This window comes from Plectropomus leopardus, chromosome 19, assembly GCF_008729295.1.
Source record: "Plectropomus leopardus isolate mb chromosome 19, YSFRI_Pleo_2.0, whole genome shotgun sequence".
Taxonomy (NCBI): domain Eukaryota; kingdom Metazoa; phylum Chordata; class Actinopteri; order Perciformes; family Serranidae; genus Plectropomus; species Plectropomus leopardus.
This window is the reverse complement of record NC_056481.1, coordinates 17059351-17131439: the sequence shown is the minus strand read 5'-3', so window position 1 is coordinate 17131439 and position 72089 is coordinate 17059351. Positions and strand designations below refer to the sequence as shown.

The window sequence follows — 72089 nt, the reverse complement described above, 5'->3', positions numbered from 1 at the left end:
TGAACACAGGCTGCTTGTTGAGATTATTTCTGCTTGTTTGCACAAGTGCTTATGTGCATGATTGGTGGGGTCCTGAGAATGGACAAATACATACTTTTAAATGCCAGCAACAACACTGATGTTGATTTTTTTTTACACTGATTAATCAGAATTCAGTTTTTGTTTTCTTGCCATTTTCATGCAATGGATTACTTCGTTTTTAGTCCAGTCAGGGAAAAATATTGGACACTAAAACTTTCTACTTCCATCCATCCATCCATCCACCCACTTCCTCCCTGCTTATCCCGTACAGAGTTACCGTGGCAACAGGGTGATCAGAGCCACCCAAGTGTCCTTCTCCCCAGCAACATTGCTCAGCTCCTCCTGGGAGATCCCAAATGTTCCCAAGCCACCTGGAGCACGTCTCCCAGTGTGTTCAAGGTGCCCCCCCCCCCCCCCGCATTTTGCACCACTGCTCTCAGTAGAAAACAACCCTCCTACATCCTCTCCGTGTGCAAATTTTTACACAGAGAAGAGGTTCAGAATGGCAATCAATTAGGAAATTAAGTAAGTCAGACTTTTCAATGTCCTGCAATACCCTGATCATAGAGGCTTGCAAATGTGAACATCTTAAAAATGGATGGACTGACATGAATATGTTAAGTGAGCTTCTCCAGCTCCAGGGTGAATATGAATTTTTAACAGAAATATTGTATTCAAAATCCATACAAAAAACAGCCATGTGAAAATTTTGAAAACTCTCCTGTGCAAGGTTACCTACATTGAGCAGCATATCCCAGACTTGCTTCCCCTTACAAAGCTTAGGGAATAGACTGCACTGCTCTTCACCAGACAAGCATTTGGCAAATCGGCCAGTTAGTTCTTATCCTTAAAGTCTCTTCTCTTAGGTTGCTTTCACACCTGAAAGTACGGACCAAGGATTTTTTGAGTTTTGTTACATTGTATACCTTTGGTACGGTTGGTTTGGTTTCACACTACAGTTAATGCGAATGCAGGAAGCAGAGCAGACAAATCCAGTAGGAGCAGGCTGCGGGATCAACGAGGACAGGTGGGGAATTGATGCACCATCAGAACAATAAACACCAGTGGCACTCGCACGGAGGAGATGTTTCACTCGTGGAAAGCTCTGAAGACGGAGCCGAAGCAGTAAGACACTGTACAGCCACAGGCAGACGAAAGACAGGAAGTGCACTGGCAAAACTCGTGGTTGGAGACAGAAGGCTTATAGGTTTACTGGGGCAGAGACGAGGACAGGTGGTCAGAGGCGAGCCCAGTCGAAGCCAGGAAAACAGTCTGAGAGCGAGTGCTGGAAGGTCAGGCATGGTAGCGATGACAATCTGGAAAAGAGCGAGTGAGTGAGTGGAGTGAGGCTGCTGAAATACTGGCTTGATTGGAGATGAAGAGCAGTTGAGAGCACCAGGTGGAGGTGATGAGGCTGATGAGAGGGAGTGGCCGCGTGGAGAGAGTGGTGGGGGCGGAGTAAGTGGAAAAAATCCCACAGCAGCAGGAGAGCGGCAGAGCAGACTGTTCCAGTGGAGTATAAATCTAAAAAACAGATGTACAATCTTTTTCGCCTCAATTAACGCTGACCGTCCATGTAATGTTGCTCCATTCAAATCCTTCATTTTCCTCTCAGTTCTTTTTTGGTATCCAGATTTATGTGCAGGTCCTAGCATAGCAAGAAAATTCACTCCAACATTAGCTAATAGTTAGCTGACATCAGTAAATTTTTCAAGTTTTATGGCCAGCAACCGTTATTTTATTTTTATTTTTTGCAATGATTGCATATAAAAAGTAACAATAAATAAAATTTTAATAGTTTTTTTAATAAGTTATGGCGATCATTTTGGTTCAAAATAAATTTTGGGGACCATAAGGCTATATTTATTTTGATTTTCGCTGGCCTTTGTGAGCCTCCCCCTGTGGCTGGGCCCCAGAAAGTTTTCCCACTTGTCCCTCCTACGGACGTCCCTGACTACAACAGAAGTGTTTTTGTGAATACACACCAACTGCTCCCCCTGAATCATTTACATTCTCACCACAGATCATCACTTAGCTTCATCCACTCCTCTTCACATGTTGTCTTGCTGCTGTCCTCTGTGTACAGAGGAAACTGGGTCAAACAGAGACAGCAAAGAAGGACAGAGACCCCGTAAACACACAGCTGGCCTCAGCCTGCTGCTCCAACATGCAGATGCAGACACACACATGCTCCTGCGCTGAGGGAGGAGGCTGCTCAGTGCCTTCAGGGAAATCAATCGTCCAGAAGAATAACACTGAGCTGCAGATAAAGATCTGATGATCCTGAGGGAGGAGCGCTGCATCTCAGACTGTGTGTGTGTGTGTGTGTGTGTGTGTGTGTGTGTGTGTGTGTGTGTGTGTGTGTGTGTGTGTGTGTGTTGGGAGGGGGGCTTAGTGTTTAATAGGGTACACGGCTCCATTTTGCACAGAAGCTGAGTCTGTTGATGCTTATTCACCTTCTGGATCATCATCCTGTTTTGTCACTTAAGCAAAATCAATTAAACTCTTTCATTTCGTTTTTCACAATGCAACACAAGCCGCGTTTGCATAAGGACCCCGTAAATGTGCAGTCAATATTGACATTTGAAATGATACACATCATCATCACCACGTCAGCCTGTTTAATCTGTGCAGACGTATGTGTTTCCATCACATATGCCCTGATTATATTTATAGTAGCTCGTCAGAATCAGTGCCAGGATCAAATCTGCCAAGGACAGATGGCACTTCCCCTGTAAGCCACAGCTTTTTAATAAAGAGCATGCCATGAAGAATACAGACTGAGGGAAAAATGAATAAGTGAAAAATAGCATGAGATACAGAGAATATATTTCCTTTATGCAGTCAAACATGAGAACATTGCAAAGCAGGAGAGAAAAAATGCTTCCTTAGAGGTTAAATTCACCTCACTGAATCCTTTTTTATCCACCGTTAACTGAATTTCCGATTCCCTGTTTAAATCTGCTGGCAAGTGTGCAGGGTGGAGTATTTTTGGTCTCCTTTTAAGAACTGCCAGTTTAGACATGATTCATTTTTAGCAATCCAGACTGGGGCATCTCGCTGACGCTGACGATGATGTAAGAGCTTCAGTGGGCTATGACTGTGAGGGACCCATCATTTTTTGGCATGTCTGCAGAGACAGGAATGCAAGCACAACACTTCATTTAATGCTGAATGTATATGATAGACTTTTACCAAAATATTTTTAGAGGCCCATATGTTATTGCCATTCACTCGAAGCAAAATGTCAAAAATGTAATCAAAAGAGTACTTTATGTATTAGGTCTGTGCATCATGACAAGTCAAAATATCTCAACATTTAAAGGCTGCAGCTTCCCTGCTCTCTCCACCACTTCCATTTCTGAAAGCTCTTTGTCCTTCTAAGATAAGAGAGAGACGATTAATGAGAGATAAGTCTCACAGCCATAATAGCATACCAGCCTTCGGTGTCGGGGTTGAGCTTCTCGAAATGCTGCAAATTTGGCATCCTTCTAATGTCATCGACTTCCAGGCTTTCTGTAATGTTTGGCACCCTCTCATCAAAGCACAGTATAGATCTGTGAGGAAAATTTGGGATGATGATGATGATATTAGGTTATATAGAGGGAAAATTTTCGTACAAGCTGTCACTTGAAAACAGCATGAAAGACCATTTTAAGCCTTTGCTAGATTTGAATATTTGATTTGATTCTGTCGAAAAACATCACACAAGTCCGAATATTCACAAAACAAACAAAATAGAAGAAAACTGAAAAATCTGATATATGAAATAACTAATGACAAAAAAAACTATATAATGTACAAGAAAAGTGAACCTCTGATGCTCAATTTCAGTGTCATACTTGTATTTTGGGTTTCTATGACCACAGTTGTACATGCTTTAATGTTCAAACAATGCTTTATGTTCCTCATACTGTGCTGGACGGAACCTGTTGCTGAAACGCAGCAGGACAACGTCAGATTAAGATGCTGCCGGTGATGACGTGATGTAAGGTGCACAAGGGTGCTGATAGGGCTGTCAGGAGGGATGATGGATGGGTCCCACAAACAGCTGACTTTGACACGGGAGTTTGGTGTTTGCTTCCCATGTGAATGTGATGTTTTCTTTTGCTACACCTTACCATGTGCTTCCTTCCCCAAAGCCTAACTGTTCATGACTCTTTCGCCTAAACCCAACCATCCCGTGGCAGCATGTGTGTTTGTTGACATCCTGGCATTGGTTGCCATGTTGCTATTGTTTCCTTAACATAAGCATGTGGATTTGTTGACATCATGGTAGCGGCATCTGGGAGTCGCAGACGGATACCTCACTCGTAGTCCACTGACAAAAGCAGCATCATGTGATGAGTTGGGATGAGAATGTGTCGGATGACCATAATGAAATCCAGCATGGTCTGACATCGTTGTGTCTCAAAAGTAGAAAAACCTTGGAGAGTCAAAGGCATTAGGTTAGCCTACATTTACATTGGCTATGTTTACCTCCTTATTTGAAACTTTGGCCATGTTTAATATGAACATCTGACATTTTAACATTATATTTATGTATGAAGTTATGTACGACAATAAATAGAAAAAAGCATAATTCCATTTAATTTAACATTCATTGCATATGGTCTCAGTCTGTCCTAAACCATGATGACAACTAAGAGTGCTTAGCCTCTGCTACAACTGATAGTTGTTACATGAAGATTGAATTATTGGGATTATCATACAAGTAGTGTGTTTGTTTACCCATCTCGCCTCTTCACGCTCTTTACTGAAAAATGATTTTAGACCTTTATTTAAATACTGTACTAGATTTCAAGTTTCTCATGTCATGCTGTAAGTTGTTCCAAACGTTCTACTTTGGATATGCATAAAAGTAGAGCTTAGAGATGTCCTTTGCTGAACCACACAGTGTCGTATGAGACATATCAGATATACTATATATAGACCTATATCATATCTCTAGAGCGCGCACACAGTATCGTGCAACGTGTTCTAGCAGAGAACATCTCTGCACGCTCATCTCTGCACCCCATTTTCTCTTCTCCCACTTGTTTCCCCTCTGCTTTAAATTTCCTTCTCGCCCAGTTTCTCACCACCATCCGTCCTTACCGGGAACTTCCTCTCCCTTTATTTTCCCCATTACCTAACCCCCATCCATCCCCATTTCTTCCCTCCACACTTCACACACCCGCCTTTATGGATGGGGGTGCATATCAGAAAAAACTCTTCCCCCAGGATCCTTAAGTAGGTCTGACGTAGTTGCATGTGAAGAATGACGCAGATGTATTCATGAGAGTATGTGGTGTATTCTGCAGGAGAGAAACAGACAGGAGGGGGGGAGTGTCAAAAGGGAAACAGGGGACCGAGCGAGAAGGCAGGAGCGAGAAATGGAAGAAGACAGGAAAATGGGAGTGGAGAGGGAGGTTACTGAGGGAAACAGATGAAGAGGGGGAATGTGAGAGGGGACAGATTGATGAATGAATGTTTGTGCGAAGCAAATGCCAATTTACTACACCAAGCAAGTGTTTCAAATTGAAGTGATGTTTAGAAAGAGGCTGGAGGGGAGGAGGATCCACTTGGGTTCAAAGCTCCCCCTTGTTTTCATCTCATGAGTGGAGTTTGAAAAACACCAAAAATAAACTCAACAAATTATTTAGCCATTACCCAACAGTGATTATTTGCACATTGCCAAAACACTGTGCATTGCGCTGTATCAACATAACAGCTACAAGCTAATGTATCAGCAGTTTCACTTGACTACAGATGGCTTACAGGAGTTAAATAGCAATCTCTCGCATACTGCAAGCGTTTTAGGTCTGCAGAGATGATTGATCTCACAAGCCCTTTGTAGAAATGTATTAAGATGCATAGGATCTGTCTTAAATATTTGCCTTTTTCTGCTCTTATTTAGAATTAGCATGGGCAGATTATGAGACAATGCCCCCTGGGCACAGATATGCAAAAGGCCACACCACAGCATCTTGTTGGTGGTTTTGTAGTCATGTTTTGGTTTCTCGTTGTAGTCATTTTGTGTGTCCTTGTGGTTGTTTTGTTTCGTTTTGTAGTCATTTGGGCCACTTTGAGGTAATGTTGTGTCTTACTGATGTGATTTGGCATCTCTTGGACGTAATTTCATGTCACTTCTGGTCTTTTTGTGTCACTTATTAGTCATTTTGCATCTCCTTGAGGTTGTTTAGTTTCATTTTGTAGTAATTTGGGTCACTATGAGGTAATATTGTGAATTACTGATGTAATTTGGCATCTCTTAGAGGGATTTTTATGTCACTTTTGGTCTTTTTATGCCACTTTGTAGTCAATTTGCGTCTCCTTGAGGTGGGTTTTTTTTTTTTTCGTTTTGTAGTCCTATGGGTTACTATGAGGTAATTTGGTGTCTCTTGGAGGTAATTTCATGTCATTTTTGGTCATTTTGTGTTGCTTTGTAGCCATTTTGTTTTGCCGTATGGTTGTTTTGTATTTCTCTGTAGTCATTTAGTGTCTATTTATGGTTGTTATGCCCAGTTTTAGTAGTTGTTTTTGGTATCCTCGCAGTTCCTTTGCCTCTCTTTGTGGTGGGTTTGTGTCAGTTGTGGTCATTTGAGGTTCCTACTGGTTGGTTATTTTGAGTAACATTTTGCAGCTAAGGTCCCCTGACACTTTACGCCCCTGAGCCTATGCTCGGTAAACCCAAAGTTTTTTAGTGAACAAATCACTGACATATCATCACGTTTAAAGTGGATATAACTTTCATGCAAACAATTGTTTATTCACATATCCAGCAGATATGCAGCAATGTTGTCATTTATTTGGATGCGCAAAATTCTGATGGAGATCTGGAAGTGATAAATCCATTTACTGCGTGCAGTAAGTGCAAGCAGCAAGTATTGTCAGAAAATTGAAAGTCATGATAGATGCGGTCCATACAAAATAAAAAAGATAAATAAATACAAATTTCACACAATAGACCGATTTGCCCACGATCATACTCTGACCTACCTCTTATACATTGTCACACTATTTCCACAATGTCATGTGATACATTGTTATTGTAAATATAACAACTACAGCAGCAGCTTTAAATGTCAGCACTGAAACATCTCATCAGTTACATGTGACGCCTCCTTGTGGGAGCACAGTGTGCTCAAGAAAGTCTCAGTTTAAATTGATTACCACGGTGAACCAATCTTGGGAGAATTAAATTTAAATCAGTTTTCACTGGAAACAGAATTTAAGGCTTAACCAGAGTAAATGAAAAACAAGCCTCTTTAAACTGGTAATGACTACAGCAACAGCACACTGATAACCTCAAAAGAGAACGTGCCTGTGCACATAATAGGGTATATATCCAGGACTGCTGGCACCAATGTGTGAGGACATGTTTGTGTGTTTTTCTGTGTGAGCACACATGCACCAAACTATGTTTTTCACCATGTGATATTTACTTCAGCTTAAGACAATTTGTCCCCTGCCCAGTTAGGCTGTCAGCAGGATACCTGGGGAAGATTTAAATGGAAACATGTTAAACAGACTGACTTTGATCTAAACAACAAGTGATTAGACAGTGATCCTCTTCTGAGATTTTTAATGAAAATCGGGCTTGACTGTAAAGCCATGCGTTCTGTGTTTTCAATTAAATGTGAAGTGGCAGGCAAGATGACTGGATTCAATTTTTCAGGTTTATTTATATTTGCCATACTGTGCGACACAACTAATCTGAGAGCCAATCTGCCCTCAATTACTGCATTTATAAATTACTCTTGAAACATATTATCATATCATCAAGAGCTGATGTATGTAAACACCATTATATCTTATTTTTACTACTATAATATTAAGACTACTGACACAGCTATTAACCTTTATTTTTGCTCTGTTTTCTTAACGTTCAACATATTGTGCTCTCATTTTCAGTGATATGTAAAAAGAATGCAAACTTTACAAGCAAGGAGATATATCATCAGTCCACATCAAATTTCCGCCTCAGAAAAATCTGACCCGATTCTTTTACATTTGGATTCATAACGTGTCATTTAATTATATAATGGAAAAAATGTTGACATATATTCTGTGTAATTTAAATGCTTTCATTTCCGCACTACAAAGAATAAAAGATGAGAAATATTGAATCCCTTATTATATTTCAGTGGCATTAAAGTAAAATCATAAAATAGTAAACGCATGAAAAATGGAAAAATTGTTGTAATTTATTGTTTTATGTATATTCATTAAATTTGCTCTTATTTTTAAAAAAAAAATCCATATTAAGTTCAATTGAATCACTTTGTTTACCATTGTTGCGCTGCAGGGGACAGATACTTAATTAACTCAAAATAAATAAGATATATATATGAAAAAAAGTTACTGGCATGATTTTTCACTTGTTTCGAAGTCAAATAAAATATATTATTTTGTGATTTGATAATTCATGCATGAAAGGGATAAAATATCCAAAAGCAGCCCTATACATTTTTAATTGTAAAATGTAAACTCTTACTCTTTACCCTTCGCTCTCATGTAATTACTACTGCCTCTAGAGGTCAACAGCGTGTTGTTACTAAGATGTTTGTGATCATATGTGATAGAGAACATAATTCGTTGCTCTTGAACTTCCTTGGTGTGAAAAGATAGAGGTCGGCACACCGGGGAGCTCACCTTAAAGGATTTTATTCTGTGAAATAAGTGATGTTCGAGCCCAAACGCTCTTCCTCAGACTTAAGTCTCTTGGCTCGAAACATCACTTATTTGTCAGAATAAAATCCTTTAAGGGGAGCTCCCCGGTGTGCGGACCTCTATCTTTTCACACTGTGGTTTATCTTGGATCCAGCACCCACTACGGGATGTGTGTGTCTTATTTTTGAATCTCTTGACTTTCTTTGGTACATCCTTTTACCTACTTCTGTGGCCTGTTATCCTCACCTTATAGCTACATACAGCATACTGTGACCTCCTCCTTGTACTCAGCAGAAACAGCTGATGTTCAGTTCCACCCTGACTCCTTATGCAGGCTTTAAAGTGTTAACAGCAGGTCCAGAAATAAATCTAAATCTGGAAATGAGATCCAGCCTGAAATACTTCTTGCGTGTTTATAAAACCACAGTGTGTGTGCTGAGCTGTTTTTTTTTCTCTTGGTGACGTGAACACTAACGTGTAACACTAACTTATTGAAAAGATTTAGCTGATGATGATGGGGATGATTGCAGCACGGTACAAAGCACAGCGGTGCTTTGCTCCCTCCTCAACATGAGTGCTGCAGACTCATCAGGATGCCATAAAAACACAATTATCATATTTCTGTGTGCCAACTGTCATGGGCTAATCAGTCAAGCACAAAAGTACTGTGTGCCACACATTAGTTGCATCACTATATACTGTGCTCTAAATGACAGCATTTTAGAGTGACAGCTGGGAATTAAACCTTCATGCATGCAAAGGAGGGAGGATGAGGAAAAAATTTATGACGAAGGGGACGTAGAGGGAGCAGAGATTTGCTTTGGTATGTTGTTGTTTTTCCAGGGAGGTTTTTTTTTTTCATAAAAATTACTTATTTAAAAGCTCTTTTTGATAAAAAAAATCCCTTCATGCCTTAATATGGCCGCGGTCATAGTCTTTGTCCTCATCTCTTCAGACATTTGGAAAGACTGAAGATCTAGTGTATAAGACTCATTAGAATAACCTTTACTAGTGATTCTGTCTTTGTTTTCACTTGGTCAGATAATTGTTGAGAAAACTGGGTTTTTTTCCCTCCCGTGTTCCTGTGCTGCCTTTCCCTCTTTTACCCATTGACACACCTGCCCTGCTTCAGCCTTGTTAGTCCCTCCCCGCTCCTCAGTTTTCCCCAGACAATCAGCTCCCTTTCTGTTCCTCCGCCTAATCACCTTAAATTCCCATCACCTGAGCTTCTTCACCCCTTTTCTCCAGCAGTTCATCCCCTCGTCAGTCTAGTTTGTATTGACGTCCTGGTTTTCAGTTCAGTCTTTGTTGGATCCTTGTTTTGGTTACATGATGTTCACTTTCCCAAACGTCTTTCTACCCACTGCTCTGTTTCCTCGTTCACGTGGAGTATATTCCACATTATTGGCATCCCAAACCACCTAGTGAGGAGTGGAAGTGGGCTATAAAACCCAGCAACAGCAACCCTACACCAATGCCGACCCACTGACCATGTTGAATGCCATATTGTCTCCGTCAGTAGGATGTCACTCCGAGATGAAGTGGTTGTGGGTAGGGTCCGGTTTTGGAAAGACCTTAGCGGTTACTTTGGTTTCAAGAGTGATATTTTTGAGTTCCTGTTGGGTCCACCTGCTCTGCATTTCATGACAGGTGGGATTGATTTATTGAGTTTTTGACATAAACTCAACCCTAGAAGTTAGAATCTGTGTTTCTTTGATTGTCGTTAGTGTTTTGCAGTTCAAACGCAGAAATGCTCAGCCATGTTGTTGACTTCTTATTTTGCTCATGATATGTATTAAGTATGTAAAAAACATAATACGGACATGTTAACAGGGTAAAACACTTGGTTTTTAGTGGAGGGGGTCTTTAATGCACATTAAAGCAATACTGTGCATTAAAATTACTAATGCAAAAAGCTATTTAAATTCACTTGGTGAACACAGTGTTAATTTGTTATTGTGAGCATGATTTAATTGGCTGTGTAGCTGCAAAAATCAAAAAAAAAAAATCTTATACAATAGGTCTTAAAAGGGTTGTGTTTTTTTGCAGACTCCTAGGTAACCCCAGCTAGTTAGCAAACTTTCCTTTAATAAAGAAACCATGGAAACTATCATAAAAGTGTTTTTCCTGTGATTATGTTGAAAGTTATATCACCAATGCTCTTTAATCACAGTCAAAGAAGTGTTCACTGGATAATTACCACAATTAAACCAACAGATTCGTGCAGGAAAGAAAAAGACTTCCTGTTTCATTTATTTCTCTAATTTATCCAAAACATCGATGCCCACAGCTGCACAGAGGGGAGAGCAGAGAGGAAGCTCGTAAGCTACCTTTTTGTTGCTGCTTGGCAGCCTTAACTTTACCATCTCAATTTACAGTCGTGGCTGCTGTTGACTTCCAGATCGCTCCCCTGCATCTGTTTTTATTTGGGCCATTCTTGCCAAGACGCAACCCATTCAGTCAGACAGGCCAAAGTGCTTTAAGAATGATTAAATTTTTAAACTCTTTTCCCATCGCCTGCCATTGTACGTCAACTGCAACCCAGCTTTCAAGAAATGCTTACGTAATGTGTGACAAAATTTAATCAACCTCTGAGTGTGTTGCGTAACAAGCTTAAACCAGAACCTCAGAACATACTGTAATTATATCTTGGCAACCTGATCCAGATATAGAGGACATAATGGGTCATTTGATACTTAATCAGTTGCTGTTAAAGCTTTTCTTCTTATTGTGTTGACTGAGTTTATTCTCAGGTTCAGTCTGAACTTCACAAGCTGTGATTACAGATCTGGTCTGATTGCTGTAGGTGGAGCTGATATATTTTTCCAGACTAATTTCTGATGTAACTGGCAGGAGTTTAGACAGAGAGATTCTTACGTGAATTCAGCTCAGTGAAACTTACATAATCAATAGGTGTAGGCCATAAATAATAATTCTTCAACATTGGCAGAAAAGTAAAGTAGGATGTTACATAATATATGCACATAATGTACAGTACAATGTCGCATTTCACAATATGTCACAAAAGAACTTGAAATTACATAAGTGAGATGGATTGGTAAATTCACACACATTACTAAAAGGTGCAAGACACTGTCTGTAAGACTGTTCTTTTTAAGTGATATTGTCTGTTGTTGCATATTTTACATCTAAATTATATCAAAAATGAGTTGATTCAGGGAATGAAGGTAAAACCATTAACTTTAAAAGATTCCCCATATTCCACGGAGGCGTGAAAGGTGAGAAAAACAAAGCTTTCTTGACAATACAAGGTAACACAGCGTGACTATTCGATTTGCAGAGGGTCATTTTTGTGGGTGACATGTTCCTTTAAGACCACATGCTGAACACTTATCTATCAAACACATTTCATATATTTCCCTATACTTGTGCATTTCCGTTCTTGTTAAGCCAATTTTTTCTCAGGCAAGGATAATAAGGTGGCTGATTTTAGTCGTTGCATCTGCTCACAGTTCTTCTGAAAGAACATGGAGAGAAGTTGCTCTTTTTTCAGTTTCATCTTTCTCTCTTTTCTATTGTAGAACCCTGATTTCTTCTTTTGTAAAGGCATGGATAATCAGTCAGCCAATCACGACCAATCAGGACCAGGATGGTAGGCTCTTTAGGCTAACTCAGAAATGAAAAAAGCCCATACTACACATAGATGTGAAGTGATAAAGATTTTAAAATCACTTCAGTTGTAGTGGACCCCTCCACAACTTCGGGCCCTGTTAGTATCCTCTGCCCACTCCCCAGTCCTACATCCCTGCTGGTGATGTAGACCCTTGGTGCCTTAGTGGTTAAAATATCCTTTCTTTAAAGAAAAAGACTATTAATATCTCCTCCTCTTCCTGGGCTGCTTCAGTGCCAGTGTTTCTAAGGGAAAACACTGAGTCACAGCTACACTGGTCAACACAAGGACATCTTCTGAGTTTGGCTTCTCTGGGTTTTTTAGATTCAAATTACGTGACAAAAACTACATTGCCACGGGCTACCTTTGTGGTGCCAAAATCTGTTATTAATGGCTTTTTTTCCTCGCTTGAACAGCAAACATGCATTTTGTTGTTGCCCAGTGGAAGCCGTATACTATCTCCAAAATGTCCACTTTCTTTAAGTCCCATTTTCAGCTTTGTTAGAATGTATGCTTCAGATATTCCAGTGGATTTTTCTGTTGTTCCTTAAGCCTAAAAAGAAGGCAAATTCTGCAGCTCCTAAGGGCATATATCATTTTATCTAAAGTAAGCAGACATTTATTGTTGTCATTTAAAAGCAGCAATTGAAATGGAATACATGTTGTTGTTTTTGTTTGTTTTTTGTTTCTTTTTTTTTCTTGGCAGCTAAAATTTAAGACTTCAGGCCCTGACACACCAGTGGCCTCCAGTCAGTGGCAGGCCATCTGTGAGCGTCTGTTGTCTTAGTTTTTGTGGTGTGTACCATGCTGCTGGCACTGGTTGGCCCTTTTTAGCTTTGGCGTCTATTTTTGACAGGCCAATTCAGCATGTTGAATCGTCATCAGAGGTAGCGTAGCCTGTCGGTGAATGAAATCACTCGAAACTTTTTGACCAAGACACAGGCAGCATGAGACAACAGTTGACCTTAGTCACCACTAGCTCTTGGATTGTAGTTTGGTGTGTCTGGGCCTTTGAATGTAAGACGCTATTATGAAGAATATACATAATCAACATTACAAAAATTAATTGGAAGTGCTTTTTATTGTAAAGAAGAAATGACCCAAAAATTTGCAAATTATTAAAAAGTACAAGACAATTATTAAAAAAAGAGGTAAAAAAAGACAAACCATAAAACAAAACCAAAAAAAGAAATAGCAAGAAAACTAACAAACAATAAAATGGCCCGGAAAAAGTCCTGAAAAATTACATTAATTCTGTAACATTATTTAAAATATTCAATCAGGACAGTTAAAAATATATATATAGTTTTCCCTAGTCTTTGTCTTTGTCCTTAGTTTATTTAAAATAATTTTCTAAATCTATTCATGTCTTAAAATGTGCAGAACATTTCATACCAACTTGCTCATTGCCTTTTTTCCAATGTTCCTGAAAAAAATCGTACTAATTTTCTCCGGATTCAAAGGTGCTGCTCAGAAACTGCCATTGCAAGAGCAAAAATTAGCTGTTCCCACTCTTACTTTGATAAGTATTATTTCACCCTGCATTGATAACAGAATGAATTGCAGGCTCAATGACAAACAAAAACAAAAAGAGAAATTGCCTTCCTTCTCGGTCTGAATATCACAGATAGGACTGGGGAAAAGAGCATTTTTCTAGCTCACATATTCAATCTGTCTCCTGTTGTGCAGCAGTGATTTTCTCTGTTTACCCCCCAAAACTTCAAGCTTCTGCTTTGAAATCAGTTTGACCTTCAACTGTTTGGTGACCTCATCAGCCGAGAAATATCCTGCAGTACTGGAGCAGACCCTCGGCTCGCTTTAATGATGTGAAAAAATTGAAGAGCAAGCAGAGCTGTCTTAATTACTTTATATACAATGAGATAATTAATGAGGTAGTCTATGCCGCCTCGTATTTTTAGTGTTAATGCAGTTAATGAGATATAGAGCTATTGTTTCTTTCTTCTCCAGCTTTCAGAGGAGTGAAATCATTTTTCCTCTATTATTAACGCAAAGTACTCTGGTTGTCAGTCCCACAGTCAAATAAGAAATCCTCCAAGCTGCTGCTTTTTTGAAGCATCTCATCTTTTTTCATGATGCGTTATGTATTTTACAAGGAGTGAATGGCTTTCTCAGTAGGATTCCTGTTTGCTTCATAAAAGCCGTTTCTCTCCTCAGTCATTTTAATGACAAACAACAAGCATCCAGTCATATCCTGTTACCAACCACGGCGATGAATTGAGATTACCCTGGCAACATAGGCGGGTGTGTTTATGCCAGATGCAAAGCAACCACTTCAGACTGCATGGGACTTGCTTTAATCACCTCTTGGAAACCAGCAGAGTGTGTTGTCGGGACCAATCAAACTTTGTCTGCGCAGAAAAAACACTGAGATCACAGGTTGTGACAAGAGATCAGGAGCAGCGTGAAGCTGTCGGGAGTGAGTGTGATTCACGTCTTCGGTTCATTCACAGGGGTGTACAGTATGACTCACTCAGGCCTCGACCTGCACAACTTTTTTCAGTTCTTTTCTATTTTCAGCCACATCTGAATCTGCCTCCACTGCGTGCAGTGTTGAAGCATATTAGAATATTATGTGTGTTATGTTACAGCAAGATACATAAAGTACGCATAACACAGCAAACCATTAAAAGCTTACAAATATTCAATATGCCGCACAAATGGGCAGATAGCGGCAAATAAGATGTGTAAATAATTTAAGAAAGCAAATCTTGTAAAACCACAAGTGTGCCCTGATTCAGTCATTTAGTGTTCAATGCCTGTGTGTTATGGACATAGGGAATAGTATATGGTACCACTTGGATTTGTTTCTATTATACTTTTTTTATGGCCACATACATTTTTTTAGTTTTCTTACCTGACACCAAACCTGAAGTACAGTGACTTGGCTAAATAAGCCTCCTCATGTATGGCACTGTCTTTCAGGAAAAGACTATTAAGGGCAATATTATTAGTACATTTGAATAGCTTGACTTTGCAGCTCTGGATGGACATTTCATTTTTGTGAACAGAAAACAAAGTGGTTATAGCACACAGCCTTGTGGTTCTCCAGCTCAGTGGAGCCTGTTGTATTTACTTCACCCTTGGGGAGTTAACAAATCTAAAAAAATGTTTTATAGTTTAGAAGATGGTCACTTGTTTCGTATGTAAAATCTTAAAATGAGAAGTAACGGTCACTGTAGTGAGTAAAAAGTACAATATTTCCTTCTGAAATGTAGAGGAGTAGAAGAAAAACAACAGAAATACTTCTAGCACCTTATTTGACCTGGAATATAATAAAAAATACTAATAATGAGTTACTAAAATACTCAAGTGAAGTACAACACAAAAGAACTTGGAGAAAAGTAAATCTTTAAGATAGTGCATTTTAATTTCAAGCTGTCTCATAAAATCCCTTTTTAAATCCATCTCAACAATTTCCGTTTTGGAATTTAATTGCTCAATATGAGCGTGACAAATTAAAATTTATGAAATACCAATACCATCTCTCCTGACTCTAATCTCCCTCCATAAGTGTGTCACAGTAGCTGAAAAAGATTCATTCTCTTACTGGCAGTGACTTCATGCAGTGCTGGGTGACTGCCGGCTGAATTATCTGTTGCAGACAGGAGAGTGTATGGAGAATGTATTCCCAGAGATTGTCTCTATGGTGCAGTCTCGGTTAAGGCTGATGGTGGTGCCGTGGGTCTTGAGGTGAGCAAGTCTGGAGCGTGACGTCAACGCTAAAGCCTCTTCATGTCAGTGCAGCAGGGCAGCCAGCTTCATCACTTAGCCACTAATGTGCAAAAGCTGCGGGGACAGGATAAACTGTAGCAGTCGCTTATTTGATTCAGGGCGAGAAAAGGGGCCAGTTTGATAAATGAGTTTGCACAGAAATGGCCAACTTAATTTTTTTTTAATCCAGACCACCATAGTTTCATTCGTTGATTCAGTGTTGCTTCAAGCTGCACAAACACTAATTCAGAAGATATCTGTAGCTTATGTGTTAGCCTGGTTAGCCTAGAGACTAAACATAAAATTATAAGGAAAATGCTTTTGGAATAAAGTCAGGGTTTTTGACTCTCTGCTAATAATTTCCCATGTTGTACTTTTTTTTTTGTTTGAAAAGAGGCTGTATACATTAAAAGGCCGTGACACACCAAGCAAACATCAGAGAACTAGCACGATTAAAGCCCCCTGCTGCGTCACATTGCCGTGTCTCGGCCAAAAAGTTGAGCAGGAACACACCAAACCAATGACCAACATGCACATAGCCTGTGTGAGAGGAGATACCCCTCCATACCAGCAGATGGCGATCATCTGTAATAAAAAACCACATGACCACCACATGATGCTAGTTAGCCAGTTAGCACATTAACAACACAACCCAATACTGAAAGAACAAAGCATATTTACTGCTGTGGGCCAGTAAACAACAACACAAACTACCAGGAAACGTTTTTGTTAAGAACTAAATGGTTATAGAAAACAAGTTTTCTTCAACCTCCCTCCCTCTTCACTTTAGCTGTTTGTTTACTTCCTCACTTCTGTTTCTCTTCTCATCTGCTGAGCTGAACAGCCAATCAGAGTGATTTTATTTACTGACAGACTCCACAGCCACTGCCAGTTCAACATTGAATCAGCAGAAAAAAAGCTGATAAGGGTAGACGAGCTCCACACCGCAGTGATGAAGGCCAGGGGTGCTCGCTATCAGCCCAACATGGGCAGACGGTTGACCATTGGCTTGATGTGTCATGGCCTTTAAATTGACATGCTGCCCGAAAATGAACACAAATAAATCTGGTCCGTCCCCCTGTGAAACATTTACAAGTCAACTTCTGCTCAAGGTCATAGACCAAACATGTTGCAGCTCAGGTATCCGACAAACGGATAATGTCAGAACATTCGGCGTAAATGTCAATGCTTACAATTTGACTTCCAGTGCTTTGACAAAAAACAAAGACCTACAGGTCTGATTGTAGAGTTGTACAGGAAACTATTGTGGTGTTTATTCACAGCAGGTACATTCACAGCCACACAGAGTTTCTGTGCTCTTTATCCACAGCATGCAGCGAGGGGACCTCACCAAGGGGGACAATCCTGTCCAACAGAACTATTTTCTCAATAATGCAAAATCTATAGCCCGGCAGGTGTCTTAAATACCCCTCACACTAATTGAGAGCCTGACTGGAGGGGAGTCACTGAACAAGGCTGCAAATGAAAGCATTGACGGAAAGTGTTTCCTACCTTATAGCTTGTCGTTAAATGTCACAGCTATTGAGGTGGGCAGCTCAAGTATTGGCTTCCTTACAGAAAGTAAATCTCGCCCAGGTCTGTTTGTAATCAGGGGACATGATTAATCTCTGCTTGTCTTAGCCAACTAAGAAGCCATTTAAATTATCCAGTCAAGACAATGCAGGAAATCACCCCCCCATGTCCAGCCGGAGATGGCGCTTTGCTTTCCTGCTATCAGGGAATTGCGGTGGACATGAATCATCTCTGCTGAGCCGCAAGCTGTAATTCTTCTGTCACAGCTGCACCTCTTGTTTCCCCACTTGTTACCGAAACTCATTAGTAGATAATTGAAAGTAACGACACTGATTATGAGGAGAGCTTGAGCAGCATCCCAGGGGTCTTTGCAATTTACAAGCTGGCAATGACATGCGGACGATGCTATTGTCTACCACAAACCAAAAGGGAGTTATGCTGTTTACAGGCAAGAAAAAACAGTAGTTTTGGGTTGTGATTAATTATTATGTTGTGTTTCAGCATGTCTTTCTCAATATCAGCAATGCTGACCTCCAAGGTGAGCAATGGAGTTTGTCTTTTTCCTTATTGAAAAAAACAGTTTGTGTTTAGGGGATGAAATAAAAGACATACCATATGTTAAAGGAAAAATCTAGACATTCGATACCATTAAGAATACTGATCTATTTAATTTTCACTTTGTCACCATCTCCAGAATACGAAGCTATAATGTTGCAACTTACTTTTCTGTGTGGAGCCGGACATTCAACAATCCTTTCAAGAGGCAGGTATATCACTTTCAGTCTGTCTCAGTGGACCATAATGCACTGCAGCCACAAGCAGCAACATTTGCCTTTTCCCAACTGTATTATTTATTGGTTTTGCTATGGTTCTCTCTCGCTCAAGACTTTCAATTTTTAGAAACAAAACCCTGAAACCATGCATTAATAAATGTATTATTCAAGGACTTACTATCGGTATGTAAATAAGCTTCCTCTTTTTGCATTTACAAAGCTGTATCCTGTACTCAAATCCAGTTTAACTTGTGCAATATCTGACTGACAGGCATGGATAATAAAGTTTCAAAAAGCTTGGTTAGATATTGTGAGACTATAATTGATAAAACACTTTATTCTATCTATTTGAAGTTGTTGTGACTGTCAATTCAAACATCTCCAGGAATTTCTGAGACAAGAAATACCAGAAATATTTTAGTAAAAATCCTTTCTCTCCTGTGATCAATCTTTTTTTTTTCTAATCTCCAGGAATCACTGGTTTTAATGCTCCATCTCCTTTGTTGTTTTCTTTGTATGGTTATTTTTACTTGCTTTTACACTTCTGTTTGCCATTCATGCCATTTACCCTTAAGTTTCGCCTTTGAATTTGGATTGTAATATGACATGATATCTTGTATGTTAAATTTTGCATTTTTCATTACATTTTTAGCCTGAGGGTGGCACGAGAGGAAAATTTAAAGATGATAATAGAGGATGCAAAGGTTTTAGCTTTGGGAGATCATGAACTTCATTGGTAAATTTTATCTTAATCATTCTATCATATTTAGTTTTTTCATCTAAGGTTGCATTTCCAACCAAATCGGAAGAAAAATATTGGCATTAAATGCTTCTGCAAACCACGGATACATTATACTTCCAAGTTATTATATAGTGGATACACTAAAAGTATATATTTCAACAGAGCTGCGGTTAATGTGTTGTTAGGTTTAAGCATAAAACCTGTTTGTTATAATAAGGAAAAGATCATGTTTTGGGTTAATATATCCCGTTTGATGGCCAAAATCCTGGCTGCAAAAACAGCATGTCTCTGTTGGCACTATCCCTGCTGACGGGTCATGACAAAACATCCACGTTTGAAGCCTAAAAGTCAATAAAAACACAAAAACAGGTCACTACAAAACACCCACATTTGAAGCCTAAAAAGACAATGAAAACAGTGATAGGTAGCTAGAAAACACCAATAACTAGAGCCTAAACGCCAATGGAAACACACCAACAGATTGCTACAAAACCCCTACATTTGGTACTTGAAGAAACACTGCAATGGAAATGAAAATGCTGCAATGACTAGATAAACCACAACTGGTTTTGTTGCTTTTTTTTTTGTTTTCATCTCGAACAGTAATCTAAGTAGCTGCTGCTTGACAACCATTTCACCAGGTGACACATCGCCTATCATCCCCTCAGTCTCCAAATGACAAAGTCAGCTCATATATTATGTCGCTTTAGAAATATTGACTTTACTTGTGTGAAATGTTAGAAATATAATGCATCTGTGGTTTGCAGAAATATATAATGCCAGCATTTCTTTCTGGCGATTAGGCTGACATTTTACCCTTTGCAGGTGCTACGAGGATTACATGGTCACTGTTTGTCGGTTCTGTGCAGGTTTAGTGGCTGCAAAAGCAATCTTTTTGTGAATCATCCCCTGTGATTTATACTCTATGGACTATAAAGTGGGCAACTGTGGCTCAGGAGGTATAGTGATGGTGATCCCGGGCTCCAGTCCGCATGTCGAAATGTCCTTGCGCAAGATACTGAACCCCAAATTGCTGTTCCTTTGGTGTGAGAGTGTGCTTAAGCTGAGTAGCAGGTGGCGCCTTGTGTGGCAGCTCCGGCCACCAATGCACGATTGTGTGTGACATGTACGTAAAAGTGCTTTGAGTGGTCGGAGGCAATATATAAGTGCAGCTCCATTTACCACAGAAAATAATCACATCAAATTTGATTGAAACCTTGTTGTCAAAGTGGTGCTCGAGGGACGGTCAAAGCGTCATTTTATTCATAATATATCATACACTCAAGGTTAAAGCCAATTTCATGTGGCAATCTGCTTAGTTGTTGTCTTGATGTTTTTAAAAATTACTGTCAAAAATGGAATCAAACATATCTTAAAGGGGATTTTTGCATTTCGGAGGAGAGAGTACATCACATGCACATGCAGCAGTCTTTGTATACTGTGTCCTGTTTTACAGCACACACTGTACTGCATGCTTTTTTCCGTGCAGAGGAAGCCAGTTTTGCTCAGAGGTACAGATATGGTAAAAATGCAGCACAAACAGGCATCCTCCAGCTTAATGAGCCATCCGTGCTGGAGACAAAACGCCCACTCCAACATAAAGGACAAAATGTTTTAGTATCTTAAACCACAACAAAAATCCACAATCAAACACTCTGTAAGTGCTCCTACAGTAGCGCCGCAGCCAGGAATACAATGCTGGTTTCTAAAACAAGAATTCCGGTGCTCTTCTAAACTGGGATCGTCTCGGTTGCTATAGCAATGGTGGCAGATGACCACACACTGTCTGAGAGTTTTTGTCTGGCGCTGAAAATTTAGTGGCATACCTCAGACAGCTAACATACAGGGCACAGAAATAGGTTTGTGATGGACTACAGGTTTGCAGTGACCTAAAAACCCCAAATTAGGTTAAAACAATTTTCTAATGGTTCCCTTGTTCCGAATATTTAGGAATTTTATCCTTGCGTGACTCCTTCTCTGACACACAAACACATTGTCCCACTTGACACATCCCTTCCCGCTCTGCAACTCTCTTTCCCTCTCTTTTTCCCCCTCTCTCTTTCCCAGTTCTCCAGCTGTGATCAGACACTATTTCACATGATGCCTGAGTCTAGATCTGAGGGAGCAGGGAACATCCCTTCACAGTCAACCCCTGCTGAGATCACTATCACTATCCCGACTCTCAAATCTGCGGCTGCATTTCCAGCGTCATGCCTGCAGCTGTTTTGCAAAACACATCGGGGACAGAAGAATAGTTCACGCCATGGTGCATCCGACGGTTTCAGAGTGATTCATGTGTAGGTGCAGAGGCAGGAGGTGACGCAGGAGGTTTAATACCGTACAGTGTGTTCCCTGTAGTGTTAAAATGAGCAGAAAATATCATTACTCTGCAGTCTGCAACTTAGCAAACTTAAAAATATCTCTGTTTACTATGCATTCAACATCCAGAAGAATGCTTTACTCGTTTGCCCACTTGCACAGCTGAAGCTACTTTGAAGCATCTATGTAAAGCAAACAGCTGCTGCGTCTTTTTTATTGTTCACCAGCGGGACAGAAATGCTCAGTAATTACATGTCTGTGACCTCTATTTACACAATCTGTCCTCGTGTGAAAAGGCTTCAGAAAACAGACTATTTTTTAAGTATCACCAGGCAGAATTTGGGGGTTGTGAGCTACATGTACAGCCAGATGTTTGAGCTGCTCTGTTCAAGGTTAAAAGCTGCATTTTAGGATTAACTTGCTTCATTAAGACATTCATTAAAATGTTCAACATTTCAGTTGGAACATGTGCTGCAAGAGCACCTGAATCATTTAAGATTTATACACCCCGGTGAGGCTGCAAGGATTTGACAGTTTCTTTTTTCTGGCAAACATCTCATGCTGTGATAACATCAAGTCGAGAGTATGAGTGGGATTTTTTTAGGGGGGGCGGGCTGGCGCTGACTTGAAACTGTGTCATATTTGTCCAAGCGGTACATCATAGAGATCATGGTGACATGAATCAGGACAGTAAATGGTCTCCCCGTCAGTCACACAGTCACCTCATGTTACCGACATCAGCCCTCGCTGAGAGAGCATGACTGAAGAGGATTTAACACTTGATCGCATGGAGACAGCTGCATCCAGGGAGATCACTTTACGAGCCGTCCATGCTCCTGGACCACCTACTGAAGGCTTAACATCCAGATTCCTCCAGTCCTGGGAATCAATTTGGTTTAGCTGACGGTTTTTGAAAAGCTGCAGCTAAGGAGTAATCCAGCATTGCTGAACCTTTACTGGGTCATTTCAGCCCAATCTGAGGAAAAAAATATTTTCCTACTTAAAGCAATGCTTCCCCACCACAACATGTTAAAGGTGCATTATGTAAGTTCTTGCCACCCAGTCCAACCGAATGGGGGCAGTATTTCACCCTTCAAACGTCAGTCTACTACTGTGTCCATACAACTGCAATTTACTGTTATCAGTCTTAAATAAAGGCAGCTCGTAACTGACAGAGGAGCGAGAATAGAGCCGGTCAAAATAAGATTGCTATCTTACGATCTTTACGTTTGACATTTGTGTATAGTTTGCTTTATAGCTTTTTAGCGTAGCTTAGCTTATAGTTTACTTTGCTCAGTTTGAGTAATACCACAGAAACAAGAAAACAGTCACATCACGTCATTTGAAAAGTTTATCGCGAGTTTTAAGCCCACAGTTTGTGTTGTCATTAGTTACACTGAACAAATGTTTCGGTAAATAGTCAACATTAGATGTTACTTACCAGCCTAAAAGAAAAGTTGCGAGTTCAGCATCAAACTGCATCTTTTTGCTCTCCAAGAGCTGTCTCCAGCGTTGGAAAGCCACACCAATATTTACTCTAGTTTTGCTTCTCCTTACGTCGTTTCTTTTCTTTGCTGCGGGACCTTGCTTTTTTGTGGGAACTGCTTGTGATGGGGATAACGGTCGTTTGGAGCTTCTGTCATCGCTGTGTTTCTTACACAGGTGATAATTCACTGAGACTGGAACTTCTATACTGTATCCATTGACTCTATGCTTTGGCTGGCTCAACTTCTTCATCCTGTCCTGTGGCACACTAGACGCTACAGCGACTCACTATCGCCTGTCTCAGAGACAGTTTCACTGATGTGTTAATTGTATATGTTTCAGATATAAATTCATAACCATTCAAGTTAATGAAAGTGTTAAAATTCCTTAAAAATGTAACAAATAAGGTGTTAAAAAGGTAAAAGGTTTGATAAAAAATTGTCTAAAAGATGCTTCAAAATATTTGGTTAAAAAGAGTATTACCTTCAATGCAAGGTCTTTTCTCAATGCAGAGTGTAACACCCCCTCTGTGTAGGTGAGGGCATTGTGGGTAAGAGCAACTTGGCTGCAGACGACAAATGTACGACTTCAGAATAACAATATCCTAGATGTGGTCCAAGAGGCAAACACAGTAATTGTCTTTTTTCATTCATGTTTATGTATCATTTTGTTAATGTGCCTTACATGGACATTGGTGGTGCATTTCAAGCCATTTTATTTTATTTTAGCACATTTTTGTCCTGCTAATTTGTCGGACTGCTTATCAATGGACAGTAGCTTTAGGGACTTGAGGATTGAGAGAGAGAGTAGAATAAATCTTCAGAAAACATCAGTAGAACCATAGCCATTAATTCTTTGGACTGGTCTACCTAGAGCCTCCATTTAATGCTTCCACTTTTTGCCTCAACCTGAGTTCAGCATCTTCCATCCTCTCGGCTTCTGTGCTGTAGCCCTTTAAGGGCAGAGAACAGGCTATCACAAAGGACAAGCTTCCACTCACTACACAAGCCCTGTGTGTCATGGTTGACCTTTCCTTTCTCTTGCATTGTCTGAACTGATTAGGTTTTCTCAGTGGCAGATACACCACAGCTTACCGCCACTGTCTTAGCTCAGCCTGATAACAACTTTAGCAAACTCCTCCACTCTGACACAACAGCTGAGTATGATAACTGTTCTCTCTATCTTCACTGCCATATTCCAACCGTCCTTGAACTCATTTGCTCTTTGAGGGCAGCAGATAACTCCTATCTACAGATGTGTTAATTGGGCTTTCAGAAAGAAGTCGGCATATTAAAATAGTCTGGGGGTTTTGCTGGCAAAATCAGACCAAAGCCTCTGGAAATCACATGTGATTCAAGTTGACCTTCATCTAATGTGCAGTCTGGGGACCATACAAAGCTGGGTGGAATTAGCTTTGCTACACTTGCAAAAAAAAATACCACCACAGTATTTCTAAGTACCCACAGAAATACCCTGGAGCCATAAGATGTGGTGCATAAATTTATTTCAACATATATTAACATTTTATTTATGTATTCTTTTTCTTGTTTTGTTAAAGACACAGTACATACAGTATTTACATTAGATTCTACAACAACACTTGCTGGCAGAAAACAGTTTGATCATTGGATCAGGATAGACTGGGTAAATGGAAGGCTACTCTCCAGAGCTTCAGTAAAATTTGATATATTTTTGACACCTCATCATTAAACTTGACAATTCCTGTCATAACAGTCCATGAGAAACAGCATTGCACATTGCGACAACTGATAGCAGTCTAATGATGCTAATGGCTATGATGTTTAACAAAGCTGCAGCTGCTCACGTCAAAATACTGCAACACTTAAATGTCCAGCTGGGAGCTACACGTAATCCGATCTAAGAACCCATCGGTTATCATTTTGCAGATGGTGTAGCCTCTAGGAGCATGCATGGATGTATAAAGGGAAGTGGATACAGCGTTGGGGGCAGGACCCTTTGGCACATGAAGCCAAAACAAATAGATTTTCAGGTATACCCAGATCTTCCACATCCATGAGCCCGTAGAGCAAGCATACTAGTGTTTTGTTTAACTCCACCTTTCAACCACTTTTGTGTTCGCTCACATGAATGAATGAGTATGAAAAAAACTATGGATTTTGGCAGTTGATGAATTTTACAACTTTTAGGATGTAATGATTTAAATAAGGGCTATTTCATGTTTTGTCTTTGGAGTTTCATGTGCCTCAGAAAAAAAATTTGCTGATTAATAGACGTCTCTTTGTAATGTAGGTCTCTAAGAAAAAGTTTTTTGGGGGCCTCGTGGCATCACGTGAGGGACACGGACATTGTAATTCCATGGTATAGTGACAATGTCAAATTGGCTTCAAAGCTCAGCACTGTTCCTGGGGGCTTCAGGGCAACCGCCAGTATTTTAGGGATTTGGTGTTACCAGCAAATATTGAATATTCGGGCCAAGCCTTCGTCTTCCATGTGCAGGTCATTATTAACAGTCTTATCAGCAACTTTTTGTAGATGTTTTAGGTCCAGACAACCTTTCAACTATTCTCTATAAACATACCTGCAACATAGATGTTATAAATAATGGACGTTGCTACCGTGACGTCACCCATAGGTCTGTGGACTTCTGTTTTGAAGCCTTGAGTTTGGCATTTTGGCTGTCACCATGTGGGTTTTTAGGAGCTAGACAGCCTTAAATATGTGTCTTTAAATATGTGTAACTTGGACCTTAATAAAATGTAAACAGGTGAGTTATAAAGAAACCCCCTGTACAGTTGTCATGAATGTTGATATTAGCTATAGAGACCAAAAATGTTTTTTTGCACCAGGCTGTAACAGTTGTATAACAGTTCCATACATGTTTCTAGGATTTAATGACATTTCTAGGATTTTAGGACATTTCTCAGCTCTATTTCGATGTGTAATATATAATGTGTAATATATGTAATATAAGGTGCACAGGTGCGCTTATAAGGTGGGCGGTTGGGGAGGTGGATGCCTCCCACAAACAAACGACTTTTGTGTGGGAGTCCAGAGATTTCATCTCCTGTGTGGATGCAAAGTTTTTTCCTACACTTAACGCTGTGCCTCTTCTGGCTAAACCAAACCATCCGTGATGCTGTTGCCTAATGCTAACCATCATAACGGTCTGCATTGGTTTCCATGTTCTGTTTCGTAAACATAAGGACCGTGCTGAGTCATCCCACCATGTGCATTTGTTGACATCACCGTAACATCTGTGAACTGGCTCATAAAATACAGGAAAATGTGACATCCAGTATAATAAGCTAAGCAACTGTCATGAGGAGCTGAGGGCGACTGGGAGGGAGGCTGGTTACCAGTTGTTTGATATGGGCACAATTAGACTTGATTTTCAAGAAGAGGACAGAAGGCAAACCAGAGGAGCACAGGCACTGTCACTATAGCGACAGAGCTGATGGGCTGTCATGGGAGGAAATAAGGAAAGTGAGGACACATTCCCACACAAACACAGACACAGGCACGCACACACCTGACTGACATAACAGTAACGCAATTCAAGCAAGAAAAATGATGGTAATGAGCACCCACTGAAGCATTCACATTGAAGATACTCTGATTTTTAGTTGCTCTCATAATTAGCCATATCTCTTTGGAAGCTGAAGCAGAGCGCTGGTCAGGGTCAATCATCAGTGCGGAACATCAATCGCTGACACAGAGGTCATCCCTGCAGACTACAAACACCTGGGCTCTGCTTTTCGAGGGATATATTTGGATGAATTCCCACAGAGAGACAGGGAGATTTAATTAAACACGAGCATAGCGGGTGCATCAATGAATTCTGAGCAGTCGGGATTGTGTGTTAATGTTGCATCTTGATAATCAAATATTGAAACACCTTTTTGCAATGCCAGTAAATTAATTTGCAAAGGCGTCGACCTGCAAAGCAGCCCCTTGGTAGATTAACTGATTGAATGAAGACAGAATGGGCTGTGTTCATTGACAACCAGGAAGCACAATGATTTTACACAGGAAGTGGATGTTGCTCATGATAAGGCGACAGGAAAATGCAGAAATTAGTGTTGTCCACTATCCAACTTTTGGGTCAAAATGGGTCAAGAGAACTTAAGATAAAACTAAAAAATAATTGAAAAAGACAGCAGCAGCTGCTACAATGTCATACATTTAAATAGGCTCATGATCATATTTCTATATATTTAATGTGTCATTATATACTGTACATTCTGTCATATTTTGTTGCTACATACAGTGCATTGCCTTGACAGTAACTGTAAAACCCCTTTCCCTGTTGTAGAAAATTAGTACCGCTACATAGATGAACTACCTGATAATACGGTGCACTTCTAGAAATATCAAATTATTTACAATATAGAGTCATAGTTTTCACCACGTCCTTTACAAAAATCTTGTGCTTTAGCATTTGAAACACATACATACACATCCGAACACACACGGCAGGTAGAAAATAAACAATAAAAAGACATTTCTTCTCACTCTAATTTGATCACCACCTTTTTTTCTTTCCACTCAGAAAATGTACAATCCCTGTATTATTTTTTGTTCCACTGGAAATGAATGTCATCAAGAGCAGTTCAAAAGTGGCAGATTCAGTCAGTGTTTTTCAGCCAGTCAATGGATTTCCATTAATAATAAAACAAGAAGTGGCCCACTGAAGTGTCCTGAGGTGACGCCTATCTCTGAGAATATGTCTCTACGTCTAGACAACGACATGAAAAGACATCTCATACAAACTGCTACATAGAAGTTTCTTTTTTCTTCTTTTTCTCTTTCTCTTCAGAAAGACTTTTATGCATTGGAAGTTGGCAGGAAGTCTGAGAAATGAATGAAGTTGCGTAGATTTGCCCTCAGATCACCGGCCTCCAACTGATCACCAGATCAGATGAAGTTTTGGCCTCCCCGGAGCTTATGGGGTATTTCCACCAGGAAGTCGGTTCAGTTCAGTTCGGTACACATTTTTTTGCGTTTCCACTGTGAAAAACACTGAAACCATCCCTATTTTTGGTCACCCTTCTGCTTGAGGTACCTAGCACACAGATCTGTTACTAAAAGGTGGAGCTAGAAGCGCTGCAGTCTGTTCAATGGTCAGTACAGAATCAACACTCTGTGCTGAGTTAACCACTGTTCATACTGTGCAAAGTTTTTCATATATTAGTGAACTATAAATGCAGCAGCTGAGGACTGAGAAAAAAATGATTTAATTCACTGGGCCAACTGCCAGCAACTTTTAAGGTGGAACATTTACTTGTAATGTTACTGAATGCATGAGTTGACGACATGAATCCATCAACACACCTTAAATTTGCGATATGACAGTTTGACGTATCCATTTGTTTTTATTGTCTTTCTTGAATGACATACACTTTTAGTGATGAGTAGCTCTATAAGGGTTTAAGAAACATATATTAATTTCGACCAGATTATGTGAACTGCGTATATTCTAAATCTCACTTAGAGAAAAACTTGACAGAGTGTTGTTCCTATGTGCTTGGGCAGCACTTAACCCCTGCTCTTGCCTGACAAGGAGTCAATGCACAAATCCGTTTTCATGAATATCCCACTGCAAGAAACTCTGACTCCAGCCTGCAGCCCCATTCTGTGGAAGATAAAAGAGTGCTGACTTCACTCTGTATCACCAGTGAACATGGAAATATAGCAAGCGCTGCTGGACGGAGCAGTGAGTGACAACAACCTCGCCCACATGTAAGAGTACTGTCTGCGGCGGAAACACTGCACAGATCTAGGTTCTAGGTACCTGTTCTTGGTGTTACTTTTGGTTTCAAAGGTACTATACCGAAATCCTTTGATGGAAATGCAGCTTTATATTCTAAGATAAATAAACACTAATAAAGAGACATGACATAAACAAAAGTAGGGAGACGAGTGATGAGTGAAAAAAGACAGAATCTAATTATAGAATCATTAGCACCACCACAGTGAATGGGCAGATAACACAAATGTCTGGATGGCAGAATGAGCTGCTGAGAGGAGCCCACTCTTAAACGGCTTCTCAGCTTGGGAAGCAGTCTTTGGTCACAAATCAAAACCTAAACGGCGTGTGCCAGTGATAAGCTGTCCGAGTGTGTACCGCTGATTGATGATGTCCATTTTCCACAGCCGGGGATGTGATCCTGAGCTTCTCTTTCATGGTTAAAGTACCCCTCTTTTTTCACTGGAGTCTCTGTGGTAGTCATTAGCACCTCTTCACAGCTTGTTATTACTGTGAAAAGCCATCTAGTCTCCACTGCTAACATTAGTGTGGTCACACACAGATTTCAATGGCAGTTGCCATCACCATCTGGCTTTTGTTCTTGTCTCGGCCTGGAGACTGGTGCTGCCCAGACTCCTCTCTGGGAGAAAGCGGGTCGGACAGGACGCTGCGTTTGAGTGGTGCCGGGCGCAGGCAGGATGTTCCTGGAGGGGTAGAGGGCTCGGGGTGTCTGTGGGAGGAACGTGATGAAGTGGAGGATGAGGACGGCGTGCAACTGCCAGTACACACTCCCGAGCTTGACCTCTCACCTCTCTTGGCTCGACAAGAAGCTCTACGCCTTAGCTCGCTGACCAGCTCGTACTTGACAAAGCAGAAGACGTCTTTGACTCCACAGCGTTTTTCCGGCTCAGCAGCGAGCAGCCTCTGAAACATGCGCAAAGCATCGTCAGTGAAGCGGCGCCACTGAGACGGGTACATCCCCACAGGACACCCTGCTTTCTGCCAGCGTCTAAACTCCTCGTAGAAGGCATCGGCCGGCAATGCCGCCTCCCAGGGGAAATTGCCTGTCAGCATGCAAAAGACAAGCACGCCGAACGCCCACACATCTAGACTGGTGGTCACAAGGAAACCCTCGGCACGGCTGGCGCGGCACACCTCTGGCGCTGTATAGGGGATGGTGCCACTCACTCGCTTCACACGGCAGCCAACGCGTCGGGTCATACCAAAATCAGCCAGTTTGATGCGGCGGCACTCACGGTCAAACAGGAGCACGTTCTCAGGTTTGACATCCCGATGCACCAAATTTTTACTGTGCATAAAATCCAGTGCCAAGCCCAGTTGCTGCATGCAGCGTTTGACCATTTCCTCCGGCAGACCCACCTGAGAGAAGGAGAGAGCGGAAGGAAGTGTTGGAGAAATGAAGGCAGAAAAATAGATAACATTTGGATTAATGCAATCTAATAGATGCAGTACATTGTGTAGGAGGTGAGACTATGGGAGGTGATTCCAGAAAAGAGCTTCATGGTGAGTAGGTTACAGTAGCCCACAGTTAAAAGTTGTTGATGGTTATATTGAGTGTTGGATTGAAAGCACAGGGTGAAAAGTGACATGAAAAAGGAAACTGGAACAAGAATCTGACTTCTGAATCCATTTTTTAATGCAACCATTTTTAATGAGTCTTTAGAAGAACCTTGAAGTCAAACACTGCCTGCACATCAACTGGAGTAGCACTAAAGCAAAGTGAGAGCTCAGCGCAGAGAGAAAACCGGGACGAAGACAAGGCTTCGATCCCAGGAGGGCTTGTTAAAACCGCTGTGTCTGAACATGGCGGCTGATTGGAGCAGCTCCGGCTGAGTGAAGATGGTGATTGGTTGAAAGGCGGGATGATAGCTTTACCTGTGGGGGGATGATGTCGAAAAGGTCCCCAGCTGGGGCATATTCTTGTCCAAACACGTAACTGTCCTCCGTCTCAAAGAGCACGTCCAGGACTTTGATAATGAAAGGGCTGCAGCTAAGTGAGCCTGTTAGACTGTACTCCCGCAGGAAACTCTTGAGCTTCGTCTTATTCTTGGTAACGAACTTCAGCGCCATTTTGGTGCCTGAAAAAAATCAGATGGAAACATGTAGACAGAAAAAAATTAAAGGGAAACATGCGTGTTTTTTAACCCAGACACTCTTTTCGCATATTTTTGTGACCAGTCAAGATGAGAATTTTGTTTCAGTCCAAAACCAGCAAAACTGGCTGCAATGTAATCCCTACTGGCAGTTGTACACCGTAAATTAGGAAAAGGGTTTGTAAAAGGGCTTGTTTTTGTCATTGAAAGGCTCAGATTGTTACTACAGACAAATATAACGTTTTCCTTACCTTTCACTGGTTTGTTTGTCATTGTGACCAAGTCTCGCTCAAGGAGAGGACTTGTTCTGAAATCCCACTAGAAGTGGCTTGTAGCAGGAAAAAGAGTGGTGGAAGCATTAGTGACAGTTGGAGAGAGGACTATCACGGAGAGTTCGTTGCCCGAGTACAGAAAGCCTTGCACAGAATTATCTGAATTATTATCAACGTCATGGCTGAATATTTAGCTAATTTCGAAAAGGTGGAAAAGTATGTGTGATTTCAGAACAAGAGTTTTCCTTGAGTGATACTTGTGGCTTGTGGTGCGCTCCATTTGCACAAGGAAGTCAGAATTTCTGAGTTCCCAGTTGGAAATTTCAACTGGAAGATACTTCACCAACTCTGACCTCTAAATCCGAGATAGCTGCTCTTCTCATCAACAGTTTTGAAAGCCGTAGTAATATACTGTTTATTAGCAGCCCTGTCCTATTTGTGTCTCATTAAAATAGTCGTACACACAGTCGATCCTGTCCAACTTCTATCTGTGGAAATGTGGCTACCATGTTTGTATGCACAAAATGCAGCGTCATTCATTGTTATCAACTGGTATTGCTAGCAATGGCTAACTTGGCTTGTACTGGTATTGTTTTCCAATTTGTTTTACTAGATTGCAATCAAGGCGGATGTAACATCATTCCCAGATTCAACTGAGGTATATAGGATGCACCGTTTTTGTTAGTGTGTGGTTACACACTAACAAAAACACCGGATCAGCCCAAAGTAAGGAAAAATGTTTCATTTCTCAGTAGGGTCTTTTCTGTAATGTTGTCAGACACTTCTGATACCAAGCTTAGCCTGTCAGTGGCATAACCAAGCAATTTAATTGACATACATAAATAAGGCACAATTGGCTCTCTCACAATACTAATCCAGTTTAAAAAATTGTCTCTCCATTAGTCACATTAGACACAAAAACATGGCAGAATAGAGTAAAAGTTAAAAAAAAAAATACTGGTTTCCCTTAAAGCTCTTGTGTATTGCCCCTGTGTATCAAATAAGTACTGCCAACGTTTTACCATCCAAAACACTAATAGTGTTATCCAAAGTGAATTTGGAAGTGTTACCTGACACTCTAATGGAGCGGAGAGATTCCCAGCAACCCTGTCTTTGTAACAGCTGCTACATTCATTCATATAAACATGTAGAGTGAATGATCTCACCTCCATTACACACATACAACCAGCTGTTCGGGATCACGGCTGCAGATATGCAGAGTGCGCACACAGCACTTTAAATCTCTGCTGGCCTCTCAGCCTACTTTACAATGCTTCATTATACCACTTTCACACTGAGCCAGCTCTCTAACCTTGATTTTATTACAACTAAAGATTAAACAGAGAACCTAAAAAAAATCTGTTAACTGCTTAAATTAATGTCTCAGCACTTAAGACTTTATAACACGGTGATCTGCCTTAGCTAGTTGTCCTCAACTGAGGGGCATGCTGGCATAATGTGGAGATCTAATCAATCTCTTTTTTTTTGTATTTAAGCATGTTTAGATGATGGACTGTCAAGACCAATCACTAAATATGATGGACAACACGTCTCCACTTCCATTTCAGTGTACAAAAAGTAAGCAAAAATGTCCCAGATGTGGCCACTGCCACCTTGCTCTTGTGACGTCATTTGGAGACAGAGGCTGCGGTCGAATGCCTCTTTCTGCTTAGGAGGGTTCCTAACTGAGTGAGATGAACCGGAAGTACCTGCGCGGCTGCCATGATAAGAGCTGTTTGAATTCTCCTAATATTAAGGAAAGGTGCATCAGTGCTTCCTTTATAATCTCCTTTAGCATAGGATACACTGGAGCATCCTTTACCAAAGCAAAGGAGAGAATCCATCCCACAGTTCTTTGCAGCAGCAACTTTTAAAGTGATGCGCAACAGCGGCCTCTATTTGGGGAATCAGCAGTTTATTACATCACAGATCACTGTATCACACACACAGCTGTCAATCATGATTTCAAATACCTTTTTTGTATCATCAAATAACTAATTAGAAATGAACTTATCAGAAAAATTAACACGTGAACATAAATCAGCTATTAAGAACTACCTGAAATGACAGAAATTTATTTAATGTGTACATAAATTTTTTAGTTTTGCCCGTGTCCTATCCGATAACATGGAGGGTGTGGGCTTTATAACCTATACTGCAGCCAGCCACTAGGGGGCAATTTGGATGTTTTGGCTTCAGTTTTGGAAGCTGTCATGTTGCCCATCATTATATACAGTCTATGGTCAAGACACACTAATAAAACAGGGTTAAAAGATAAAGACCTACTCACCCTGTGTGCGGTGTGCCACCAGGTCCACCTTGCCATATGTGCCCTTCCCCAGCTCGCGGATGTGCTCATATTGTTTGTTTACATCTGCTGCCGACAGAGAAGTGATAGCCAGGGCCTGCATGTCCTCCACGGGCACCCCTCCGCAGTACCCCATCTTGGATGTAGGTGAGCCCCCGCCGCTGCCAACCCGTCCCGGCCCGGATGGAGAAAGAGACAGGCTCGCCTTGACGCTGTGGGGCAGACTAAGTGAAAAGGAGAAAACAAACAGTGCATAGAGTCATGTTTTCCTCTGCTATGATGATGCAAGTTTTGTATATGAACGTGTTTATGACCGAACGCTCTTATCTTTATATTTATTAGTACCCGTCCATATATTCTTGTCAGTACATCGTGTCCCGAAGGGTGGTTAAATCAGGAAGGCTTTAACAGACCTTCATTTCCATACAATCAATTCAGGGATGGCGTCAACAGGGGAAGTGCTTTCAGTAAATGTATTGGACTTCATGCTGTCCCTGTAGATCACTCTGGCCAGCTTTCAGATATGGCTGGTCTCAGACAGCACTTACTGGCAGACAGCTACAGGAAAATCAATATGACCAGGTAGAGAGACTAACAAATGGAAACAAATGGAGGGAGCTGACAGCTCTGAGGTATATACATGCCGTTGAGGCATGCCAAAGATCATCTCTGAAGTCATCATGGTACGTATACATTTTCCAACAGCAGAAACAATCAGTGAAGCTGTGAGAAAATGGGTTTCTTAGTTTTGCCTGGAAAACACATTTGGTTTGCACAGCGGTTTGCTCCACAGTATGTATTTCGGTCAAATTGCTGAAGCTGAAAGAAAAAAAATAATACTGCAACAGAAAAGTTATTGCTGATTTTCAGAAGTGCCAAGTTTGAAATAGGTCAAAGTGATCCTAGGAGGGAAAATACAGCTGCTTTAATTGCATGCTCCAATGGAGTCGAGCACACAAAATGTACCAACTGACAACAAATTAAAAATCAGAGATGAGTGACTGTGCAGGTGAGCCTCTGTTACAGTGATTGAGCGAAGCTACTAAACTGTACAAAATGGACCTTTTCAGCAAATGAAGTGGATCACACTAATGATCTTACCCATTGTTTCTGTTCGACCTCCCCTTTCCTGCACACACAATCAAATTTAATCATCCAATCATGCACAGCACGAACACACATACGCACACTAATAGGCATCAAATCAGCGCAAACAATTTTGCTGATGGCCTTTTTCATCCATCATTCAAAGGAAACTGCTTTGCTCTTTGTTCTTGTCTCCCTGCAGCCAGTTTCTCAGCACCACTGCTTTAAACGAGAGCATCACAACGTGTCTGATTCGACTGACAGTTCGGGGGGCAAAAAAAAAAAAGATTGCTGCATGGCAGCAAATGTACAGTTGAAAACATGGTACAGTAGGTTTTGTTCTGAAGGTGTTGAGGTTCCTCTGCGATCTTGTGGGAGGCGAGTGATAAATATAGCTATTAGACAGCGAAAACTAAAATAGGATGCGACCATTTGCAGCCTCGTGTTCTTGGCTCGTCGGTCTTTGTCGAAGAAACACTGCAAATAGAAAGTGCCCTGTTTGCCGTATGCATCTCTGTAGATAACACTTGCTTCTTGATTTTATCATAAGCATGGGGATGCTTATATAAGAGGCTATGAATATTGTAGCCCACTCATTCTGAGCGTGCCCACTGTATAGCCTTCAGCAAGTCAACACAAAAGTTGATCATTATCCAGATCAATCCGTGATCCAGGTTTGGTGATTAAACATTTAAACAGGACAGACAGACAGTACATTTCCTCTGACCGCCCACCCTCTGTGGCCCCATCGCCTCTATGAGCGAAGCAGAGCGAAGGGAGCACTTGTTTACTTCTTCCATTCAGCTCCACAGGCAGAATGTGCAGCACTCCAGCATGGATCTTAATCACATTACTCAGCTCCCACAAAGACAAAAGCACCCTCCCCGCCCAACAGCGCAGGATGCTTTGCACTCATTTCCTTTGCAGAACTGGATTAAGAGTCCTGAAATGTGATGAGTGGTTGGGGGATGATGATGCTGTAAATGTGAACCAGAAACTGCAGTGTAGAGCCCCGGAGGTGTGGGGATGAAGTTATGTTCGTCTCTGGGAGATGATCGTGTGTGTGAGTGTTTGCTAAGTTCTTGTGTATCAGTCGCACAGTGACACTCTATCAAAGGCCCTTTGTGTTCCCACCTCTGAGAGGGAGCAGCTGTGAGCCTCCGCACGACTCAGCATTCGTGCTCGACCACAGCCGCATGCCCCGCTGATCTCCCATGCTGCCCTCTGCTCCTCTCCTGTCCTCTCAGGCGGCTAAAGACAAGGTAACAGCAGCACGCTCCACATAGAGATGGAGATTTGTCCTGACACATTTTAATGTCTGTGGGTTTTTGAGCCAGTCCCACTCACTGTCAATCATCTGTGAGTCTTTTCAAACAGATCCCTGGGCATGCTGCTCACTTATTCCTGTTATGTTTGTGTCACTGTTGTTTAGGTAAGACCTTGTAACTTCAGTGTGATTTTTATCATGAAAAATAAAGAAAATAGTCAAATAATAAACTCAAAAATGCACTGTCTGAAAACAAGACTCTTTTTTTTTTTTTCTTTTTTCAAATTCCTAAACAGTGGAGATGCAAGACTTACGCTCAGCAGCAACAATCTGTTTTCCCGCCTCTAATTTCCTCTAAAATACAGATTGGCAATCTTGCTCCATTTAGCAATTACTCAAACAGAGTTGAGTGCATTCGCAGTATAACCCTCTTAAAAACCAGGTTGTTCCCAGAAAAAGGCAAAACATCCAGTTTCACGTTCTAATAAGCACAGCGTCGGACTGGAAACCTGTTGTGGCTGACTCCGTGAGATTAAACTGCAGAAGCAGTTGACCTTTTTTCCTCTATAAACCCGTAGCTGGAGACGAGAACAGAGATTCATTCTGTAATGCGGCTGACAACTGTGTCTCTGGTCACAGAGTGTCTCTTAGCAGCCTCAGGGTGTGACATGCACCTTGTCCAGTGTGGTTAGCCTCTGAACTCTAAGGGTTACACTTGTGACCTCAGGTGTTACTGTTGACTTTGCAAAGCTTTATTTTTTGTGACTTTTCACACCAGTCCGAACCTATGGCTGAACCAAAGTGTGGACCTTGGTTATTGTCACTTTGGATGAACTTTATTCGGTTTGTTTTGGTTTAACATTGCATTTATGTGAGTGACTGTGTCTCCCTATACTTGACATTGGTTTGTAGAAAGGCTCTCCCATCCCCTCATTTCCCCTCTCTCTTATCCTCCCTGAAAATAACTGCAAAGTGTCAGCGTTTTTGTGTATTTTTACCAACTGACTCTTTATAAATTCATCTCCACTCCTCCCAACGTCCTTACAGCAGCTCATTTTGTATTGTGAATGGTTACATAGTAACAGGTGGCACCTTGTTTGGTAGCCTCGACCAATAGTATTACATTTTTTGCTAATATTCGACAGCCTAGCTTCCACAATACTCCAACAATGGCGAAAGCATGACCCAGCCTACTCTGCCTCTGATTAGCTCACTGTAAATTCTGACAAGCTGATTTCACTTCAAATAAGCTTGGAAACCGATTGCGCTGAAAAAGGAAAGTAAATATAGCTAGTCATCTTAATTTATGTTTACTTTTCATCTAATTGTTGAGTTTACTCAAAATTGAGCCTTGTTTCCTTGATTTCGTGAAGTTGTTGCAACTTAAAAATGACAAGTGAAATTCACAAGTGTTATCAGCTACAGTTTACCAGGTTAGTCTGACTTAACTTGATTATCACAAAGAGGATTTTGCCAATGATAAAGTTAGGAGATCTGCGAGACCTGTTTCATTAACATGTTTACAAAAATACAAATATGACTGACTAGTGCTCAACCAGCAAAATAAAGATATATAGCACAGTAAAATTGGTTTACTGATGTTTTTAAAACTTAGAAGGATTGATTTAATCAAACTTGTCATTTTTAAGTTGCAACAACTTCATATAATCAATTAAAGAAAATGTAATTAAACCTAACAACTGCATATAAAGTGAACATAAGTTTGGACTAATAGTCATATTTACTAATATTTTTCAAGGAAATTTGTTTCCGAGATTTGTTAAAATAAAATCGACTTGTCAGATTTTACATTGTACCAACCTCACTCCTCAGGCCTAAAACCAACCAAGCCAAACAATGAAGGCAACCAGGCCATCAAGGGCAGAGTAGGGCAGGTCATGCCTTTGCCATGATGTACTTGTGCATAATAAACAGCCATTTCTCCTGTTTGGTATTGTATTTTTGGAGCAATAGGCCCTCAGAGCAATGGGTGTTTGTTTTCAGTATTGCGCTGTTGGACAAATGGGTTGTCGGTGCAATGGGACATTTTTCGGACTAATGGGTTTCAGCGTAACAATGGGCAGTCCCTGTTTGTTCTCAAAAGACTAACTGTGGTAAAAATATCAATGCATTATTTTGGGAAAAAGGTCACGCAGGTGGACAAATGTCTGTGATACTGTCATGCGACTGTCATCGGGGACAATAATTGTGTATTCAGAGAGGCGTCCCTGTGTAAAGTATGAGTGATACAGTTGCGATGAACTGTGACATGACATTGATGAGCACATTAAGACTTCACAGAAGTGAGGTTCAAACATGAATACAAATTTGCCTACAGGTGATGAGCTAAATAGAGTGAAAGATGAAAATTTGGACATTAGAGTTTATTTTGCACCTACAAGTGTATTACAACGCATTTATCGGCAGGTTTACACACATTGTTTGCCCTTTTTAGTCTAGCCTTCCTTCCTCCTCTCCTCCTTCTCTCTTGTGTGTTCCAGAAAATGTAAACAAGGGACTAATGAAAGAAATAAAAAGATTGCTGAGCCTGTCTCACATCCCTACCTCTCTCCATTACTAATGGATTAGTTGCTTTGCTCCCGGCAGAAGAGTCATTATGGGTGAAGACTGATCTCCTGTGTCCAATTTACTGTCAAAATGCCCAACGTGTCTTGCCTCTGGGTCAAAGTGAAAACAGTGAGTGAAATACAGTGTGACTGATGTGGCCTCTCTCGCTAAGAGAAAACAACTGCATGCAAAGACACGCATATAGGCATATTTTTGTCCATCTGTCTATCCCTCTCCTTGTTGTCTCTGTGGATGGGTAGATTAAAAACAAATGACTGTGATCTAAACAATCTGTCATTCGATCAAAAACAAAATGCTTGTGACAGCCAGCTGCAGTCAGAACCCTCTGTTCCTCGCTCAGGCATAAAAAAACTGAATCCTCTTCCTCAGATAGAAAATCAGAGCCGGTGAGTTCTTGGGTTTAATGCCTCCGCCAGCTCGCAGCTGATGAAACCTCCTGCTGTGCTGTGATAGGTGAACCAGTGGCCTAGGCCACGGTCACTCTCTTTGACAAATCACCCGCTCTCTTTGCCCGGCTGCCCATATGGAGGATCCCTGCTGGGACTGAGTCCTGTGTAACCCGTCCCTGACTTGTCTCGCTTCTACTCTCCTTCCCATCATCCCTCTCTCTATCTCTCGCTTGCTACTGTATGCCAAACATCCCATGGAGCTACCGCCTGCTGGCAGAAACACTGGCAGCCATTGGCCTCCTGCTGGTATGACCTAAACCCCTTGAAGGGACAACCCAAGGTTAAAGGGATCCAAACAAAGACTGAGAGTGGAAATCAGCTAAGGGAGGTCAAAGATACTGTTCAGGGGGCACAAATGACCATCAGAGAAAAAATGGGCACAATAATAACCCAGAGTTTGGGATTAAAGCTGGGGTAGGCAGTTCTTTGAGGGGCATCCCTCTAATAACTCTCTAATAACCTTTCACCATACTGTAATTCATGTGGTCTGACTTCTGCACTTCCTCTTGGCTCTGTTGTCAAGCTTCAAAAATCTAGCAAGTGACTACAGACTTTGGCCAATCACAAATTACTTCAGAGAAAGGGTGCAGATGAATGTGCATGTCCCTTCTGATTCAAGAGTGAAAAATCTTGTAGAAAAAAAATGTTATTCCAGCATGGGCAACAACTTCCTAAACCAAAAATGGAAGACAGACTTAGCAAAAAGAGTCTAAAAGAGAGTCTGATAATAAATGTCCCAAAGATGTATAGTTTAGCTTTCTGCTAATGGTGGCTGAGGGGTCGCAGCTAATTCGAGTTTATTTTTTGTTGCTAACCACAAAATGTTAACTCAGATGGCTTTACGGGCCCACAAGTTTTCAAAGGAAACAAACACTAATTTTCATAGGACTGCCATTATATAGCAACATCATGACCACAATCACAATCGGGATGATTGAAATGAATGATTAGTGCTCATATAGATTACTGCATGAAGCGTGTGCACATGACTGAGCTTGTCTGGTGCAAAGGTTTCACAGGGAGGGCAGTGCTGCAGAAAGAAGGCTGTATTTTCAAATCAAAGGTGTTGTTTTTTTTCCCTTTTTCAGAAAACTGCCTATCCCATCTTTAAGGCTTTGAGATTAGAAACTGTTGATCATCTGGTTTTGAATGCCGTCACAAACAATGTCATCGTTACTTTCGCTGTAACCATGTCCTGCACAAAAAAAAAATCCCACAGTGAAACATCACTGCAAAAAAGCTACAAAGGGAACATGCTGTACCTAGCCCCCAATCTCTCTCAATCCAGTAGCCTCAAGTTTCAATAGAGGGACTTCATGTGACGAGAGAGAGAGAGAGGGAGATTGCAGGATTGGGGAAATCCAGTGAAGAACTGAACTGAAGCATCCCTCCCTTTGTACCACATGCTGTAGACTGCGTCCCTTTGATGTCAAATACATGGGGAAATGTGACTCTATTATGAGCTCAGAAAATGGGGTCTAAGAGGGGGTGTGGCTAGATGATGTAAGAGCATCGCTAAGGAGGACATTGCTCCTTTTTTTCCCCTTCCTTGGACCATTTTGCCTGTCACTTCAAGGCAAACTAACAGTATATGGTGATTTGTTATCCCTCTAATATACTGTACAATAACATCCAACTACAGTCAATGCACTAATGGTGATTGCTGAGGCTGCAATTAACTCTCTCTCTCTCTCTTTTATATTCAAATATGCATCAATTGCATGACTGAGTGAATATTAGTCATTGCAGCAAAAGCAAGTGTAGGACACAATGTTCAACACGAGTCAACTAAAGAAAAAAGAACATACTGTACAAATCAAACTTTGATTCACTAAATGATGAAAAAAAATGTGAATAACTATGATAGGGCTCATGGAAAGCGCAGCAAAAACATGACATATACACTTAGTCATACTATGAGCACACCCACACACACATACATGTAAACAGCATGAATGCTGATTGTCATTACGCAGCTCTTTTCTCACAAACATAATAGCAGGTTAGGATGCAATGCGCAGATATTAAGTGAAGTGTTGTTTCGTTATTTCCGCCCAGCAGGACACAGACTCATAAACAAAAGAGTAGAAAAAAATGTCCTCTATGTGCCCTAATTGGTGTTTGCATCCTGTCTGTTCTCTGTGCAGCCATGTTTTTCTATATTGCCAGAATGTGTCTGTTGCTGAGTCTGATCTCCTTTTAGTAAACTGATTACAACATTAAGCTGTCTTTTTAACCCCATTTTTCCAGTATTGATTGTAAAACATTGTGTTATATGTGTTTTTTTTTTAGTTTTGTGTCAGTATAAGGGACTTTAATGGGTTTAGCTGCTGTTTATATGCCAGCTGTCAGACTGGGTCATTGTCTGAAATTTGCTATTTCCTTATGAAGCTGTAAAATTGCCATATTTTAATGTGTTGGCTGTAGTGACAGATGCCCCTTTAGTTAGATCTAGTTCTGCAGGTCACCCATATATGGCACATTGCTTTGGACTCATAGGATGTTTTTGCCTAAATTAAAGTTGGAGAATTTGAAGGACTGGGGGACACAGGACATTTTGAGTGTCAAACACTTACTTTTCTGCATTGTAGCAAATTTTTAGGCAACTGTTTGTGCCTTTTCTGCATCAGTTTAAGGTGGAAATTATTTTTATTTCATCAAAAAAGAAGTCTTCTACTACTTCACTGCTTATTGGAAGCGTGGCTGCGGCAAATGCACATGTTGTACATATTGGAGGGGTCTCATCCCCTGCTACCGACCAAAAATCTACGCCTCTCTAAGATTTGTTTTTTCAGATCTGTTATGTTTTCTACCATTGTCCTGTATGATGATTAACTCTTAAATCATTCTGTATGTATAAAGTTTTACAGTGTTTGAGACACCTGCTCCAGGTAAAGCAACTTTGACTCAAATTTCGGGTTAAACTACTCCTCTAAAGATCCCAACCGTTACAGCTGCTTCTCTCGATCAAAAATGTTTGTGACAGCAGCAAATCCGTGTGTGTATTCGCTGCTGTTGCCTTTCATTCAGAGTCCATTACCAGCCTGCGAGCTTTGCTTTTATACAGGGTCTGCTCTATCAAGTCAGCTGCTCATTTGAATGCATTAGACGGCATTAACGATGAGATATCACCTGTGTGCCCTGGACAAAGTATAAAAGTGCCATTAAAAGTGGATTCCCCCGGATGCCCTCGCATCCATCTAGCAAATCACAAAAGCAAAGTGGGAAACAAATAGGTGAGTGATGTGGGTGAACACAGGAATTAAGTCGCAGCTCAACCATTAACTCTAGTTAGAGTTAATCATAGCCTACAGCTCCTGACAGTGATGCTTTATTATACATTGGGCAGTTGTGTATTATTCATATATGAATATTGTCCCTGAGAGTGAGTCAAGGTTTGCACCACACACAGTTACTACAGAATTAAAATCAAATAAACTCTTAAAATAATGATTAGTTTTTCTGACTATGATTTTGTCAGGTCACTACATTAACTTATGATTGTATATAAATGATTGTTTGCCTTTATGATCTATGGATGCATTGCTGCTTATGTTTAACAGTTTGTGTCTTGTGCTTTGAATGTATTATTATTATTATTGTGACTACTAAAAAATGCACAATATTACAAAATAGAAGACCCAGGCAATAACACACATTTTCAAACCCTTATTTTTTTTGGCCAGCATCAGCTTTCAGACTGACCCGGTTTCAGGCACCTCAGGGTGCATCTAGGTGTTACTCACTCACCTGCTGGCGACCTGTCTCTCTCCTCCATGGTCCTGCATCCGCTCGGAAAGCAGAGCTGCTGCGCTCTGCTCCGCTCTGATCTGCACGAAACTGATGAATGGATCTCCTCGTTTCAAAGTTATCGATAGCTGCTGTCAAAAAACAAACGAACAAAATAACTGTCCAGGTCCCTTAAATAAAATCTCAAAAACCTTGCACGGCTGACAAAGCTCGGCTGAGATTTCGTCGTTGTGCTTTGCTGCTCGCCCGAGAAGATTCCCGTCCTGTTTCTGGAAGATGCTCTTCAGTTTGTGACTTTCTTCGGAGGCGGATTAAATCAAAGCATCATCAGATGCTGGAGGCTGAGATGAGGACACAGGCTGGGATCCCTCCTCTGAGCACCCACCATCTCAACCTGCCAAGCAGCGGGAGGAGGGTGCGTGTTTATCTTTCGCTCCTCCAGTGGTCCGCATGACCCAGTTCAGCACCACACACACACACTGAGACGAACCCATTCACTCGCATCCACGCAGGGGGCTCAGAAACAAAAAAACCTGCGCTCTCTGCAGCGTGCATGGACCAATTTACATGTTCCCATCAAACTCAGCTCTGCGCCTTGCTCTCACTGTCAGTCTGTTTTGTCCGTCGGTCCGGTGGGACTCTGGGTTTGAGGATGAGGAGGAGGAGGGGGGGTTGGTCTCAGATATTACTCCTCTGCTGGTCCTACCAGTCAGCTCCCTCATTGTTCACCGTCTCCACCCTCTGGCAAACTAATACGCTCACGTGTTCCGGGTCCTAGCGCCTGGACGCTCCCCATCGATGCATCCATCCTCCATGAGCTTTTACTTTTGATTCATGCTTTGAAGGAACAAGCTGCTCCACTCTTGCATAATTCAACAGCTTATGGCCTCAAGTACTTCACGCGGTGACTTTGCCAACTGTCCTTATTAGGTAACAGCGAGGCAAGACTTTCAATTAATTCAGTGCCCTGGCAGCTCCCCTTTTACTGTACATGTTTAACAACAGGCCTCCTGCCAGACGTGTTTGCCAAGCAGAACAGATTGGACTGAGAAAACAGCATCGACATAACAGGGATAACCTTAATGCATCATCATCAAAGACCGCTGATCAGATCATGAAGATCAGGGGCGGAGCCACACGTTGTAAACACCTGGGGATCAGCCCAAACCTTGGGGTGGCGCACCCCCCCGACTATTTTTTCCCTCATTTATGGCCACCATATGCACTATTTTTCAAACCATTTTAGATAACAGAATATCTAAAAATATATTCTTCATTAGGGGAAAACATGATTGCTGCCAAGATTTAAAATAAATAAATAAATAAATATTTCTGCAGAGCCCTATTTGATATCTATTTGTTCTCCAGCTGTCTGCATTATTCTGAAACCATAACACAACAAATGTTAAGGATGACTAATTTTCACTCCTGTCACCATGGATGGATTACTGAATAGGCGTACTGGGCACAGGCCCAGGGCCCCAAAGTGTAAGGGGGACTGCAAAGGAAATTGAAAGAGACACACACTATGAATATAAATAACTATAAAAGGGGGCCAAACAACTACAAAAAGACACAAAATAACTACAAAGACATAAAATTACCCCCAAGATGCACAAAATTACATCAAAGTGACAAAAAAAAATGACCAAAACTTCCCCCACAAAATTACCCAAAAGAGACACAAAACAACCACAAAGAGACACAATACCACTAAAGGATGCATAACAACTACAAAGAGATGCAAAACAACAACAACAAAAGAGGCAAATCCACCATAACCTCTTTCTTGCTCATATTGATGGGAGTTGGTGAGCTTTTTCCTTTTACGTGTCTGTGCCCAGGGGCCCATTGTCTCATGATGTGCCCATGCCTACCACATAAAAGAAGCAAAAATTGTCTGATGTTACACTTTTTGATTTTATTTAATGTAGGTGGGGTAAGACTTTGGCATTAACAACATTAATAATACTCATTATTATTATTGTTATTGTTGTTATTATTGTATTTTTTTAAATCTTAAATATAAAGATCAGAAAATAGTTTTTTGTGTCTGTGTGTGTAACTTTCTCCCATCTTGATCTCCCCCTAAATGCAACTCACATAATACATTTACAGGACCAACCTTTTTTTTCCACCCCTATCATATATTGTTTTTTCTTTCCTGTATATGCTTTTTCGGTCTCTTCTTTCCATTTTGCCTGTTCTCCCAGCTCAGATTTACATTGACGAGATGCAAGTCAGGCTCACATTTAGACTGAAGAGTGTCCAGGATCAGGAAGAGAAGACTGAGGCCTAAAAACAGTCAATACAGGGAAATATGATCTTCCTGTTTCCTGAAACAAAATAATTTGACCCGGGGTGTTTTAATCCTTGTTGGGGAGATCAGATGGATATTGAATAGCTGCATCTTCAGCATCTCTTTGAGACATTCAGGTGTCTCATGCTGCAGGCCAATAAGCAGCGAGGCGAAGACTTTCCTCTGGGTCATCTCCGGGAACAGAGCCGTCATAAATCATAGCGGAGGTCAAGCACCGTGAGCTGACAGCAGAGAGCAGTGAGGGTCAAACACACCGGGGGGAAACACCTCTGAGCTGTGAACAAATGGAGCATCGCTGCTCCTCCCCTCTCCTGCTTCAGACACCAGACTCACGTCCTAGTTTTTACTTTTTATGTGTCACCTCAAGTTTTCCACATCTCGTTGCAAGGGGGTGGCCTTGTTTTTCCGCTGTTCTCAAATTCATCTTTTTGAAAAGTTTACTTTTTGTCCTAGCTGCCCTACAAACTGCAGTCTTACAGCGGTGGGATACTTAGGGCCTCAAGGTGAAAGGGGAAGCGTTTGGACATACATGCCTTTTGTGGACCTCAGTGAAACTTTTATTTCACCCTGCTCTGTTTTTATAACAGAGTTAGAAACTGTGGGGCCGGCCGTGGCTCAGGAGTTAGAGCAGGTCATCCACGAATAAGGAAATTCCAGTCCGCATATCGAAGTATCCTTGGGCAAGATATACTGCCCTTCCTGTGTGACTGCATGAGAATGGATGCACCTTTGTGGCTCCCTGTGCAGTAGCCTCGGCCACCAATGTGTGACTGTGCTTATGCGAATGGGTGAATGTGACATGTGGCGTAAAAGCGATTTGAGTGGTCAGAAGACTAGAACGGTGCTACAAGTGCTTGGATGGATTACTGAATGAGGGTGCCGGGCACAGGCCCGGGGGCCCAAAGTGTCAGAGTCCCCGCTGGTCTTCCACCTGCAATATGTCCCTCAAATTAACACATACCAACAAGGAAGAGACTCAAGAAGACTAAAAAAGAGATGCAGAGAAACTGCAAAGAGATGCAGGATAACTACAAAACAGGCAAAACAACCACAGAGACGCAGACTGTCCAAAAAACCCACAAGTACTTGAAAGTGACAAAACAACAACGAGGAGACACAAAATGGCAACAAAAAAGAGGTAAAATGGCAGAAAGAAGAGGTGGTGACGACTTAACTGTGCCCAGGGGTGCATTATCTCGAATTCACCCATGGTTAGGACTATTTAAAACTACAATAGAACTAAAAATAACAAAATGTTAGGTATGCACAATAACATCGTCATGTCAATGGCAGATATTGGCTTTAGAATAACATTTTGGAATCAGCCAACATGCAGATTTCTGCCAATATCACAAACTGATTATCTTTTTTATTGACAAAGTGAACATGTACAAAACATCAGTCCAATCCACAATATTTTTCTTATTTTGCACAATTAATGAATATTACATTCACTGATAAGCATCATATCTTGTGTCTCGATCTGCAGGTGGGCCATCAAGATAAGAGTTTGCTTAAAACAATGTTAATTCCAATAAAGAAGAGACCTGATGATCACTAAAATTAGATGGAGGAAAAAATGTGGATATATCTATATTGGTATCGGTTATCAGCCAGATGTGTTGTTATATATTGGCATATCGAATATCAGCAAAAAATCCAATATCGTGTATCCCCATAAAATGTGCTAAATAAAAAGGATACATCATCAAAACGAAGAAACACTGAAAAGTTTAAGTGTTCATCTTGTGGTTACAAAAGCAAATTATCACCCACATTTACAGTCCTGAAAGTAGACTATGCTTTACTGTCAGGGCACGTCATGAACTCCTGTCAGTGGTTCTGTTAATTAATGATTCCTGTGAGAGCATTTTAGTTACATTGGTCATAGATGATCTCATCATTAGGAAAAGTGTGTGTAATGTCTTTAAATGAGCATGTAAAAAAGCAGTGGGTCTGTTTACTTTGAAAACTTTCCCCTGTCAATATTCCAAACACTCTGCTTTATGCAGAAAACCAATCCCACTAATCTGCATTTGCTTTGAACAGCAGGTACTTAGACTATGAACAGAAGAGAGATTTTCCCAATTCAGAGAACATGTGGAGTAACATTTAGGCAGAAAAAAAAGTTAAGTATTGAATTCAAAAGCTTGCTGCTGGCATACAAAGCTCTACACAGCCCTCACATCTCACACTAGGCGTGGTGTAACCCTCCAGCAGCCCCTCTCCGACTCTTACTGTAGCTCTGTGTTTCCTCTGCAGCTTTCACTCTTTCAGAGTCACCTGGCTCCCCAAAAACAGAATGACTCTGCAGTCACAACATCAGAGTCATTTCGCAAGTGTTTTTCACAACCCAAAAACAGAAACAGAAAATAATATCACCCTCTCCCACTGAATAGCTGAATAGTCCTCCATCCCTGGTGACTCACCCCAATTTTATTTCCTTCTCATGGCATTTAATTTCCAATATGTGATCACCGGGATGTTGTCATGACACCAAATGCAACAACTGTAAGGTTTAACAGCAGTTTTTTCCCCCCAGATTGTAATGTATCTCAGTATTTTAGGTGATAGTATCACAGAGTACAGTATGTACAATATGGAGTAGATTCCTTGAGCTTACAGCATTTTCATAAGCCCTTCAAAAGTAAAAGCAAGACGTAAAATAAAAGCAAGAAATAAAAGCAACCAGCTGGAATAAACAGTAAATATGTCAGTTTAAAGAGTGACAGAAAACACACAATTCAGATATAAAAATACTCATCTTCTTGCAGAGCCACTTATAGCCTAAGTGATTAAGTTATTTACAAATGTATTCATTACATTATACAGACAATGTTACAAAAAGTTTCCTTTTCATTTTTATGAACTTTTACACATCCCTTTTGCACATTTCTGCAAATTAACAGCGAAGTTCTGTAAAATCCTGACATCATGACACTGTTCAGTTTACAGTAATATTTTGTGAAGTGCAGAACCAGACAAAACTATTAATTTTAAAATAAGTATATGTTAAAATAATGATATTTCTTTGGAAAAAATTATAGATTACTATATTTTAAACAGCAGAAAATTGCAATACAAAAAATAGTACAATTCTTTTAAAATTACATGACTGTGTGAAAATAATGTTTTTGTCAGGTAGATTCTGAGTTCTGGTTTTATAAGTATACTTAAAAACTTTTTTTCCATTTTTATTCAGGTACACACATATTATTGTAGCCTATTTTAAAAAACATATAAACATATATATATATATATATATATATATATATATATATATATATATATATATATATATATATATATATATATAATGTGATTTCCTTCTCTTTCTTTATTCTTGATTATTGCAATATTGCTTTTACTGTGTTTTACTGTGACATGTGTTTCAATAGTGACTACAACTCCCACAATGCCATTGGGTTTTTTTTTTCTCCTCGCCGTTAGTTGATGACGGTAAAAACATGCGCTTGTAACCTTGTGCTGCAGGAGGCAGGAGTGTTGTCAAATCAGCAGTGAAGAAAAGAGAGTGAAAACATTATTTTGATGATATATATTTTATCGTCAGTGTTATTCGGGAGTTATGAGTAAATATATTTTACCAGTTTCTGTTTTTGGAACAGTGTTTGGAGCTGCTGTTTTACTGAAGTGAGTAATTATATGTCGTAAAGCTTTATGATGTAACCGTACAGCTCTCACTGTGTTTGCTGCTGATATAAGTTTCGACTTAAAGCTTTGTCACAGTGTTGAACGCCTAATTGTAATGTAATGATACAGCACTTAACTACACTTTACCATCCAGCATAGTAACCCCACAAACAGCCTACAGCCTCCTCAGCTCAACAATGCTTTACAAAGGCAGCATTTAAAACAGAGTGATTGTATTGAATTAAATAGATTGCAAAGTGTTTATGACATCTGTTTACTCATTCACGTTTTCTAAGACTTCAGGGAATGTTATGTTTTTCCATGTGTCATTTCACTTAATGACATAGGACAATGTGGCAGTGACATGTGAACAGTTATCTATAAGTTAAGTCCACAGGGTCCCCATGGTCATGACAGACATAGAAAAGACATCAAATTCAGTCATGGCCATGAACAAAACTGGACTATTTGCCCCCCCATTCTTCCCCCTCTTTGTGTTGTTTGTGCACTATTCCTGTTTTTCAATCCTAGATGTCCCAGAATTTGAACTCAAAATAAAACAAACAAAAAATGGTGTTTAATCTTTTGAAATCTTAAAAAAAAAAAAAAAAAAAAAATGGTTTGATTTCACGATTGCACGGGGAGAAGATAGTGAGCAACTTAAAAATATGTGGATCAAAAAGTAGCAAGAAATTAGTAAAAAGTTACGAGAAATTACCTGGAAAAAGGGAGTAAAAAAAGAAGAAAAAAAAACAAGAAAATTTTCAACATAAAAAAAGTATATATATATATATATATATATATGTGTGTGTATGTATGTATATAACCCCCCTCCCCTCTTTTTAAGAATTATTTTTAGGTCATTTTCTTCTTCACTTTCTTCACTTCTACTAATTTATTGAAATTAGTGGGACATTTCTTGCCAGGTTGGTCATTGCCTTTTTTCCCCATGGTTTTAAAAGAAGTTAAACCAATTTGCTCAGATTTAAAGGGTTAAATAGCTTGTGAGACGTGTCTGAATGCAGCACAAGAAAACTGATGTTCAAAATAAAGGGTTACAGTGGGTGTTGATTCAGGGACCCTCTGCAACCTTTCATTAAAGCCAGGTTGTGCAGAAATCAGATTTATTTAATTTGAGTTTTCACTGAACAGTTGCCTGCAGCGCATTCGCTCAGCCCTGGAATTCCTTGAATATAGCCCCTGTTGTAACAAAGTGTGAAAAAAGTCCTTGAAATTCATGTGAACCACATAAGGCTGTCTTAAATTTTGACCACTTCTTGTTTCATCAAGTCATTATAATTAAATTTTTCAGAATCATAAATCGCTAATGCACCACCATCTTGACCATGGCACCCTCTCTCTCTTTTTTTTTTTTTTTTACCTCACATGTATTGTGTGCCACCCGACATTGTACTTTATTTTAACTTTTATTCACTCTTAAAACCCTAAAAGACTTGTAGACCCACTTTGGCATGGAAAAACTGAAAATGGCTAATTTTAATGAGCCAGCTTTTCACTGTGATTTATTCTCTCTTTTTACAGTGCTCCGATGTAATACTTTCACCAAAAACTAAAATTGAACAACAAAATTTAACTATTTGACAGATGATTTTTCATTTCCTCATAATATGTAGGCTCAAATGAAGAAATAGTGCTTGAAAAAGTACTTTAAGTCCATTAAATTTAATTTTGTGAATTTGTGTGTGCACCCTGTATTGCAACTTCAAGTGCTTAAAGAAGATGGAAACTGAACTTTAATTCTTCTCATAGGAACCATGTGACTGGAGGCCGGTGTCCCAGTAAGGCCACCATAACTGAGAAGACTGTGGTTATAACAGGAGCCAACACAGGCATCGGGAAAGAGACTGCCAGAGAACTGGCCAAGAGAGGTGTGGAGAAAATATGACTCTGATTGAGTGAGAAATATATCAAATCTTCAGCAGTTATTTTGTGCTTAATGGCACACGCTCCTTTTCCCATTATCATCAGGGGGTCGGATCATTATGGGATGTCGGGACATGGAGAAATGCGAGGTGGCTGCAAAGGAGATACGAGGGAATACGCTGAATGCTCACGTTTACGCGTGTCACCTCGACCTGGCCTCTGTGAAATCCATCCGAGAGTTTGCAGAGAGAATCAAACAAGGTGAGAAAACAAAAATGTCGCTGTCACTTCTTCACTTATAGAAATGAAGCACATTCAGTAACAGTTCTCAAATCTGATCTTTATTGTTTGTAGAGGAGAAAAGAGTGGATGTACTCATAAACAATGCAGGGGTCATGAGATGTCCAGCAGGGAAGACAGAGGACGGTTTCGACATGCAGTTTGGCGTTAACCACTTAGGTACTTTAATAACGACAAAGTTTGTCTAAACTCACTTTCAGAAAATACATCTAAATTATCCTTAATATCCAATAAAGTCTACCTGATTCTGATAGTTTCTCACTTCCTCCAGGCCACTTCTTGTTGACAAATCTTCTGCTGGATAAGTTGAAAGAGTCCGCCCCCAGCAGAGTGATCAACCTGGCCTCTCTCGCCCACATCGTTGGAAAGATTGACTTCGAGGACCTGAACTGGGAGAAGAAGAAGTTTGATACCAAGCAGGCGTACTGTCAGAGCAAGCTTGCCAACGTTCTGTTCACCAGAGAGCTCGCCAAGCGATTACAAGGCAAGTCTACTGGCTGTTGCATATGTGGGCATGTGTGGGAGGGAGTACAGCCTATGTTCTGGTTTGTAATTGGCCATTGGATATGTATTTTTAAACAATGCTGCGTGTGTAACAGGCACCGGAGTCACGGTGAATGCTGTGCACCCAGGCGTTGTTGCCACGGAGCTGGGGAGGCACACGGGTCTGCACCAATCACAGTTCTCGAGCTCTGTGCTCAGTGAGTATCCCGCTTCTTCATTGGATTCTGAATTTAGAGAAATCAATAAACGCTTACCTAATGCATATGCAACAATTAGCTGAGTGACTGTTCTATTCTTACCTCCTCTGAGGTCAGTATAAATAAATATAACCCCACTACATTTCTAGAATGAAAAGTTTCTCATCCACGACACTTCAACTTTATAACTGTGAAAAAAGAACTGAAGAATCACGACTGAAAAGCAAAGACATTCATTTTATCTTTCTGACTTTGCTGTTTGATTTAAGGTTTTCTTCTTGGTTTTTAGGACAGCAATGGGGAAAGTATTTCAATCCTTTACTTGAGAAAAAATAGCAATACCACTCTGTGGAAATACTCAGTTACCCACTTTGAAAATTGTGCTTAAGTAACATTAAATTGGTAAGATTACAAACTTAAAAGTACCTAATGGAGAAAAATGGCAACAGTGACTCTTATACTACTATATATTTTATTTGTTTTATTTAGTTGTTTCATTAAAAACAACCAGAGCCGAGGAGCAGCTGTCAGTCATGTCACCGCTGTTCAGCTGTAAGATTAAAATGTTTGTGACCTGGCTGCTACATCGGAAAAGCTGAGCAACACAACCAAGCAGCACCATCCAGCCGCACCGACGTTCTTATTTCACAGCTAAACAGTACACTAAAATATGCTTGTGAAAACACATCTGAGGGGAGAAATAGGCGATGCAGTAACAGAATCTTGGTTCATATTTGATCAGCACTGACTAGTTTGACAGCAGTTTACCAGCAGTGATTGACATGACTGAGCTGCGTTAGACATTCCTATGCTCTGATTGGTTGTTTTAGCTCACATTAGGTAATACATGGAGGCACATATCTATCTCATTTAGTGCTGTGAGAATATAGTGACATTTTTGGCAAATATGAATAAAGTTACATTTTACTAAAAATACAGCTTAAATGTGTAAAGGGATTTGTATATGTAAAAAAACTGTAGTTGAGTATAGAGCTCTATATTTCCCTCTGAATTGTAGTAAAAATGAAGTATAAAGTGGCATCAAAATGAAGTATCAAGTGTCTACAATTTTCACAGTCCACCATGAGTTTTGGCTGTTAATTTCAGAGATTGGGTCCGTTTTTTTGAACCAGCAGAGGAGCATGTAATACTTAAACTAAAGTTAGAATTAATATAACCAAAACCATTGTTGCAAGGTTTTTCCTCCACAATGTTACCATGTTATACATCGCCCCGAACTACACTTACATTACCATTAAAATCTGTGAAACCTGAAACCAAAGTACACCAGTGCTACTAATTTGATAGAGCTTCTTGTTGCTCTGTCTGAGCATCAGTGAATATACATGTTTTATTTGTTTCACAGTGAGTTTTTTTTGTAATTACATGCACTCAGGGGTAATAAAATCTTCCACTATGGAGAGAACAGTGTTTGTTATTGAGCTCATTTACTATCAGTGAAGGAAATAATAAAAATCTGCAAAGCAGTGTGTGCCAGATCGGATATGAGCAAATGCAAATGATGCACATTCATTTAAGTGTTTATTTTTGTCACATAGCTCAGAGAAACACAGTGAATGCAGTAAGCACTTGGACTGGTACTTGACATTGGCTCATTTATTTAATGAAGTACTTGTATTCTGATAGGATCTAAAAGATAGTGAAAACACAGTATTCCTGCGGAGTTTAAACCAGCAAACCTGTGGTGTCCATCACTCCCCCACAGGTCCCTTTTTCTCCCTGTTGGTTAAGAGCCCAGAGCTGGGGGCCCAGCCCAGCGTCTACCTGGCAGTGTCCGAGGAGATGGAGGGGGTGACGGGAAGGTACTATGATGTGATGACAGAGAAGGAACCGGCGCCCCAGGCCCTGGATGAGGAGGCAGCTCGCAGGCTGTGGGAGGTCAGCAGCAGGCTGGTGGGTCTGGAGGGCGAAGGACAATCAGGCAAGTCACACCCACCGACAGAAATCCAGAGCAAAGCTGCACAGACTGTCCCAGCGCAGAGACAGGGACAGAGCCCAGGACCAGCTGTCAGTGCTGTGGGGCTGTAGACCTGCTCTGGCCTCTGGGACAGATGGGGATAATGGACCTTTATGTCTTGAGCTGTGCCAGGCTCTCTGGAACAATTAACTGTCTGAGGCCGTGAGTCAGGCTCTATGTGTAATTACAGTCTTTTGCACATCTTTATGTTCCTGTATCAGGACACACTAAAAAAAAAAAATCAGCCATGAAAAAAACAGAATATTTGAACTTTATTAAATCTGAAAATCAAAATCTCACCAATCTTTTTTGTTTTTTATGTGCTTGAATAGGATTTGACATAAACAGACAGTATTTCACATGCTTTATTTCACACAGACACTACAAGGACAAGTGAAGCAAGTCTCGGTAATGTGAAGCATATATGTGTTTACAGAGGGAGGCATTGTTACGTATTTTTACTGAAGAATCACCTTGAGAGTACCACAAATGGTTCTGTTGTTGTGGTTTCAAGTAGAAAGTGCTGATAGATAGCGCCATCTGGCTGCGAGCACCAAAACACAGATTACTGTAGTTTCAGTGTTAATTGTACAGATCATGTTTATAACATGACTGTTTATATGGATGAGAAGCTGCGTTTTAGAGCTTTGAATGTTTTTGCCTCATCTTGGATGCCTTTTGATTTGCTTTTTTAAAACCTGGTAAGAAAGCCAGTTTGCAGATACTCTAAACTTGCTTGACTGTGATAATCAATCATAGATACATTATCTGCTTTTTTGTGCTGTATGTTAGCTCAGTGCAGATAGCATTAAACTGCAATGCACTGCAAACCTGTTGGAACTTGATTTACTTGATTTGCATCCAATGTTATACTAGATTAATGAAAGCTAATAGTTAAAAAAAAATCTATTCAAGACAAAAAAAACTGTTAAAGAGCCACAACACAGAAGGGTCATTTGAGGTAAATCCACCCTGTTAAAACCTTCTGTGGTATTAAAAGCATAAGCATCCATTATCATTCATCACATACTTCTAAGTGCACTTCTGCTTTTGCTCTTGTTTATTCCTGCCTCTTGCAAAACAAATCAAGTTACAAAAGCACTCATCTTGTGTTTCTGATCCCCTCGGACCTCTCGGTGCAAAGAAGAATATCCATCCCAAAAGTATTTGAGGGATCCATTGCATAGGGCTTTTTCCAACAGTAAATCCCTAAGTACAGATCAATAAGGGGCACTCTCTGCACTAATGCACACTGATCGACATCAGCCCTGAAATTGTAAACCGTGGGTCATTTATTTCAGTGTCGGTTTACCGGTGGAGACCCTCCCTGGTGCCATCCTAGAGGATGATGGTTATTATGGATGAGCAACACAATCACTGGGTTCTTCTTTGCTCTCCAGATTACCAAAGACGTGACAGTCTCCAGAGCACGATGCTGTCTGATATCGTTTCTCTCTCTGGCGCAAATCAAATCAAGCTTGACCTCTAAAATTTAATGCTCATAGTGTTTTTTCTGAATGTTATCCCTGCTTTGTTTGTATATTTGTCCAATAAGTACAAATTGTGTATTGAACAAACAAGAATAAGTTTAGACAGTGATGCTGCATCTTAAATCACACGCTACGCACGACATCCAGTATGTGTTCTATGGTTCAACATACATTTTGAAGCTTCACCTTCTGTGACCAAACCCTCGAAGGGGGACATTTTTTTAGAAACTTAACAGCTAAACTGAGTGTTTCAGAGCATTTTTAACAAAACTCTCAAATGAGGGTTTCTAAATGTTTTTTTTTTAATGAGGGTTATATGAGGGAGCCAGAATACGATTGAGGGTGACAGAAGCTCACACACTATGGCATTTTTATGACTTTATAGTGTGACTTTTTTATTACTATTTTTATGACATACTATACTATGAGTCATTAAATTATGACTTTTTATGACCTACTATGACTTTTTAAAGCCATTTGTATGACATGCTATGACGTTTTAAAGCCATTCGTATGACATGCTATGACTTTTTCATGACATACTATAGTACAACTTTAAATAAATAAATAATATAAAAATAATATAATAATAATATATAATGAATAAATCTAAATAACCTTTTATGGCATACTGTAATTTTATTACTTTTTTTTTATATAACAAACTATGGCTTTTAAATGACTTTTTATGACAAACTATGACTTTTATTACTTTTTCAATGACATACTATACTACTACTGTCTTTTTTATGTCATATGTAATGTATGTAATTTTCAACATTAAATTATGAGTTTTAATGACATACTGACTTTTTATGACATACTATGACTTTTTAACCCATTGTTATGACATTGTCATGTTTTTATCACTTTTTTTTATATCAAACAATGATTTTTTTAAATTACTTTTACATACTATACTACAACTTTCCATTACTTTTTATTACATACTGGCATTTTTGTCACTGTCATGACATATTTTACCATAACTTTTTAAGAGCATACTATGCTATGTGTTTTTTCATGACATACATTATACAAGAACAGTTACAATTAACAGTTATATAGCCTAAACATGACATTCTGGTTTTCCACTTTTTGATACATTTGAAAGTAATGAAATCAGGAGACAGTATAGTGTTTGATATTGATTGTACCCAGCCACAGCGGTCAGTCAGCAGCTTCTGCAGGGGTACGTCAACACTGCTTAGACAAACCACACACAGTACTGCAGTACATACACTCACCGGCCACTTTATTAGGTACACCTTGCTAGTACCGGGTTGGACCCCCTTTTGCCTTCAGAACTGCCTTAATCCTTCGTGGCATAGATTCAACAAGGTACTGGAAACAGTCCTCAGAGAGTTTGGTCCATATTGACATGATAGCATCACGCAGTTGCTGCAGATTTGTCGGCTGCACACCACATCCCAAAGGTGCTCTATTGGATTGAGATCTGGTGACTGTGGAGGCCATTTGAGTACAGTGAACTCATTGTCATGTTCAAGAAACCAGTCTGAGATGATTCGAGCTTTATGACATGGCGCGTTATACTGCTGGAAGTAGCCATCAGAAGATGAGTACGCTGTGGTCATAAAGGGATGGACATGGTCAGCAACAATACTCAGGTAGGCTGTGGCGTTGCAACGATACTCAATTGGTACTAAGGGGCCCAAAGTGTGCCAAGAAAATATCCCCCACACCATTACACCACCACCAGCAGCCTGAACCGTTGATTCAAGGCAGGATGGATCCATGCTTTCACGTTGTTGACGCCAAATTCTGACCCTACCATCCGAATGTCACAGCAGAAATCGAGACTCATCAGACCAGGCAACGTTTTTCTAATCTTCTATTGTCCAATTTTGGTGAGCCTGTGCGAATTGTAGCCTCAGTTTCCTGTTCTTAGCTGACAGGAGTGGCACCCGGTGTGGTCTTCTGCTGCTGTAGCCCATCTGCCTCAAGGTTCGACGTGTTGTGCGTTCAGAGATGCTCTTCTGCATACCTCGGTTGTAACGAGTGGTTATTTGAGTTACTGTTGCCTTTCTATCAGCTCGAACCAGTCTGGCCATTCTCCTCTGACCTCTGGCATCAACAAGGCATTTTCGCCCATAGAACTGCCGCTCATTGAATATTTTCTCTTTTTCGGACCATTCTCTGTAAACCCTAGAGATGGTTGTGCATGAAAATCCCAGTAGATCAGCAGTTTCTAAAATACTCAGACCAGCCCGTCTGGCACCAACAACCATGCCACGTTCAAAGTCACTTAAATCACCTTTCTTCCCCATTATGATCTGTTTGCTCAGGTTCCTGAACTGCATGCAGATCGTCCATGACCTGATTTTGTCTAAAGAGATTGCTGAAATTTGCAGGTGTGCCTAATAAAGTGGCCGGTGAGTGTATAGTATACATAGTATATTTGCAGCCTTGCAGTACAGTGCACACAATGGCTTTACATTCCTGGTATTTCATTATTATTATTTAAACAGGTGTGTGTGTGTGTGTGTGTGTGTGTGTGTGTGTGTGTGTGTGTGTGTGTGTGTGTGTTGTCCTGGGTTTACTTATTAAACTGTCTCGTGCAATTTTCATAAAATCCCATTTGCTTCTCTTCCACTAGTGTCTAAATTATCTTACTAGAGATATTGCCAACATCTGTAGGTTTCATATTATGTTTTTGCAGATTCAGTTCAGTTTAATTCAACAGAAAAATGTATTTACATCTATTCAAAAACTACATCGATTGCATCTTTTACTACATTGTACATTTATTGAAGGCAACTATTACTTAACTCAAGGTTTACTTAAATGTAAATACAGCACAATACCAAAGAAAAGCTGGAGTACTTCAGTAAAATACTAAATGAATGTTATACAAACTGAGATAAATAATCACTATATAAATATATATATATATGTGATACATTTTTGCCACTGGACAAACCCTTTGAAAGTCGACTGTAATTTACTGTAATGGTGATGATTGAAATGCCGTACAATAGGACTCCATCGAGTAAGCGCTGTGGGTTTGGAACTCCATATCCTGAATGTTTCCCCCTGCATCATCAGTAGATGTCCTAGTAAGATAAACACAACACAGCCATCATCGGTGTGATACATACTGCACTCCAGAGTATGTGTTTAACAGGTGCTGCCATAGCATCTATGTCTGATGTCCAATATTTCTGGTATACTTTTGCCAAAGGACGTCTTAAAACCTTTCTCTTGTTTGTGTGACTTATGTATTTTTTTAACTCTGATAAATGCTGAAACCCAAACACGCTATAAATGCACTGGGTAAAAGTTAAACTGAAAAACAAAACATATAGACCATCTATAATACCACCTGCTCCTGTCCCGATCTCCTGCTCCATTCTTCCTAGTTCAGCTCTGGACAGGTGGTGGACAGTGCCACACCGATGCAATTTCCCAAAACATTGACAGCAGTGTTACAGCGGTCTCTGAAAGACATAATCACAGTAAGCTGCAAAGTAGAAAACACACTTAAGGCTGTGTATTATTTGATGTATTAACTCATACTTCTACAACATTCGTGACCTCACAATTTACTCTCAGAAGCAGCTGTAGTAATCCCAGCCAAAATTACTCTTTAAATGTTCATTTGTGCACATTTCTGAATTAAAAGTATGGGTCAAACTTACAGCAGCCATTCTACAACCACTAAGACGGCAGCGTCCTTCACAGGCAAACCGACTGCTGTCAAAATAAAGATGGTGGTCACCGCTTCTGTCGCTGGGATCTGCACTGCTCCTGTGCTTAGGATGACTGATGCCACTCTGCAGAGACACAGACTCCTCAGTCAACAACCAGAGTGGATTTCTAAAGACGCAGTAACATGAAACTGACACTACAGAAAAGAGAGTGACAATAACAGCAACTGACATAATGGTGGCTATCTGCCTCAAGTCCAGGTGATGTGGCCGACTTGCGCGATGAAAACTGCTGCGACCACCTCGTACAGGGCAGTTCCGTCCATGTTTACGCTGGTCCCAAGGGGCAGCATGAATCGACTGATTCTGTGGTCGATCTTGATTTTCTCCTCACAGCATTGAGCTGTGAGCTGCAGTGTGGCCGAGCTTGGGGACACAACGCATGTTTTTTTAGTGTTTGCTTTAGTGATCAAGGAGTTTGTGAAAGTAAAATCTGCTCCTATTGACAACTTGGCAGCTTTGATGATAGGAAGATAAACAAATATTTTCTTACCTGGACGAGGTGAGAACTGCCGACTTCAAGGCTGGAGAAACCCCCCTGATGACTGTCCAGGGGTTACGTCTCACCCACAGAAGATAGACCAATGGCTGAACTATTGCTCCATGGATTAGGAGCCTGAAACAAGCAATTTAATACACAGTGAATGCTCATACAGATCAAATGAAATTCAAGGAGTTTCAAAGGCCCAGCTGGTATTTTCTGAATTGATGGATTAAAAAAATTGATTTTGTGTGTTTGACAACTGTTCATAGGAAATTTAGGTCTGTTTTATTGCTGCCGCTTCCATAAAAGCTGGCGTAAGCAGTTTATTTTTTTTGCTTCATAGGACAAAAATGCCATATTAAACTTTGAGCATATTGTAATTGAAGTGGACTGAGAGAGAACTAGACCCCCTCTTTTTTCAGGCTTTAGAAAATCTAAACTTTGGCCAATCACAGGTCGAGGCACTTTTTTTGGCTTTTATATTAATGCAGATGTATGCGCACATCCCTTTGATGAGAGCCTGACTCAATGGTGGAGAGCCCTGCAGAAAAAAAAATGGTATCCCAGCATTGGTAACAAGAGCCTACACTGCATAGAAATCTGAAAAGGAAGACGGGCTTATAAAAAAGAGAGTCTAACAGATAGTCTGACAGTAAACAAAACACGCATCAATATGAGTCATCAGAGATGAAAAGAAAATGTTACTAATGAGCGAAAGGCTCATGACTGCAGCTTTAAGCTCTGTTCATGCAGCTAATGTTAGTGAGAGCCTCAAACAACAGTGTGTTCTTCACCTCACTACTCACTGCTACAGACCACTTTGCCAAGAGGTGAGCGGGCAGCCACTCCAGAGACGGACACCCCGTGAGCGACCATAGCAACCTGAATCCAGCTAGTGCAAACCCTGTCTCCAGGGGACTGGAAAGCCCCAACTCCTTGCCAGATCAGCTAACTTTGGGGGCATTTACACTGGCTGAATTTGACCCGTGTTACTTGCATAGCCGAGCTGCTCTGCTGGGAGGGACCGTGCAGTGACTAGCCAGCTAATTCTTGTCTCAGTTTTGCTCTGATAAACAAAATATAGAGGGATTGAGGCAAGGAGGGGCTGAGTGAATGATCTGCATGCAACTGTACAGTGAAAGAGGATTCAGTAAAACAATGCCTATGACAGGAAACATGGGTTTCTGTATGAGGTGCGTGCATACTCTGGTGGGAGGGACTTAGACAGAGAGAGGGACCTGCAAGAAGAGGTTGTATTTTTAAATTATGTGTTTATTTTGTTTGTTTGTTTTTTCTTTTTTAGATTTCTGCCTTCCCCCACTTTATCAGAAACAAGCAGAAACTGCCAAAGCTGAAAAATGACCAAATCTGATCAAGATGACAGCTGAAAAGCCGAATTCAAGGCTTCAAAATGGCAGTCCACAAACCAATAGAGGACGTTACTGTTATACAGTCTCTACGGTCAGAAATGATTTAAACATGTTGCCTGTTGTCAATCTCTGCACAAAAAAAAAAAATTCTAAGTGACGGCAGGTTTAAATGGTGTGATTAGACAGAAGCCCACCCTGTAGTTAACACCCACATCAGGGATTGTGTCTTAAAATAGCAGTTGGCAGGTGATGCCATAACTACAAGTGAATTTTCAGGCCATACCTCCTGCCCTCATCCACTCAAAGTAGTCTTTAAGTTGTTGTATGTATGTAAAAACAAATGAGGAAAGGAGCGCATACCCTGCAGCAACCACCGCCATGAACTTTCCCAGTCTGAAGATAGTGTCCCAGTTATGAACTTCAACAACGTGGCTTACAGTCGTGATCAGCAGTCCTAATGGCAAGAAGCTGGAGAAAACACACACGGAAAAAAAGAGAATACTTCAATAAACTGTTAAACATTTGGCACCATTATTTGGTTACAGTATTAATCCAGAAGAATCTAAAACCTGAACAGATATGATTAACATTTAAAAATATAAGCAATTTTAACTAACAGTAGTGGAGTTAATCGATACTGAAATGTTTAATAAGTGTTCATGCATAAACACTCACACTACCCTGCGGGATTTTTACCCTATTTCTGTAAATAACATGACATGCTGACGTGGATTTGTCCTGTTCCACATTGTGCAGTTTCACTTCAAGGATTCAAGGACTTTATTGTCATAATGCAAGCATAACGAAACCGCATCTGTGCCATCCCCACTCGTGCATACTGGTTACAAGAAAATACAAACTTAGTTTTTAAGTTAGGACACAAGTGTAAGAGATAGTAAATAATAATAATTAAATCTAAAAACCTTAGGTTCAAAATACAAGCACTATTAAACAAAATATTTACAATACAAAGTATAAATATATGTATATATAAAAGTGCAATTAGCATGCTAACAGTATCAGCAGCAACAGACATTAAGGGTGCAGTAGACAGGTGTAGAGTTAGTGGGTTGACATATGTGAATATGAATATCACACATGCTCAGTGGAGGTCATTCTTCAGTCTTTAAAGCGTTAAAGCTGTTTTTCAGTCTGTTTGTGAATTTATCTAAATCCTGATGCAATTTTACCACAAAATCAAGTTGACCACAAATTTTGTGGCTTCGTTGAGGATGGTGAAGAGGTCCACAAGGATTTTCCCCTTTTCTATCTTCTTGAGAGCCAATCCAAAGAAAAAGGAGCACACAATCAGGCCCAGCGTGTTGGATCCTTGGACATAGACACCCTCCAGCTGCACCTCATGCTGAAACAAAACGTGGAACTCAGAGCAACAACATGTATCCCTGCACTTCAGAAAAGAATCCTTGTAATGATAGGGGGGGGGATTTACCGTGTTATTGTGACTTTCAGAAACCAGCCTCTCAGTCTTGTACTAAAAAAAAGAGGAGATAATATCCAGACACAAAAATCACATTCTCTCCATCACGGAGAGCGAGGAAATGGGTGATAGCAGGAAAACATACGTGCTGGAAACAAGCCTGAACCACATTCTGGGGCATCATGTTTCTATAAATAACAAAGAAAAAAGTCAAATACTACTGTTGACAAGCCACACAATAACTCCAGCCTTATCACAGATATAACGTCACTGTCTTCCCACCTCACTAGATCCAAAATGTCATCAACATGGAAGGTGTGCTCCTCATCACCTGCCTCACCAGAGCCTTCAGTATTAGTAACGCCGGGCTTGACCAGCAGCACCAATGTGAGTCCTACGATACATAGTCAAATTTAGACATTAGCAGCAGAAATGGTATGCATGCTATTGCTGCTCCATATGAAAACAGTAGTTTCAATAGAGAAGCACAAATTAAGTCATGAAGTTCTTTACATGGTGCAAAACTGTGAAACACAAAAAGAAAAAACAGCAGTTTTAAATTGGCGCATTATTACATTTTTTGTGACCAAGATAAAGGACACAAATGTAAATGTTTTTGCCTTGCCCCCCACCCCCCCCCCTTTTTTTTTTTTTTTTTTTTAGAAATAAGTTTGTTTTCAATTAAAAACCTTGAATTTAATAAAAATATATTCTACAAGAAATGCATGCAAATGCAGTGCAAACCAATCTGCTGTGGCAAAGAGAATTTTTTGCTGCTTAGTCCTTTCTTTGTCTCATCAGAAGCAAATATCTTATTTGGAGATTACCAAATACCCCCCCCCCCCCCCCCCCCCGCTTTTGTAACCAAAAACAAACTATTTAAAAAAAATAAAATAAACAAGAAATAGACTTCAAACAATAAAAAGCTGTTTCATGTTAAATCTACCCAGCTATTATGTCACTGTATGCAAAAAATGTGTTAAAAAATCGAAGGTCACCAACATATTTTTTAAATGTGATATTTCACTTACCTATAGACACAGAGATAAGAGTCGTCAAGACGATGTACACTGCAGCACGCACAGCTATTTGTTTAGGGATGTCAACATGCAGACAAGAAACTCCTAGTAAAAAAACATAGATATATAAAAATATACTATATGATCTGAAAAGCGGACCAGCAAAGTCATATATGACTACAATCCACTAGTGGGCATGCTAATAACTATCCAGATTCTCACACAGCCTGTTTGAAATGTACATATGTTGAAAATGTATGAAAAAAATAAACAAAAAATACATTTTTTAAAATCTGTGATTGCAAGCTAAACAATATGGATTTTTTATATACACAAAAAGGGGTAAATTATTACGCAAATTATTTAGGAGGTAGGAAAAAGATTCAACATACTGCAGCTGTTAGACCTAACCGGCTGCTGCTTATGTAAATGATATACAAGTCACAGGTAATGGGCCTTTTACATGCCATGACACGTATGTAACAGTTAACAAAGTGTGAAATCCACCTTTAGCTTACCTCTTACCACACAAGTCACAATAAGAGAAAGCGTAACCATCTGAGGCATGCACAAAAGTTTCTCTCCCAGAAGGTCGATGAAGAATTTGTCATGTTCTGAAAGAGGCAAGTACATCTTGATAACTGCGCCGATAGCAATCCCTGTGTGAAAGTAACGGAGAGATATTACAATTACAACGAATACATAGTCTGAAAGGTGTTGAATAATAACAGTACAAACTGCACGTACATCTCTCTGCAAAACATCAACTAAACAAGTTGCAATGTGCACCACATACATCTAGCTATAGGGGTCTTTAAACTGACAAGAAATCAGGCTTACAGACACCAAAAGCTGCCATGCACACCAACTGAAATAAAATATCATATTTAGGCCAATAAAAACAATCTATTGACTATATAAGTTGAGCAGGAACAGAGATCTCAACCTCCATTACACCATTACTGCCAGGCAGCGCTCAAAAAATAAAAAATAAAAGTGAATGAATGAACAAAGATGAACGAAACTATTTTGGATGTGTCTAACTTTACATGCCTGCCTTGTGTGTGTGAAATCCAGAGGTGTAATGTAACTAAGTGAAAATACTTTGTTACAGTACTTAAGTATTTCTTGGGAGTATCTGTGCTTTACTTGAGTTTTTATATTTTTTTCAACTTTCATTTTTACTACACTGCATTTTCTAAATAAAAAAACATTTTTACTCCACTGCATTTCCAGCTTACATTTTAGTTGCTTTCTAAAAAACAGGAAAGGAAGGAGAAAGGGATGAACAAATGAAGTGGGAGAAAAGAAAGAACATGATTTTGTTCTTTAAATCCTTTACAACTTCTTAATTCTCAAAATTCTGAGCACTGCTGCTTTTTTAAAAAAAACATTAACAGCATTTACTTGTACTTTTGATTTAAATACTTAAGTACATTTAATATCATAGAATTATTTTTGATACTTAAGTACAGTAAATATTAGATTTAGTAAGACTTTAACTCAAGTAGTATTCCAGTGGGTGACTTAAACTTCTACCAAAGTCATTTTCTGGTAAAATATCTGTACTTTAACTTAATTATGGCTCCAGGGTACTTCACTGAACACTGGTAAAATGTCATTTCTGTGGATCATAATGTAATGATTCAATTTGTTCACTAGATGGCGCAGTTTGACCTGGAGAGATCAGACCCAGCTCACCCTCCCAGTTCGTCAGTTGTGATGACATGTAGGTCATTACAAATTTTTTACCTACAGCTGAACCATTATCCTAAATTGTAAACTTTGCGAGTCCTATTAACCCAAACTTAATCTAAATCCTACGGGAGACACTGAAATCAAAGAGGAGAAAGACTTGGGTCGCCATGTTTATCTCCTTGCCGCATGCGTTTGCGATTATCCGTTGCCACGGCAACATAATGTGGCCTCAGGTTTTACACAGTGACATTTACGCTAACTAAATGCTAAGTATACCTATATGTTTAAACGTCGCAGAAGAAAAACAAAATGCTGTTACCTACTGTAATGTTACATTGCTGTGTTTTTGTTTTTGCTTGTTTTTATTTTTGTTTTGTTGCCCAGTTTGGATTGGACAATAGGCTACCTGTAGCTAATAATTAATTTTGTGTCATTAAAACATGTTTCAGTACTATTTGAAACTATCACTTGAATATTCAGTACTTGAAGTCGAACTCAAACTAACGTTAAAGTTCAAACTTACCCAGGCCGACAGCTATGAGAGATAGATGCTCCACCACGGTGCTCCAGCAGGACTTCCTGTTGTTGTCTTCGTCCGCCTGAGACTCAGTCATTTTCATGCAGTTTAACTCAAACTTATTAAACGGGTATTGGCTAGATAGCTAGTTGATTAACTGGATCTTTATGAGCGACTATTTAGCGGGACAACACAAGAATCGGCCCCCACGTTTCTGCTGTTTGAGTTCGAAACACAATTTAAATAATAATTTATTTATTAAAAAAAGTATTACTTTTCAAAACAAACGAATCAACAGTATATTGCTCATTATTTTTTGCTCATGTTTACATTCATTAAATAAAGTACTTAAATAAACACCACTGTCAAAAATCATATGTAGATACATATCTGAAAACAAACCAAAACTATTAGTTTATGCCAATCTTACAGCTTTATTGTGTAACTAATTAGGTGAGCCCTTGCATATGTCCATACGTGTCTGTTTTATTTTATTCTAGTGCACTAGGTTGCACCTACTTTTCTCATTATTTTATTTGTAAATTTTTGTACTGACCGCTGAATGTACTTTTTTCAAAAGTGTTTATAAAAAGGTAAAGAAAAACAAACCCAAAAATGCTTTACTGGAATAAATAAATAAAATAAAAACATAAGTCAAACAATAAATATAAAATAAAAACTGTTTAAATTGAGCAAGCAAAGGAAGCTACATATTAGAAAAAAAATAAGTAAAATATAAAATAAAAAAATAAAATAAAGATTAAGAGAACTGACTTAAATCCCAGGGCATTGTTACTTTTTGTTAAACGATTAAAAATACTACTACTACTACTACTACTAAAAATAGTAATGATAATAACAATAATAATAATAATAATTATTATTGTTATTATTTATTTTTTAGGATGTAACAGAGCTGCCTTTTTTGCATTGCATTTTGGGATAATTATGCATGCGTTTTGTTCTTTTTTTGGCATATTTTTAATCTATAATATTGACAGTTTGTTATATGTTTTTTAATTTAACCGTTTTGGCCTATAAGTAGCATGTAGAGAAACAACCTGAGATATGTGTGTTCTTGAACACCCCCCCGTCCGGACTTCATTGCCCATGATGCATCGCTACAGGATTGCGAAAAAAAGGCAGCGTCCAAATACAAAGTACAACTAGTTCGTGCTGAAAAGAAACTAATGGATGATTTATTAATGTGGAAGTGACTCGTAAGAGTTAGCAACGTGCTTCGTGTGAAAGTCGTGTTTTGTCTAAGAGGAAGTTCTTCTTTCAGCGCTGCAAAGCTAGCTTATTTTTCCACAGAAGGTAAGTTAATGTTAGTACGACAGCAGCTAGCTAACAGTTTCATGTCAACTGAACTTCACTGTGTAGTCCTGCAAGTTACTGTTGCTGCAGAAAGCTGTAGACTAACGAAATATATGTTTACGGGATAGACAAAGTAACAGGAACACCATACAGTATGCTAGACCACTGTTTATTCAACGCAGTCAGTCTCAAAATCCTTAAGGTGCATTGTTGTGAGGCAAATACCACTGCTACCATGACTGTCATCATGACCTCTGTCAGACAATTCACTTTTTAACCTGCCACATGTGTCAGAGCAGCTTCAAATGACATAGAGACAGTTGCTTCTACTGTAGCTGTGATTTTATTTTGAAATTCTGTTATATGGCAGGGGTTAAAAAAACAGACATGACCGTATTTGCACACAAATGCTTCAGTATAAATAAGGGAAATAGGATTAAGTAGAGTTGTATAAACTATGTAAAAAAACACATTTTCGCTCAATTTCTGACAGCTATGACAAATATTAGCAGCATCACCAAACTGCTACAGAGGGCTACAGTCTTATAAGGTGTTCATGTTATTTTGTGCAACTCCTGCATTTACAGACCAGTCATGTACTGCACTATCATTATAATAATACAAGTGTGACTGCATCTAATAATCATGCATTGTTTACCAGCATGGCAGAGCCACAGAGGAAAGGAGAGATGCTGCCTGAAGATGTTGGCACAGATGACTGCTTGACTTCGTATACACATATCTATAGTCCAGATTTACTCAAGTATGTATGAAAACCTTTAAATGTGTTTCCCCTTGTCTGCTGTGATGCCATTGCTTTTTGTATTTTGTATTCACACAGAAAATAAATGTTGAGATGTCTGTCACTGTAATATCTACATTAAGTGACCTTTGGGGGTTTGCACTTTGTTTTTCAGAGATCAAGTCGCTTTTATCACAGGTGGTGGGTCTGGGATTGGACTCAGGATAGCTGAAATCTTCATGAGGTGAGAGGATTACCTGCTTGTTTTGCCATAAGATGCCCAGATCTTGCAGAAATATCAGACTCCTCATAGTTTAATTTTACTCCTTGCATACACAGACATGAATGGTGCATGTAAAATATACAAATTAATGCATGAATTATCAATAATCTGTCACTATTATGTCATTACTCCAACAGTAAAATGTGTGAGGGAGATAATATGCACTTGTACTTTAACCCCTGTAGTTCTGTTATCTTAAAGTCAGACTTTCATCGTTTTGCTTGTGTAACAAAGTTGAATAATTTACTCATGTGGCAGAAATAGTTATTCTTTTATCAAAATCAGCGGCCACACCTTGTAACTCAATCTCTTGGAGTTTGTTTTGCTCTTGACTTTAACATTTACCTCATCTGTCATTTTGTGTGCCTGTAGCCTTTTACCATTTTTGACCTTGCATTAAGGGTACATCTTGACACATTGCATTTCTCCTGTCCCTCACCCTCTATCTTATCTAACTTATATTACTCCCTCTGTCTCCCTATCAGCCGTATTCATGTAAACATTACATATTCATGTGTTAATGAAAATGATGCAGCACGCGCTCTTTAGTATTGTTATTATTGTAATATTTATTTCTTTTCTTTCAGGCATGGCTGTGACACAGTAATTGCCAGCAGAAACTTGGACAAGCTCAAAGAGGTTACATAATTTCCACAATCCTAAACTGTATAAATCTTAATGTATTGGCCTCATGTAATAGCATTGTGTCTCCCTAGGCAGCTAAAAAACTGTCTACAGTGACAGGACGCCGCTGCCTCCCTTTGTGTATAGATGTGAGGCAGCCTGAGAGCATCGCAGCTGCTGCGGATGAGACGCTGAAAGAGTTGGGCCGCATAGACATCCTCATTAACAGTATGGAACCTCTTGCAGACAAGCCTAAAAATATGTTTTTGTGCTAATGATTACTGAGAGTGTGATTGGAGCTGTGCGGCAGTCTCTCGCACTCACACTTTTTTTGTCATAACACCATGCAACCTGACAAGAAATTTATTTGGTGTTTGTAGGATGAATACATGCAAATGTACTTTGAACTGTCAAGTATGAATGGTTTTGGTTTAATCATCAACTTTTCTAGTGTTGCATCTTTTTTTATCTTCCATCTTTGCACCCTGGCCCCCTCTACTAACAGTTACATCACTACATAACAAGTGCACATATCACATAATTAGTGCATTTATAGCTTTAATGGCTTTTGGGTAAAGTTACGGTTTATGTTGTTGATAGATGCTGCTGGAAACTTCCTCTGCCCGGCCTCAGCACTCTCCTTCAATGCCTTCAAGACAGTAATGGAGATAGACACTATGGGCACATTCAACACCAGCAAGGTGGTTTATGAGAAGTGGTTCCAGGTACAGTACAGTTCCAAGTTATGTGTTATAAGTACGTTGTTTTTTACCTTTTAGCACCATCACACCGACAGGAACATAATTGAGTTTATGATCAATAATCTTCAATAAAATTGACTCTACAATTTTCTTTGTCTACCAAAAGAGGACAGTAAAGATTAGAGATTATGGAAAACCTTGCCTCTAAATGTGCTGCCTCTGTGCACTGAAGCTGATTTGATTTTTGTGTCTCTCATCATTTTTTGTGTGCAGGATCATGGAGGCAACATAGTCAACATCTCTGCAACGCTTGGATACAGGGGACAGGCCCTCCAGGTGCACGCTGGCTCTGCTAAGGCTGCAAATGGTAATAACTTTTTTTTTTTGCTGTTATGTTATTAAGAATAAATAGGAATCAAATGACTCAGTGCTGTGTCTCTTGTCCCCCAGATGCTATGACCAAGCACCTGGCTGTGGAGTGGGGTCCCAGTGGGGTGAGAGTCAATACTGTGGCTCCAGGTCCTGTCTCTGGCACAGAGGGCTACCGCAGACTGGGTAAAGCTTTAATACAGTATTGACAAACTGGCTTATTTATATGTTATGCACGTAACAAACAGTCTTTTATAATAAACAATGGTTTAATCTCTCACAGCATGCAACACTTTAATATGCAATCCTCAGAAACAGATGGGAGGTTGTCCAAAAATTGGCCTATTAATGCTGTTGCTATTAAGACATATATTTGTTATGTGGCTCTTGTTGTGCTATTCTGTTATGTACTCTAGATTCAAATAACTCAAGTAAAAATAGCAAATAAAAAAATACATCCACATATTTTTGTAAGGGTGAAAAGGGAATTGTGCTAATTTTAGTAAATTTACAAAAAACAACAAGCTGCTCATCAATCTCAGTCAGTTGTGACACATTAAGTGTTGCAATTCAGAAAATCAGTCAGCAAGTGAGCCAAGGAGAGGAAAGCAAATCCAATTAATAAATAGTTGAAATATTCAATAAAAGTATTGGATAAACAGTTGAAATAGTTGAATAAAAGTTATTAACAGCTGAAATATTTAGTTAAAGGTACTAAATGAACAGTTTAGTTAGTTAAAAGTATTGAAAGTTGAAATGTTAGCTAACAGTACTGAATAAACATTTTAAGTATTCACTGAAAGTATAGACCATTGAAATTTTAGTTTAAATTATATTGAAATCTTAGACAAAAGTAGCAGTACCAGTTGAAGTGTTTGCTAAAAATAATAAATAAATAACTGAAAAGTTTAAAGGTATTGAGTAAATGGTTGAAATGTTTGGTAATGTGCTAAAAAAACAGTTGAAATACAATTAAAGTATTAGCTAAAATTACAAACCATTGAAATGTTACCATAAACAGTTAGCTAAAAGTACTGAATAGACAATTGAAATGTTTAAAGCTATTGAATAAATGGTTAGAAAAGTGTTAGCTAAATGTACTTACCAAACAGTTAAAATTTTAGCTAAAAGTATTTCATAAACATTTGAAATTTTGGCTAAAAGTGGTAAATAAACAATTTAATTAGCTTAAAATATTTCAAATGTAAGTTAAAAGTAATTAATGAACAATTGAAATAGCTAAAAGTATTGATAAACAGTTGAAATGTAGACTGAAAGTAACAAATACAAAATTTTAATCGTTAAAACCACTGAATAAACAGTAAAAATGTTAGCTATGTCGGTAAGTGAATGAATAACGGAAATATCTAGCTGCTTTTTAAAGTGGTAGTTGTATTATAGCAAATTTGACCAAAACAACAAAAACACCGACAATTCATGTGTATAAAAATGTTGTAACAATACCCACTTTCTGTATTTGATAGTGTAAAATAGAGCACAGTTATAATCCATTCATGAGGACATATTTGGAACATGAAGGGTGGTGCAGATGAAACTTGAGCTCATCGAACAGAAAACATTCGGCGCTTTTACAACAGTGCAAGTATCTGAGCATGTTTCTTTGTTTTTAGGTGGTCCCAGAGGGGAGGCTGCTGGTGCTTTCCAGTCTATTCCTTTGCAGCGAGCAAGCAACAAGACAGAGATGGCCCACTGTGCTCTGTTCCTAGCCAGCCGGGCCTCCTCCTACGTAACTGGAGCCATCCTGGTGGCAGACGGCGGGGCGTGGCTGACCTCCCCTAACGACATCTCGAGGATGTTGGGTATAGCCTCCTCTAAATCCGCTAAACTCTGAACAGGGGCTCTTCTGTCCTCCTCCTTACTCAGGTGTGTAGGAGGAGGTGCAGCTTGACGTCCATGTGGATGGAAGTGTGAATGAGAATGTGATTATGGTGTGTGCCGTTTCGTCTTTTGATTTTGAAAGATACTGATAAGATGACTACATGCAGTATATCCCATATTAATCCACCCTTTTCTCTTATTTTCTTTCAGGTTATTGGTCATCTGAAAAGAAAAGAGACAAGTAAATGCTGGAAACAAAGTAATTTAGGAACCACTTGTAGCACTGATATGCTACATGAACAATATTTGTAGTTTGTGCCTTAAGAGTGTATTGCCAAGTGGTGGAGTTGAACACTAACACCCTATACTTACTGTATTATATTTGTTTACAATAGTAATGGATCCAATTATATAACAATTTGGGGATTTTTCAACCCATCACAGTGCTGTGTATTGTCATCGTGCATCTGTTGTATATTCACATTCCATTTAATGTGATTTTTCTGTACTTCTCATTTATTAATAAAACATGCATAATTACTGTCAGCTGTGACTGTTTGCATTTAATATTGCAAGTCACTTTCTTTTTTGTTAATTTACTAACAACTGTCTCTGTCCTGCCCTTGGGATGCATTTTACTTTATCACTGAAGCTTAGATTGTAGACAATTTTTTATGCATGTCTGATAGATGAAATTTGTGGTTCTCTGCCTTCCTAAGGTTTGGAACCCCACATCTAGAGGGTCACAAGTTACTGAAGAAAAGTGAGAATGTAAAATGTTTTATTTTCTGTCTTTCTATCTGTCTCTCTTTCACATACAAGTCAGTTTAATTCAGTTAATGTCACTAGGCCTTATCAGGATTTGATATGTGTTGCCAATTACACAATTACAATTAAAAAACTGAATGAAATTAAAAACTGATCACATTACTAATGATATAAGTAAACAGTAAATTACATAATTACACTGATAAACAAAGTATATATATACAGAGAAAGACATACATATAGATATATATCTTGCACGTCTTATATATGTTTACCTTTAAACGTGCTTTGCGTGTGTATATTACAGATCTGCAGTGAAGTACGTAATAATTATTATTTTGAGTTTTGTGGGAAATGAAGTTTAAGAGTCAATAAAGAAACAGTTAACATTAAAATATTTATAGAAAAACACAG

The 72089-nt window shown here is 39.7% G+C and overlaps 3 protein-coding genes and 1 pseudogene across 4 annotated transcripts; 2 read left to right on the top strand and 2 right to left on the bottom strand.

The window, feature by feature from the left end:
• Positions 1-28588: 28588 nt before the first annotated feature.
• sbk1 (SH3 domain binding kinase 1) lies at positions 28589-42946 on the bottom strand. The gene is made up of 4 exons (XM_042508319.1): positions 42455-42946; positions 33296-33537; positions 30516-30718; positions 28589-29999 (listed from the first exon to the last, which is right to left on the bottom strand). The coding sequence occupies exons 1-4, from the start codon at positions 42490-42492 to the stop codon at positions 29172-29174; spliced, it is 1311 nt and encodes a 436-aa protein (XP_042364253.1). The 5' UTR covers positions 42493-42946; the 3' UTR covers positions 28589-29171.
• A 5393-nt stretch (positions 42947-48339) lies between these two features.
• Positions 48340-53540, top strand: LOC121958652 (retinol dehydrogenase 13-like). Its single transcript, XM_042507729.1, has 7 exons — positions 48340-48425; positions 50196-50314; positions 50415-50570; positions 50664-50768; positions 50881-51093; positions 51209-51310; positions 53037-53540. The coding sequence occupies exons 1-7, from the start codon at positions 48361-48363 to the stop codon at positions 53357-53359; spliced, it is 1083 nt and encodes a 360-aa protein (XP_042363663.1). The 5' UTR covers positions 48340-48360; the 3' UTR covers positions 53360-53540.
• Positions 53541-56483: 2943 nt separating this feature from the next.
• LOC121959080 lies at positions 56484-65129 on the bottom strand (annotated as a pseudogene).
• A 1041-nt stretch (positions 65130-66170) lies between these two features.
• Positions 66171-71430, top strand: decr2 (2,4-dienoyl CoA reductase 2, peroxisomal). Of its 2 annotated transcripts, none has more exons than XM_042508095.1 (10): positions 66171-66349; positions 67011-67112; positions 67267-67335; positions 67962-68013; positions 68091-68226; positions 68599-68723; positions 68973-69066; positions 69150-69254; positions 70700-70888; positions 71118-71430. In XM_042508095.1, exons 2-10 carry the CDS (start codon positions 67012-67014, stop codon positions 71150-71152), a joined length of 906 nt encoding a protein of 301 aa, XP_042364029.1. In that variant the 5' UTR covers positions 66171-66349; position 67011; the 3' UTR covers positions 71153-71430. The 2 variants fall into 2 exon arrangements, with proteins under 2 accessions (XP_042364029.1, XP_042364030.1); XM_042508096.1 differs by having other exon boundaries at positions 70700-70952.
• Positions 71431-72089: the final 659 nt, after the last annotated feature.

Bases quoted from the DNA above. Each gene is read 5' to 3' on its own strand.
- LOC121958652 (XM_042507729.1), top strand. From the start codon at position 48,361: ATGAGTAAATATATTTTACCAGTTTCTGTTTTTGGAACAGTGTTTGGA. The intron at 51,094-51,208 runs GCAAGTCTACTG...CGTGTGTAACAG, and splicing joins GCTCGCCAAGCGATTACAAG to GCACCGGAGTCACGGTGAAT. The intron at 51,311-53,036 runs GTGAGTATCCCG...ACTCCCCCACAG, and splicing joins GTTCTCGAGCTCTGTGCTCA to GTCCCTTTTTCTCCCTGTTG.
- sbk1 (XM_042508319.1), bottom strand. From the start codon at position 42,492: ATGCAGGACCATGGAGGAGAGAGACAGGTCGCCAGCAG. The intron at 33,538-42,454 runs GTGAGTGAGTAA...CTTTTCACTTAG, and splicing joins GAGAGACAGGTCGCCAGCAG to TCTGCCCCACAGCGTCAAGG. The intron at 30,719-33,295 runs GTGAGTAGGTCT...GATTTTTTTCAG, and splicing joins GGTGGCACACCGCACACAGG to GCACCAAAATGGCGCTGAAG.
- decr2 (XM_042508095.1), top strand. From the start codon at position 67,012: ATGGCAGAGCCACAGAGGAAAGGAGAGATGCTGCCTGAAGATGTTGGC. The intron at 68,014-68,090 runs GTTACATAATTT...GTGTCTCCCTAG, and splicing joins ACTTGGACAAGCTCAAAGAG to GCAGCTAAAAAACTGTCTAC. The intron at 69,067-69,149 runs GTAATAACTTTT...CTTGTCCCCCAG, and splicing joins CTCTGCTAAGGCTGCAAATG to ATGCTATGACCAAGCACCTG.